This window comes from Hypanus sabinus, chromosome X1 (genome assembly GCF_030144855.1).
Source record: "Hypanus sabinus isolate sHypSab1 chromosome X1, sHypSab1.hap1, whole genome shotgun sequence".
NCBI classification, from domain to species: Eukaryota; Metazoa; Chordata; class Chondrichthyes; order Myliobatiformes; family Dasyatidae; genus Hypanus; species Hypanus sabinus.
Genome location: NC_082738.1, coordinates 2441267 through 2513355, shown reverse-complemented (window position 1 = coordinate 2513355; position 72089 = coordinate 2441267).

Here is a 72089-nt window from a genome sequence, read left to right as displayed (position 1 = left end):
AAAAGGAAGCTTTAATCCAATGATGTCAGAGAGTCACAAGTTTGACGTGTGCAGTTAGGAACCTCGGTATGAATTGTCTGAAGGCAGTGGAAAAAGATGCAATTTCAAACCCATTTTTTGATTTGGCACTCTGCCTATACAGTGACAGATTATATCTGATGCAGCAGCAAATCTTGTGTTTGAAGAAGTATGCAAAAAAAGTCAAAACCGTATGGAAGAGGCTCTTAAAAAATGAACCAATTTAACTCGAGATGTGATTCTAAGGTAAAGACATATAATAAGATGACAGATGCTATGTGGGTTAGGATGGAAAAATTGAGCTTTATGAGTACAAAAGAACATAAGAACATAAGATATACATAGGAGCAGGAGTAGGCTATCCAGCCCATCGAGCCTGACCCGCCATTCAATAAGATCATGGCTGATCCATCCATAAACTCAGCTCCATCCACCTGCCTTTTCCCCATAACCCATAATTCCCTTACTATGTAAAAACCTATCTAACTGTTTCTTAAATTTATTTAGTGAAGAAGCCTCAACTGCTTCCCTGGACAGGGAATTCCACAGATTCACCACTCTCTGGGGAAAAAAAAACAGTTTCTCCTCGTCCCAGTCCTAAATTTTCTCTCACGAATCTTGAGGCAATGCCCCCTAGTTCTGGTCTCACCTACCAATGGAAACAACTTTCCTACTTCTATCTTATCTACCCTTGCAAAATTTTGTATGTTTCTATAGGATCCCCTCTCATTCTTCTGAACTCCAGAGAGTATAGTCCCAGGCAACTCAATCTCTCCTCAAAGGTTAACCCCTTCATCCCTGGAATCAACCTGGTAAACCTCCTCTGCACTGCCTCCAAAGCCAGTATATCCTTCCTCAAGTATGGAGACCAGAACTACAAATGGTACTGCAGGTGCAGCCTCCCCAGTACCCTGTACAATTGCAGCATGACTTCCCCACTCTAAAATTCAATCCCTCCAGCAATGAAGACCAACATTCCGTTTTCCTTCTTAATAACCTGTTGTACCTGCAAGCCAACTTTCTGTGATTGATAAACAAGCACTCCCAAGTCCCTCTGCACAACAGCATGCTGCAATCTTTCACCATTTAAATAATAATCTGCTCTTCTATTATTCCTTCCAAAGTGGATGATCTCACATTTACCAACATTGTATTCCATCTGCCAGACCTTGGCCCACTCACTTAACCTATCTATATCCCTCTGCAGACTCTCCACATCCTCTGTACAATTTGCTTTTCCACTCATTGGCAAATTTTGCTACGCTACACTCAGTCCCCTCTTCAATGTAAATGGTAAACAGCTGCGGGCCCAGCACCGACCCCTGCGGCAGCCCACTCACCACTGACTGCCAACTGGAAAAACACCCATTTATACCAACTCTCTGCCTTCTATTGGTTAACCAATCCACTACCCATGCCAATACACTTCCTCTGACTTCATGCATCTGTATCTTCTTTATAAGTCTCTTGTGCAGCATCTTATCGAACTGCTTCTGGAAATCCAAGTATACGACATCCACCTGTTTTGCTCCATCCACTGCACTCATTATGTCCTCAAAGAACTCCAGTAAGTTTTTCAAACAGGACCTGCCCTTTTTGAATCCATGCTGAGTCTGTCTAATGGAACCACTCCTTTCTCAATGTTTCACTATTTCTTCCTTAATGACAGATTCAAGCATTTTCCCGACTACGGATGTTAAGCTAACTGGCCTGTAGTTGCCCGTCTTTTGCCTACATCCTTTTTTAAAAAGTGGTGTGACATTTGCTGTCTTCCAATCTGCTGGGACCTGCCCAGAGTTTAGAGAGTTTTGATAAATGATTACCAACATACCTACTGTAACCTCCACCAATTCCTTCAGTACCCTGGGATGCATCCCATCAGGACCAGGGGACTTATCTACCTTCAGGCCCTCTAGTTTGTTCATCACTATCTCTTTATCGAGGATCTTACCTCCCATTTCGTCCTGCAAGTCATGTGAATAGAAAAGACAGGAGCCCTTGTCAGGGATGTTATGAGAATCCCCAGCCTCTGAATGCCTGTCTGAGGTGGTGGATGGAGGTCATGTCCCTAAGAAAATAGCCATTAGCGAAGCTGGCATTTGCCATTGTTGCTGGGGTATTGTGCACATATGTGGATTGTACAATGAGAAAATGGAAATGATTCTGTGAACGGCCTTATTTGCAGTTTTGAATGTACTTTCAAAACTCGCCTGTTGATTGAGAAAGTAAGGGTACATATTATGCTTGATTTTGTTTTAGGCCAGGTGGAGTATTGGAAGTACTTCAACCACTGTCCATTGACACAGATCAGAATGATGTTGAGTATATGTGTCACTATAGTGTGGGTTGGTAAACAATTGTGTTTCTAGTGGGGACAGGTGAGTCCAGTTACGTAGGCCATAGAGTCATAGACAAATTATCATGAAATTTCAAACGAGAGAATATCTGTAGATGCTGGAAATCCAAGCAACACACACGAATTGCTGAAGGAACTCAGCAGGCCAGGCAGATTCTTGACCTGAAATGTCCACTGTGCTCTTTTCCATAGATGCTGCCTGGCCTGCTGAGAGTAACTGTAGCATTTTGTGTGTGTTGCTTGTCGTAAAATATGTTGTTTTACAGCAGCAGTACATTTTACTACATAATAATAAAAACTATAAATTACAATAAGAAGCATGTGTGTGTGTATATATGTACGTGTATGTGTATGTATGTGCATGTTTGTGTGTGTGTACATGCGTGTGTGTGTCTATGTGTATAATTAAATAATGCAAAAAGAGAGGAAAAAATACTGGGGTAGTGTTCATGGGTTAATTGTCTTTTCAGTAATCTGATGTTGCAGGAGAAGATGTTCCTGAAATGTTGAGTATGTGTCTTCAAGCTCCTGTACCTCCTCCTTCATGGTAGCCATGAGAAAGGGGCATGTTCTGGGGGCTGGAGGTCATTAATGATGGATGCTGCCTTTTTGAGGTATCATCTTTTGAGGGTACCCTAGATGCTGGGGAGATTAGTGCCTGTATTGGAACTGACTGAGTTTATAACTTTCTGTAGGTTTTTCCAGTCCTGTGCAGATGGCAACCCACCAACACCAATCAGTTGGAGCCTGTTGATCATCGTTTTGATGAGGAAAATGAAGCTTGGACCAAAAGGTAAGCCATGCATCTAAAGCCTTCTTCCCTTTCTGGAAAGAAGTAAGTCAAAGACTGGATAAACAAAAGTGGTATGTTAACTTATATAGAACCAAGTCCTGTGCTGAAATATACAACGATGACCAGATTTGTGATCTTTGTAGAAGTGGAGTTACACTGCTGTTTGACAGCATCAATAAAGAATATAGCTTTTCTGACCCAGGGAGAATATTAAGAGCATTGATGCATATAAAATTCTTTGAGTGCCTGGTGGGGAGAGATTCAGGAATGATACACTGTCTGGCTAAAAGGTGTAGACCAAGGGCCACTATCACAAAATAAAGGGTAGGACTATAGAACTGAAAAGATAGTGAAACTTTGATGCTAACTATGTCAGAGAATGATGGCATTCAGAACTGAAACAGTTAGATTTCTGGGTTTCAGAGGGACCAAGGGATAAGGTGGTGGCAAACTGTTATGGATATGGACAAGGACATGGACATGGATAAGATATGGATATGGATATGTATATGGATATGGACATCAATATGGACATGGACATGGATAAAGGTATGCACATAGATAAGGATATAGATATGGATATGGGCATGGATATGGATATAAACATGGACATAGGCAAAGGCATGAACATCAATATGGATCTGAACATGAACATGGTGATGGATATGAACATGTATATGTATACAAATATGGACGGACATGAATACAGATATGGATATGGGCATGACTATGGATACGGACATGGTCATGGGCATGGATATAGACATGGACATGAATATGGATATGGATACAGACATGGATGTTGTTACGGACAAGGACATGGATATGGACATGAATACGGATATGGATGATGGACATGAATATGGATGATGGACATGGATATGTACATGGACATGGATATGGATGATGGACATGGACATGGACATGGATATGGATATGGACATCCACTGCCCTATCCTCATCAATCTCTCTCATCACCTTGTCATAAACCTCAATCAAGTTGTAAGGCATGACCTGCCCCACACAAAGCCAAGCTGGCTCTGTCTAATTAGGTCATGAGTTTCCAAATGCTCACATATCCAATCACTAAGAATTTTCTCCAGCAATTTCCCTACAACTGATGTGAGTCTTATGGGTCTCTCACTCCCAGGATTTTCCCTTGTCTCCTTTTTAAATTAGGACTCAACATTTGCCAGTCCCAGTCCTCTGGGACCTTGCTTGTGGCTAGAGAGGACACAAGGATACTAGCCAAGGGCCCAACAATCTTGTCTCTTGCCTCCTTCAATAAATAAACTGAGGAAAATCCCATCAGATCCTGGGGACATATCCACCTTAATACTCCTTAGAAGGCCCAACACTTCTTCCATGACCTCTAAATGCCCTAATGTGTTTATACACTCAGCAGAGACTTCTGGTCCTCCATATCCTTTTCCTTGGTAAATACTGAAGCAAAGTAGTCATTATGTACCTCACCCATGTTCTCTGCATCCAAACAAATGTTACTCTCTTTATCCTTGAGGGGCCCCACCCTCTCCCGAGTTATCCTCTTACTCTTGATGTATGTACAGAATACCTTGGGAGTCACCTTAATCTTACTTGCCAAGGACTTTTCATGTCCCCTCCTGGCTTTCCTTATTCCCTTCTTCAGTTCTTTTCAGACTTTTCATACTCCTCACGTTATTTGTTTGATCCTGATTTCTGAAGCTTCGCATATTTTTCCATTTCCTTCTTGACTAAATTCATCACCTCTCTGGATAACCAAGGTTCTCTTATCTATCCATCCCTGTCCTTCCTTCTAACAAGAACATCGCTTTCCTGTACTCTGTGCAATTGATCTTTAAACACCCTCCACATGTCTGATGTGGACTTGCCAGAGAAAAGGTGTTCCCAATTAACACTTCTTATTTCCTGTCTAATACCCTTGTAATTTGTCCTACTCCAATCTAAAACTCTCCCACAAGGACCATACCTGTCCTTATCTATAGTTATCCTGAAAGATAAGGTGTCGTGGTCACTGTCCCCTACCGGTTCATCCACTGAAAGGTCGGTCACCTAGCCAGGCTCATTACCCAATGCCAGGTCCAGTACAGCCTCTCCTCCTGTTGGACCGTCCGCGTACTGACTCAAGAAACCTTCCTGGAGACACTTAACAGATTCTGCCCCATCTAAGTCCTTACACTAAGAGGGTCCCAGTTTATATCAGGGGAGTTGAAATCCCTTATGACAACAACCCTATTATTTTTATACATTTCCTCAATCTGATTACATATCTGTTCCTCAATGTCCCAGTGGCTATCAGAGGGTCTGTAGTACAATCCCATCGGTGTGATTGCACCCTTCCTATTCCTGAGTTCCACCCAAATGAACTCAGTGTCTGACCCCTCCATTATGTCTCCCCTGAGTGCAGCTGGGATATTGTCCCTGATGAGTAGTGCAACTCCACCCCCCGTTCACCTCCTCTATCTCTTCTGAATCTTCAAAAACCTGGTACATTAATCAACCATTCCTGCCCCTCTCTCAACCAAGTTTCAGTAATGGCTACAACATTGCAGTTCCATGTACTGATCCATGCTCTAAGTTCTAAGTTCTGTTGAAAGTTATGAAGATTCTTTGTCAGGAAAGAGAAAAGATCCAGTGCTTGCAAAAGACAGAGTAGAAGTTAGGATGTGAGACAGTGCAAAGGAGAGGCACAAGACTGGAGAAGCAGAAAGTAACAGATTGAGTTTATGATATGCAGTAATAGTCTAAACACAACATATAACTCTATTACTATTGTAGCTGGTAAGTGTTATCAGTGTATTTCAGTTTAATGTTAACAGTTAAAAACATACAGTAATATGTATTTATATATACGCATGGGTATGGAACAATTTTGTTCAGAAAATAAGTACTTAAGATATGTAAAATAATTTACACATGAAGCTTACTTAGTAAAATGATTCATGGCAATTATTCGTACCTGGAATCAACATTGCCAAATGACACAAATGGAAATAAATGATCTGATTGTCCACATTCCAGAGATGTGGTTTTGAAGTGACCAAGGACAATGATCCCAAATTATTTAGTATTTAGATAATAATGAATGGGACAAAATGCAGGAAGAGAAACGTCAGAAAATCAATAAATTGCCTGCATCAAGAAAATTGGTGGTAACTGTCTAAAGGCCCTAAATGGAAAGGTATTGTAGAACATAGCACAACTCAGGAAACTAGTGATGAATATAACAAGGGTAAGGGCAATACAATAATCAGTAAGGGGTTTAAAACAACATAAGATCTAGCAAATCAATAGTAATATTATGGAGGATATCACTGAGTATATGGAACATAGATTTCTAAATCGATCTGTCTACAGTAGGAAACAGTAAAGGAACCAGAGCATTTTAGACCATAAGACATAAAAGCAGAATTAGGACATCTAGCCCATCGAGTCTGCTCCACCATTCAATCATGGCTGATCCTTTATTTTCTCCTCCTCAATCCCACTCCCCGGCATTTTCTCCATAACTTTAGAATCCAAGTCCAATCACGAACCTGTCAATCTCTGCCTTAAGTACACCCAATGACCTGGCCTCCACAGCTGCATGTGGCAACAAATTCCACAAATTCACCACGCTTTGGCTAATGAAATTTCTCTGCATCTGTTTTGAAAGGGCACCCAGCTATCCTGAGGCTGTGCCCTCTTGTCCTAGGCTCTCCCACCATGGGAAACATCCTTTCCACATCTACTCTGCCTAGGCCTTTCAACATTCAAAAGGTTTCAATGAGATCCCCCCCGCCCCAATCCTTCCAAATTCCAGCAAGTACAGACCCAGAGCCATCAAACATTCCTCATATGATACCCTTTCATTCCTGGAATCATCCTTGTGAACCTCCTCTGGATTCTCTCCAATGCCAGCACATCTTTTCTAAGATGAGGGGCCCAAAACTGTTCACAATACTCAGGGTGAGACCTCACCAGTGCCTTATAAAGCCTCAGCATCACATCCCTGCTCTTGTATTCTAGACCTCTTGAAATGAATGCCAACACTACATTTCCCTTCCTCACCACTGACTCAAACTACAAGTTAACCTTTAGGGTGTTCTACACAAGGACTCCCAAGTCCCTTTGCATCTCAGATTTTTAGATTTTCTCCGTTTAGAAAATAGTCCGCACATTTATTTCTACTCCCAAAGTGCATGACCATGCATTTTCCAACATTGTAAATCATTTGCCACTTACTTGCCAGTTCTCCTAATCTGTCTAAGTCCTTCTGCAGCCTACCTGTTTTCTCAACACTACCTGCCCTTACCACAAATCTTCGTATCATCTACAAACTTGACAATAAAACCATCTATTCCATCATCTAAGTCATTTATTTACAGCATAAAAAGAAGCAGTCCCAACACTGACCCCTGTGGAACACCACTAGTCACTGGCAGCCAACCAGAAAAGGATCCTTTCATTTCCATTTGCTGCCTCTTACCAATCAGCCAATGCTCTAATCATCAGAGTAACTTTCCTGTAATACCATGGGCTCTTAAATCGGTAAGCAGCCTCATGTCAAAGGCCTTCTGAAAGTCCAAATATACAACATCCACTGCATTCCCTTTATCTATCCTACTTGTAATCCCCTCAAAGAATTCCAATAGGTTCATCAGGCATGATTTTCCCTGAAGGAAACTATGCTGACTTTGTCATATCTTGTCCTGTGTCACCAAGTACTCTATCACCTCATCTTTAACAATTGACTCTAACATCTTCCCAACCACTGAGTTTAGGCTAACTGGTCTATAATTTCCTTTCTGCTGCCTTCCTCCTTTCTTAAAGAGTGGAATAACATTTGCAGTTTTCTAGTCCTCTGACAGCATGATTTTTGAAAGATCATTTCTAGTGCCTCCACAATCTCTTATGCTACCTCTTTCAGAACCTGAGGGTGCAACTCATCTGGTCCGGGTGACTTATGTACCTTTAGGTCTTTTAGGTTTTTGAGCACCTTCTCCCTTGTAACAGTAACAGCACCCACTTCTTTAGATCAGAGAATCCACAATGAACAAGGGATAATTAACAAACCAGCAGGGAAGAATAATCAGAAAATATTTATGTAAGAAATGCAAGTGAAATCATTTTAATCTGAAACCAGGATCTTAAATCTAAACACTGCAAATAATGAAGTCATGAGGTGAGAGTTGGCAATCTACATTGGGAAATGATATTAAACAAGCATTAGCTAATATTTAAAGAATTAAGGTACAGAAACCCAGCAGGAGAAATGGTCTGTCATTACAATAGCAGATTATGGTAGTATCAGATCAAGGGAAAAAGCCTTATGAAAATGCCAAAAGCAACGATATGACTAAGGATGAGGAAAATTTCGGAATCCAGCAAAAGAACAGTGAGCAGTGGTAAAGGAAACAGAATACAGAAATATGATATGTTAGCATCAAATATAAAATGCTCCAGACTGTTGAAGTTTATATGGGTATGTTAAAAGGACAAGATTAACAAAGGTTTATGTAGGTCTCTTAGAGACAAGAGACAGGAGGAATTATACTGGGAATAAAGAATTCACAGAAAAATAAAAAAATAGATTTTCTGTTGGTCGCCACAGAAGAAGATACAGAAAACTTTGTGGATACTTGGATGATGAAGTGAAAGGGTGGGTTCAAACATTTGCAGGTGACATGAAAGCTGGTGTGTAGAAGGTTGTTCTAACTTACAACAGCACAGAGACAGATTGCAAAACTGGGCTGAGAAGTGGCAGATGGAGACCAATCCAGAAAAACGAGTCTGTGTCATGTGAAAAAACTGCCTTAGGAGGTGAATACTAGGTACCTATCACACTGACTCTTCATTACCACTTCCTTGGTGTGATAAACCAAGTCTCTCTGTCTAGACCAGGGGTCAGCAACCTTTACCACTGAAAGAGCCACTTGGACCCGTTTCCCACAGAAAAGAAAACACTGGGAGCCGCAAAACCCGCTTGACATTTAAAATGAAATAACACTGCATACAACGTTTTGTTTTGCCTTTATGCTATGTATAAACAAACTATAATGTGTTGCATTTATGAAATTGATGAACTCCTGCAGAGAAAATGAAATTACATTTCTGCATGCAACAAAAACATTTTGAACTCCGAAAAAAAGACGTTGGGTTGAAGGTTACTTTTAAGTAAAATACTCAACGTCTATTTGAGTCCTTCTTGTATTTATGAAAAACGCCAAACTTAAATTTGCCGCCAGCAGCAAACCAAAAATAACGTCAGCCAGCTGTCAACCTGAAAAATAAAAGGACTATTTCACTGAACAATGAAAACATATGAATATACGTAAAATAATAGGCAATTAAAATATTTATCATACTTGTTCAGGTTGACTCACACCTGACAATGCAGTCGTATTTAGTAGGGATGGATCGATGCTTAGGGGAGTGACCGGGAAGGATAATGTGTTTTTTTCCTCTCTGAACTCACAGAAGCGTTTCCCAAACGATGTTTGCATTGCGATGATTGCAGAATGTAAATACTCCGAATTTATCATGTCGTGACCTTGTTTGAACTCTCTCAAATTGGGGAAGTGAGACAATGTGCCTTTCTGTAAATCTCTGGCAAGCAACGTCAACTTGCGCTCGAATGCCAAAACATCCTCCAACATGTGCAGGGCTGTACGTCCTTACCCCGTTGAAGAGCTGTGTTCAGCGTGTTCAGGTGCGCTGTCATGTCTACCATGAAGTGTAGCTTTTCCAGCCACTCTGGCTGTTCCAGCTCAGGAAAGTTGAGCCCTTTGCTGCCCAGGAAAGTTTTCACTTCTTCCAGACACGCGACAAAGCGTTTCAGCACCTCCCCCCTGGACAACCATCAGACTTTGTTGTGCAGCAGGAGATCAGAATATGCAATTTCCAGCTCGTCCAGTAACAAACGGAATTGACGGTGATTTAAACTTTTTGCCATTATTTTATTGACAATCTGAATGACAACATCCATTACTTCTGTGCATTCCGGAGGAAATGTTTGAGCGCACAGTGCCTCTTGGTGCAAGATGCAGTGAAAAGTCAGCAGCTTTCTGTCCAGCGACTTCTGCAGTAAAGCCACAATTCCCTTGTGCGTTCCCGTCATATTCGGTGCCCCCATCAGTAGCTACTGACACCAGATGGGTGGTCTTTATTCCTTTGGCTCTTAAACAATTCAAGACAGCCTCACAGATGTCCTCCCCCCGTGTTTGGTCTTTTAGAGGTATCAACTCAATCAGTTCTTCCTGTGGCCCGGCAGAGTTTACATACCGGCAGAACAACGCTATTTGTTCAATATCACCTTTGTCTTTAGACTCGTCACAGGCAATCGAGTAGGCCACAGCTGAATTGATGTCTTTAATTTGCTGTCTTGTGATGTCTTCTGCCATTTTTATGGTTCTGTCTTTGACAGTCTTTGCAGAGAGGGGCATATCCCTGATTTTCTGCACAATTTCACTCTTGTTTTTAAAGTCCGTGAATAGATGTTCTGAAATCTTAATGAAAGATTCTTTTATATATTCACCATCTGTAAACTGCTTCCCGTGCCTGACTATTTCCTGAGCGGCAATATAACTGGCGTATGTCGTTGATTTTCCAGACTTCATCCATTTCTGGAAATGATTTTTGCTCAGATCAACCTTCCACATCAGTTCCGAAACGGCTTTTTTTCTCTCATCTCCATCCGGATATTTTTGAGCAAAGGCTGCGTGTTTATTCTGGAAATGCCTTGCGACATTTGACTTTTTGTTGTTTGCTAGTTTCTCATTGCATATTAAGCATACCGGTAAACCAGTCTCGTCAACAGTGAAAGCAAATGAATCTGTCCACGTATCATTAAACGTTCTGTTTTCTTCAGTCACTTTTCTTTTTTTAGAATTCTCCATAGTTGGCTTACCTTGGATCGAAAAATTAAAGAAATCGCGCACTGGCGGGTGTCAGGTATTGGCAGTGGTGACGTATATTAATAGTGATAAAAACACGTTGTAGCGGTGTGCTCACGCAGTCAGTAAACTGCAGTCGAATAACTTTATTCGAACTAAACAGCCTTGCTTTTAAGCCTCCCTCAACCCAGCCCCCATGGACGCAGATGCTGCAAAAGACGCGTACTCACAAACCCCCGTAGGCTATCTCCCTTAGCCGGAATGCTGGCTAATTGTGAGGAAATGTGTCGCCACACTTAGATTGTACGAGATCACCATAATCTTCAAATTTAGAATTACATTTCAAAAGCTAACAAACTAACATAAAATACATTTTAATTAAATACTGACCAATTATTTCCCAAAGCCACAGGGAGCCGCAGCACAGAGGTGAAAGAGCCACAAATGGCTCGGGAGCCGCAGGTTGCCGACCCCCGGTCTAGACACACTTCTCTGCTGACTGCTCCTGTGGCTCCTCCCACAGACCCCTGGATAAAGGTGATTGTGTCACTGCTCCTCCCACCATCCAGGACAGTCATCCAGCATGGACGTGCTCCGTTTTACTGCTAATAAAAGCCTTTCAATATTTACTCTACTTCCAGTCTTTTGGAGTTATTGATAGTGCATCACTTGGAAAAATATGTTCCACTCAAAGTGCTACACATGACATAGTTTGTTCTTTTGTAGGAAATGAAAAAGCAAATGAAATTTCTCTTCCAGAATTTTGCACTCTGTCTTTGGAAACGACCGTTCTCAATCACTTTGCCAAACAAATTTTCTGTGTATTCAAAGTAACTGTTGCCTTCTCTGCATAAAAATGTATCATTCTTTTAAAAATGTTTTGTGCTGTCACCAAAGGCGCAATATAAAAATTATCAACCTGAATTCTTTTTCTCCCTCTGTATATGTTGTCATACATACTTAGTATTTTTTTATTTCAGCTTTCCAGCATTTGAAGGTTTTTGCTTTTTGAGTTGTAGATACTGTAGCGCCTCATTTCCTAGCGTATCCGAACCGACTCACAATTAGATAGCCTACGGGGGTTTGCGAGCACAGAGCTTTGGAGCCTCTTCGCCATGGGGGGCCGGTTGACAGAGGCTTAAAAGTGAGGCTGAAGTTTTCGAATAAAGTTTTTTCCTTCGACTGCAGCTACCGACTCCGTGTCGTAATTTTAGCGCTGCTTGTAGCACACCGCTACAATTGGTGACCCCGACGGTCCAAACGATTTTTGGACCAGAAATGACCGACGCCGCCTCTGTTCATGCGGTTTCGTTGAAACTGCCGGGTTTCTGGACACAGCGCCCGGACCTATGGTTCCAGCAAGCCGAAGCCCAATTCCACGTTCGCCGGATCACCTCAGAAGACACCCGCTACTACTACGTGGTGGGCTCCCTCGACCAGGACACAGCTGCCCAGGTCGCGGAGTTCGTACAGTCGCCCCCGGCGGACGGCAAGTACACGGAATTCAAAGCCCTGCTCCTCAGGACTTTCGGACTCTCACGGCGCGAGCGGGCTGCCCGTTTACTGCACCTGGATGGCTTGGGCGACAGACCTCCATCGGCTTTAATGAATGAGATGTTGTCTCTCGCCGACGAACACACACCCTGCCTCATGTTTGAGCAGGCATTCCTGGAGCAGCTGCCCGAGGACATACGCCTGCTGCTGTCCGACGCGGATTTCAGTGACCCCCGGAAGGTGGCAGCCCGGGCGGACTTGCTGTGGAACGCCAAAAAGGTGAGCGGGGCGTCCATCGCACAGATCTCCCAGCCACGCTCCCGGCAGCAAACCAGTCCAGGCCCGGCCGCAGAGCCCACTAACCCCCGGCCCAATGAACACTGGTGCTTCTACCACCAGCGGTGGGGCGCAGAAGCCCGCCGTTGCCGCCCGCCCTGCAAGTTCCCGGGAAACGCCAGGGCCAGCCGCCGCTGATGGCTACGGCGGCTGGCCATCGGGATAGCCTCCTGTATGTGTGGGATAGAAGGTCGGGACGCCGGTTTTTGGTCGATACTGGGGCTGAGATCAGCGTTTTACCTCCGACGAGTTACGACACCCGCAGCAGGGCACCGGGTCCCCCCCTGAGGGCCGTGAATGGCAGCACAGTAAGGACCTATGGCACCCGTCAGGTGCAGCTACTGTTCGGCCCCAGCCAGTTCACGTGGGACTTCACACTGGCCGCCGTAGCCCAACCGCTTCTGGGTGCGGATTTTTTGCGAGCTCACAGCCTGCTGGTTGACCTGCCCAGGAAGAGACTGGTACACGCCGAGACCTTTCAGACGTTCTCCCTGGGCGCGGCCCAGTTGCCAGCCCCTCACCTCGGCTCCATCACGCTGTCCGACAACGATTTCACCAGGGTCCTGGCGGAGTTCCCATCGGTTCTGGCACCGCAGTTCACAGCAGCCATGCCCAGGCACGGCGTACAGCACCACATCCCGACACAGGGACCACCCCTCCATGCCCGTGCTCGGCGGCTTCCCCCGGACAAGCTCCGACTGGCGAAGGAGGAGTTCCAGAGAATGGAGGAATTGGGGATCATCCGGCGGTCCAACAGCCCCTGGGTTTCCCCCCTGCACATGGTGCCCAAAGCGACGGGGGGCTGGAGACCGTGCGGCGACTACCGCAGGCTGAACGAGGCTACCACACCGGACCGCTACCCTGTGCTGCACATTCAGGACTTTGCGGCAAACCTGCACGGCGCCCGGATCTTCTCCAAGGTCGACCTTGTCCGAGGGTACCATCAAATCCCGATGCATCCTGACGACGTCCCCAAAACGGCTCTCATCACCCTGTTTGGCCTCTTCGAGTTCCTCCGCATGCCGTTCGGCCTGAAGAATGCCGCACAGACGTTCCAGCGGTTAATGGACGCGGTGGGACGGGACCTGGACTTCGCGTTCATCTATTTGGATGACATCCTCATAGCCAGCGGCAGTCGTCAGGAGCATCTGTCCCACCTCCGTCAACTCTGCGCCCGACTGAGTGAGTACGGTCTTACAATCAACCCTGCCAAATGCCAGTTCGGACTTGATACCATTGACTTCCTGGGCCACAGGATTACTAAAGACGGGGCAACCCCTCTGCCCGCTAAGGTAGATGCGGTCCGCCACTTCCCCCGACCCACCACGATCAAAGGCCTTCAGGAATTCGTAGGTATGGTCAATTTCTACCGCCGCTTCCTCCCTTCAGCTGCCCGGATCATGCGCCCCCTGTTCGCCCTGATGTCGGGTCCGGGCAAGAACATTACCTGGGACGAGGAGTCCGCCGCCGCTTTCGTTCAAACGAAGGAAGCTTTGGCTGACGCCGCAATGCTAGTACATCCCAGAATGGACACCCCTACCGCCCTCACAGTGGACGCATCAAACACGGCAGTCGGTGGGGTGCTGGAGCAGCTCATCGCAGGTCGCTGGCAACCCCTGGCGTTTTTCAGCAAACACCTGCGGCCACCCGAGCTCAAGTACAGTGCTTTTGACCGGGAACTGTTGGCGCTCTACCTGGCAATCCGGCATTTCAGGTACTTCCTAGAAGGTCGGCCCTTCACCGCGTTCACGGACCACAAACCGCTTACCTTTGCGTTTACGAAAGCATCCGACCCCTGGTCATCCCGCCAGCAACGCCACCTGTCCTACATCTCTGAATACACAACGGATGTCCGGCACGTCTCGGGTAAGGACAATGTCGTGGCGGATGCGCTCTCTCGCCCTACCGTTCATGCCCTTTCCCAAGGGGTAGACTTTGAGGCACTGGCAGAGGCACAGCAGGTAGATGAGGAGATTCCGAGTTACAGGACTGCGGTCTCTGGTTTGCAGCTCCAGGACTTCCCCGTGGGCCCAGGTGAGAGGACCCTACTCTGTGACGTCGCCACCGGCCGGCCCCGTCCGGTCGTCCCCGCAGCCTGGCGGCGACGTGTTTTCGACTCCATTCATAACTTGGCGCATCCCTCCATCCGGACAACTGTCCGGCTGGTTTCCAGCAGGTTCGTTTGGCACGGTCTCCGCAAACAGGTCAGTGAATGGGCCAGAACGTGCATGCACTGCCAGACGGCCAAGGTTCAGCGGCACACCAAAGCCCCACCGCAGCAGTTCCATCCCGCCCACCGGCGTTTCGACCACATTCATGTGGATATCGTGGGCCCCCTGCCAGTGTCGCGCGGAGCGCGTTACCTCCTGACTATCGTGGACCGGTTCACAAGATGGCCAGAGGCGGTCCCGCTCACCGACACCACCTCCGAATCTTGCGCCCGAGCCCTGCTCGCCACCTGGATATCCCGCTTTGGTGTACCAGCCCACATTACCTCCGACAGAGGCGCCCAGTTCACCTCCAGCCTGTGGTCAGCTATGGCCAGCCTTTTGGGGACTCAGCTGCACCACACCACTGCCTACCACCCACAGTCGAAAGGGCTAGTGGAGCGTTTCCACCGTCACCTGAAGTCGGCCCTCATGGCCCGCCTGCGGGGAGCCAACTGGGCGGACGAGCTTCCCTGGGTCCTTCTCGGCATCCGCACAGCGCCCAAGGACGACCTGCACGCCTCGTCGGCCGAGTTGGTATACGGCGCGCCCCTGGCCGTCCCCGGGGAGTTCCTACCAGCCCCGAGGGGGCAAGAGGAAGAACCCGCTGCAGTCCTGGGCAGACTTCGCGAGAAGCTCGGTAACCTGGCCCCCATACCCACTTCACAGCATGGGCGGCACCCGACCTGCGTACCCAAAGACCTACGGAACTGTAAGTTTGCGTTTGTACGAAGGGGCGGGCATCGGCCACCGCTGCAGCGGCCATACGAGGGGCCGTTTACGGTGCTCCGGAACAACGGGTCCACGTTCGTGCTGGACGTTGGGGGGAAGGAGGAGGTTTTCACGGTGGACCGCCTCAAGCCGGCCCATGTGGACCTGGCGCAACCGGCCGAGTTTCCGGCGCCTCGGCGCAGAGGCCGACCTCCCAAGCAGGTTCTGGCCCAGGCTGTGGACATTGGGGGGTGTATCGCCGGTTCTGGGGGGGGGGTTATGTAGCGCCTCATTTCCTAGCGTATCCGAACCGACTCACAATTAGATAGCCTACGGGGGTTTGCGAGCACAGAGCTTTGGAGCCTCTTCGCCATGGGGGGCCGGTTGACAGAGGCTTAAAAGTGAGGCTGAAGTTTTCGAATAAAGTTTTTCCTTCGACTGCAGCTACCGACTCCGTGTCGTAATTTTAGCGCTGCTTGTAGCACACCGCTACAATACAATATAGCCCTCCTATCTTTACAGTGGCGAGTGTTGCCAAACCATACAAAGCTTTTATTTTCAACACGCACTGACTCTAGTGGGGTGTTAGTACTACAGCTAAAGTGAATGTTTGCTAAAAATGCTGACCTCTCATTTGGGCCATATTTTTTCTCAGAGATCCAAGCACTGATGCTTGATGGCAGTGATGCCTCATTGAATCCAAACAGAGAAACAGCTAAAAACTGATGTTTCACAAGCTTCTTTTTATACAGTGTCTTGAAAGTGCCCATTGACTACTTGCCATACACAACAAATTGCTCAGAGACATCTACTGTGATGTGTCTTAGCATGGCGTCTGAAACTGGTGATGCATTCAGGATTTTCCAAATAGATTATTTAAACATTGGCATTTTATTAGGCCACATCATGTAAATAAAGCTGTTCTATTGCTGTTACTCTTGACTACTGGGAGACAGACCAAATTTATTTCATTTATAAATGGAGATTGCTCACAGTCATTTTTCAATCGAATTCACAAATTAAATGAAACAACCAGGAAGAATTAAATTATCAAAGTAAATTAAAGACCAAAAGCCTCCTCCAAGATAAGCTTTTTCAAATTCTTCAGAGATTTACTGCTAAATGCAGTGTCAACCTCAACATTCAGTTATGTACGTTGGAGAAACAGTTCGTTTTACAGTCTGTGCTAAATCAATCCATTTGCGTTGAGGGCAGAGCAGTTAAAAGAAATTCAGTTTGAAATCTCGTGTGTGTTTGGATATTAGGTGAGGGTTGAGTTAAGCTGGATGATGCTCTCCTTAAGCAAATATCCTGAGGGAACAGTCCTTTGGGTAAGAGCTGAAGAACTGCTGTTGAGTGTGGAACTTCATTCCCAGTAAGTTGATTTCTTCAAGGAAAAGGAAAAAGATAGAAGGTGGAAAGTCCCTGTATCTGCTGCAAAATCAACACATAAACGTGAAAAGAACTGTCACACTTGTTTAACGTCTAATGTGAGCATCCTTATGGAAAGACAGTTCATCAGCATCTACAATACTGGCTGCTGCTGGCATAAATAGGCCAAATCAGATTGAAGCAGTGTGTTCATTATAAATAATAGCAGATACAAGGAATGACAGCAAGCCCATAATTGGATCTCAAGATCCACATTTCAGTTGTGAACCACTTAAGCTTTCAGTTACAGTGTGATATTAGAACTTCTCAATATGATAGCTGCCAAGTTACCTCATTGTGTTCTTTATATTATTAAGGTGAAGTCAAGGGTCAAATGCCTAAACAAGAATACTGAACATGCAACAAAAGGAAAATATGGATTCACTGCTTTCCAGCTTTCACAACGATTGAAACTAAGTAAAAGTAACGTAGGTTCAGGAGAAGGTCCTGGAAAATATTCATAATTTCCCATGCTCTGGGAGCTGCCTCTCAGCAAAAATCAATACTGTAGATGAAATTCATCACTGTCTTCAGTGTGGCATCACAGTATTTTGTTTTGAAGAAAAATGTTTAGAGAGCAGGACCACAAATACAGTGCAAAACTCAGCATCTCTCAGCTGCAGTTGATCCATGTTCTTGCCTATCTGCTTTTGAATTACGGATTACAAATAATAGACATCTGAAAGCACTAGTTGTTTCCTAGCAGCAATGTGCTTGCAATGAACCTACTGATAGAGCTGGAGCCTGACCATCCCAGCAAACCAGATTCTATCCTGAACTCTGGTCCTATATGTATGGAGTTTACATGTTCTTCCTATGACTCTGATTTCCTCCAATATCCCAAAACATGGAGATTGGCAAGTCAATTGGCCATCAGAAGTTGTCCCTAGTTGTAGGAGGGTGTGGTGATCAGGAAGAGCTGTTGATAAGATTGTGGGAAAAATTAAAACAGGAATATGTCTGAATGAATTGTTCGCATAGGCTCAATAGGCCTGTTTATGTTCTATAGGACTTCATGACCATATGACTCTAAACTCCTCCAAATCTATTGGCAGGACAAGTCAACCAACATCCAGACCAATGTCCCCAGCATTGAGTGTGGGATTAGACCCACTCAGTTATATTGTAGGTGACGCCATTCACACGTCTGAACCAGATTCCCTAAACAAATTCTCTTTTCCATGTTTTGTCAAGGTAAAAGTTTTATACATTGGATTCTAGTTAACTGGGACACATCAGGACCAGTACATTTTGGCCCAATTAAGTGGCTGCATTAATTAGTCAAAGTTTCATGGAAATAGTTTAAAAAAGAGAATCTGCCATTTAGCTGAGTAACAAATGACATACTTGAATGAAGTGCAGAACAAGTTAGAACACTATCAATACTTCTGCAGTACTATAAAACCTAATAGTTATTGATGGAGGAATCCATCCAGTATACACTGTCGTAATCTTTTGATTGACTGTAAATGAACAAAATCGGTGTGGATACCTCATGCAAATAATTGACCGTCTTCATTACCTTCCTGCATGAAGTAGTGTCAAAAATCACTGCTATTTAATTCAGTGTCAGTCAGCCAAATGATTAAAGTAGCATAAGCATACGCAACTATTCACTCGAAGCACGGTGTAGTGCCTATCCCCACACAAGTACTCATGATTGATGCTAGTTAGAAACTGTTGCATCTTCCAAATCTGCATTCTCATTGTAACATTCAGGATGATTGTCAATACCTTATAATTTTTTGTAGCTCCCAACTTGTTGAAATAGTGAAATGGTTTCATTTTCACTCCAGGTCATTTCTGGCCTGAATGGTTGAAACTGCAGTGAGCAAAACAGCTCTGAATTGTCTGACTGCTTATTTCAAGTCAGGTCGTCAAGTTTATTGTCATTTAACTATAAACATGAATATAATGTATATATCAATATAATGTTTATAGAAACAAGACAATGTTTCTTCAAACCAGGGATTATAGCTCAGTAGTACACATCACAGGATCACAAGACAAAGGAGCAGTAGCAGGCAATTCGGCCCATCGAGTGCTCCGCCACTCCACCATGAGCTAAACTATTCTCCCGTCTAGTTCCAATTTTTGGCTTTTTTTCCATATCCCTTGATACCCTTTTCCTCATCTGTTTTAAATGGGTACCCTCTAATTCTAAGACTGTGGCCTCTTGACCTGGACTCACCCACCAAGGGAAACAGACTTTTCACATCTACTCTGTCCAACCCTTTCAACATTCAAAATGTTTCTATGAGATCCCCTCTCATTCTTCTATAGTCTAATGAATACAGCCAAGAGCCAACAAACGCTTCTGGTATGTTAGTCCCTGCATTCCAGGAATCATCCTAGTGAATCTTCTCTGAACTCTCTCCAACATCAGCACATCCTTTCTAAAATAGGGGGCCCAAAACTGCACACAGTATTCCAAATGAGGTCTCACCAGTGCCCCATAGAGCCTCATCAACACCTCCTTACTCTTATAGACTATTCCTCTTGAAATGAATGCCAACATAGCATTCGCTTTCCTTACTGCTGATCCAACCTGGTGGTTAACCTTTAGGATATCCTGCACTAGGACCCCCAAGTCCCTTTGCACTTCCGATTTTTGAATTTTCTCAAGACAGTGGATCAGCAGTGGCAGATATTCTTGGGCATAATACAAAAGATGCAAATGCAGTTCATTCCAATGAGAAGGAAGGATTCAAAGAGGGGGAAGGGGCCACAGTGGTTGACAAAGGAAGTCAGAGATTGTATAGCATTAAAGAAAAAGAAGTATGACAGGGCTAAGATGAGTGGGAATACAGATGATTGGGAAAGTTTTAAGGAACAGCAGATCTTAACTAAAAAAGCAATACGGAGAGAAAAAATCAGGTATGAGCTCAGTCTAGCCAGGAATATAAAAGGGGATAGCAAAAGTTTTTTTAGCTATGAGAAGAGAAAGAAGATAGTTAAGAACAATGTTGGCCCCTTGAAGAATGAATTGGAGAAATTGTTATGGGAAACAGGGAAATGGCAACAGAATTTAATGCATACTTTAGATCTGTCTTCACCAGGGAGGACACAAGCAATCTCCCAGATGTATGGATGGGCCAGGGTCATAAGATATCAGAGGAATTGAGACAGATTGACATTAGGAAAGAAACTGTGATGAGTAGACTGGTAGGACTGAAGGCTAATAAATCCCTGGGTCCAGATGGTCTGCATCCGAGGGTTCTAAAAGAGGTGGCTCAGGAAATTGTGGATGCATTGGTAATCATTTTCCAATGTTCCTTAGATTCAGGATCAGTTCCTGAAGATTGGAGAGTGGCTAATGTTGTCCCACTTTTCAAGAAGGGAGGGAAGGAGAAAACGGAGAACTATTGCCCTGTTAGCCTAACGCCAGTCGTGGGGAAGATGCTTGAGTCCATTATTAAGGACGAAATAGTGGCACATCTAGATGGCAGAAATAGGATTAGGCCGAGCCAGCATGGATTTACCAAGGGAAAATCATGCTTGACTAATCTGTTGGAGTTTTTTGAGGGTGTAACAAAGATGTTAGATGAGGGTAAGCCAGTAGATGTTGTGTACCTAGATTTTCAGAAGGCATTCGATAAGGTGCCACATAGGAGATTGGTGAGTAAAATCAGAGCTCATGGCATTGGGGGCAGGGTTTCAACATGGATAGAAAACTGGTTGGCAGATAGAAAGCAAAGGGTAGCAGTGAATGGGTGTTTCTCAGACTGGCTGGAGGTGACTACAGGGCTCTGTATTGGGACCACAGCTCTTTACGATTTATGTCAATGATTTAGATGAGGGCATTGAAAACTATAACAGCAAGTTTGCTGATGATACTAAACTGGGTGGCAGTGTGACATGCGAAGAGGACGTTAGGAGAATACAGGGAGACTTGGATAGGCTGAGTGAGTGGGCAGATACTTGGCAGATGTCATTCAATGTGAATAAATGTGAAGTTATCCACTTTGGAAGCTGGAACAAGAGGGCAGAGTATTGTCTGAACGGTGTCGAGTTAGGTAAGGGAGAAATGCAAAGAGACCTAGGAGTCCTAGTTCACCAGTCAATGAAGGTGAATGAGCAAGTGCAACAGGCAGTGAAGAGGGCAAATGGAATGTTGGCCTTTGTTACAAGGGGAATTGAATACAAGAGCAAGGATGTTCTTTTGCATTTGTACAGGGCCCTGGTGAGACCACACCTGGAATATTGAGTACAGTTTTGGTCTCCAGGTTTAAGGAAGGACATTCTGGCAATTGAGGAAGTGCAGCGTAGATTCACTAGGTTGATTCCTGGGATGGCAGGGCTGTCTTATGCAGAGAGATTGGAGAGATTGGGCTTGTACACGCTGGAATTGAGGAGATTGAGAGGGGATCTGATTGAAACGTTTAAGATAATTAATGGATTTGATAGGATTGAGGCAGGAAATATGTTCCAGATGTTGGGAGAGTCCAGTACCAGAGGGCATGGATTGAGAATAAGAGGTCAGTTATTTAAAACAGAGTTGAGGAAGAGCTTCTTCTCCCAGAGAGTTGTGGAGGTGTGGAATGCACTGCCTCGGAAGATGGTGGAGGCCAATTCTCTGGATGCTTTTAAGAAGGAGCTGGATAGATATCTGATGGATAGGGGAATCAAGGGATATGGGGACAAGGCAGGGACTGGGTATTGATAGTGAATGATCAGCCATGATCTCAGAATGGCGGTGCAGACTCGAGGGGCCGAATGGTCTACTTCTGCACCTATTGTCTATTGTCTATTGTCTATAATCTGCCCGATTGTTTCTTCTTCCAAAATGTACAACCGTACATTTCTCAACATTGTATCTCATCTGCCATTTCTTTGCCCACTGTCCTAAACTGACCAAGTCTCTCTGCAACCTTTCTGTTTCTTCAACACTTCCTGCTCCTCCACCTATCTTGGTGTCATCCACAAACTTAGCCACGAAACCATCTAATCCATAATCTAAATCATCGATATACAGTGTAAAAAGAAGAGGCCCCAACACTGACCCCTGAGGAACACCACTAGTGACCGGCAACCAACCAGAATAGGATCCCTGTATTCACACACTCTTTGCTTTCTGCCTTTCTGCCAATACTCCACCCATTCCAATATCCTTCCTGTAATTCCATGGGCCCTCATCTTATTAAGCAGCCTCTTATGCGGCACCTTATCAAAGGCCTTTTGACAATCCAAATACACAACATCCACAGCCTCTCCCTTGTCAATCTTATTTGAGATTACCTTAAAAAATTCCAATAGGTTGGTGAGACAGGATCTTCCCTTCATGAAACTATGCTGGCTTAGGCCTATTTTGTCATGCACCTCAAGGTAATTCACAATCTCTTCCTTGAGGATCGACTCCAATAACTTTCCAATTACTGATGTCAGACTAATAGGTCTGTAAATTTTTGCCTCCCCCCTTTCATAAATAACAGAACTACATTTGCGACCTTCCAGTCCTCTGGAACCGTGCCAGAGTCTACTGATTCCTGGAATATTATTTCCAATGCCTCCTCAATCTCCAAAGCCACCTCCTTCAGAACCCGTGGATGCTCTTCATCCGGTCCGGGAGACTTATCTATCCTTAGTCCATTCAGCTTCTCAAGCACCTTCACTTGTCCTCTGCAAAAGGCAAATCTCCTAGTGGCCACCCAATCCGACATGACATGCCTGTCTGTGGCCTTCTCTACTGCCATGGTGAGGCCAAACCCAATTTGGAGAAGCAGCATCTCATATTCCATCTTGGTAGCCTCTAATTGATGACATGATCTCCTTTTTCTTCTCCTCATTTGTCTATCGTGTCCCTCTGGTTCCCCCTCATCTTTTCCTTTTTTCCATTGTCCACTGTCTTCACCCATTAGATTCCTTCTTCTATCTATCGCCTCCTAGCTTCTTACTTTATCTCCCTTCGCCCAACCACCACCTTCCACCTCACCTATCACTTTCCAGTTTGCACACCTTTCCTTCCGCCACCTTCTTATTCTGCCTCCTGCCCCTTCCTCTCCAGTTCTGATAAAGGGTCTCAGCCCAAAACGTCGATTGTTTATTCTTCTTTATAGATGCTGCCTGATTTGTTGAGTTCCTCCTTGTGTGAAATGATTCCTGATACTGAAGTCAACTGTTGCATTTGAAAGCTGGAGAAGAGAAATGTTATCTCCAATTCTGTGGCTAATCACCATCCAGTGTCTTTGCTAGGTCAGAAGGTAATGGCATCTAGTTTGTGACAATCTCACAATCATATTGACTTTCTCTGCAGCTGCAACACTATATTCTACATTCTCTTATCTTTTACTACCTTCATGTATGGCTTGATCAGGGGACTGTGCATTTAAGTTGAGGGGGGTAAGTTCAAAGGAGATGTGTTATTTTATGCAGAGTGGTGAGTGGCAGAATTTACTGCCAGAGGATGCAGTGGAAGCAAATACAACAGAGGTGTTTAAAAGTTTCTTAGATGGGCCCATGGATGTGCAGAGATGGAGGGATATGGACATTGTGTAGGCAGAAGGGTTTAGTTCAGTCGTGCGTATAAACTACTAGTTTATTTCAGCATTACATTATGGGCTGAAGGTGTGCTGTGCTGTTCTATGCTCTATGTTTGATGTTCTATCTGCCTGATGGCACAGAAACAAAAAACATTCACTATCTATCAGTACACATGATGATAATAAACCATTCCCAATACACCTGAAGAGTAGTCACATAGTCACAGTGCATAGGGCTAACACTTCAAACAAAGACTCAAAAAATATCTGCTGTAAGAGTGCTGCATTACTTAGATATATAACATTTCTTATGACTGGTAATTTAATTTAATTACCCATTATTGTAAGTGAGAATTGGCTGTCTGAAGATAGCTCTTTGAGTAAATGTCATCCACCAGCATTCTTAATAACAGTTCAAGTAAACAAAGCAATGTAATAAGGAATAATGTTTAAAATAGCATTCATTTTCCTTTGTAATCCTCTCTTCAGCTTTAAACCAGCAGTATGTACAAAACAATCCTCATGAGCTTTTAGACCATAAGCAATTTATGTTTTCTTAAAGTTTACAATTCTAGTGGCTTTTTAGTCGATTATATTTATTGCAGTGAGTTTGAAAATAATAGTCTTCTTGGATTATTTCAAATAAGCCTTTAATGTTCTTCATAACACTCAGTTTGAAAGGTTAACAACATGATTTTTGCAGATATCTGAAAGAAATAAAGATATTTAATTGTTCAGAAGTTTAAAAACTGCAGAATTTCTAATAGAACTAGCTGTTTGTGTAAGTTATGGAAATATTTATTACCCTTTTAGATCAGAGCCTCACTACAGGTAGACAGATGGGCTGAGAAAGATGATACTGTTTATGACACGTTGTGCAGATGTGACTATATTTATACTATCCAAAAATACATATCGCTCACTTTATTGCAGCTGCCTGATCACAAGTATTTCAGAGATTCATTCCACAAGTCGATTGCATCTTTTGATCATTGGTACCCCTTCTCCCCCTTCTCCTTCAAGAGATATTTTAATGATTTTTCTCTCTAAACTGAATGATATTTCAATGTATATATTCAAAATAGCTGCAGAATGTGTCATAGACTAATTGGGTTGGTCCTTGTTACGTTCAAGCAGTTCTTTGAAGCCCTATTTTTCATCTAGTAAGCAGACTCTATTTGCACAGCTTGGAAGGATCTAGATGAAACAGGTGTGCTGGGCAAAATTATTTACTTGCTAGATGTTGCAAAATTTACACGTCCATTTGGCTGAAGTCAGTCTTGATGGAGCTGATGCAGAGTTGATACTGGATCTTCCTTTACTGAACATACTTTCTGGATGTACTGTTACTGAGATTCTTCCTATTTGCTGTTGAATTGTCTTCTTTCCACAGCAATGCAATGACAAGTGTAGAATTTGTATATCGCCTCTCGTTCTCTAGTTTCCAAAGATTTGCAGATTGCTGGGTTAACTGGCCATTGAAATTTGACCCTAGTGTGTTTGAACATGGGTGAGGGAGTTGACTGGAATGAGGGGAAATAAGTTTAGTGCGGGTTTATTGTAAATGGATGCTTGATGCTTAATGTAAACCTGGAGCCTTTTTCAGAACAGTATGACCCAATGACTCTCATGGTTCCAGGGATCTGAGTTTAATCCTAACCTTGGATACTGTTTATGGAGAGTTGGCACATTCTCCCAGTATACTCAATGGTTTCTCTCAGGTGATCTGTTTTCCCATCACACTTCAAAGGCATGCTGATAGGCTAATTACCCTTTTGTGCAGACAAGTGGCAAAACAAAACCACAGGGAGGTTTATGAATGTTGAAGAGACAACAAGTCATAGGGAATAAGAGGAACTTGGATTGAGGGAAACTGGAATTGACATAATCAAATGGTTCAAGTGGTTCCGTTTATTATCAGAGAACGTACATAGCATACAACCTGAAATATTTAGTCTTCACAGACATCCACGAGAAATGGAAGAATCCCAAAAGAATGAACGACAGTAAAGCATTCGAACCCCAAAGCCTCCTGTCCCCTCCCCCTCCCTGCGCAAGCAGCAATGTATCAACCTCCCCCTACCCCGCCCATTTCAGCAAAATGTGTCAGCGTCCACCATCCATCTAGCCAGTAGCAAAGCACCCAAAGAGAGACCGTGACCTGTAGTCAACAAAAACTGTTGTTTACACGACAGTTCAACGTGCCACAGACTCTCTCTCTCTCTCTCTCTCTCTCTCTCTCTCTCTCTCTCTCTCTCTCTCTCTCTCTCTCTCTCTCTCACTAACGAGGGACAGAGACATCACCCAATTCACAGCGAAAGGGGAGACTGACAGTTACTGTTATGGTGTTACAATCTGCCTTGTCACTTTTTATTCTGACTCAAAATTGGCAGCAAACTCTCCCCCCCACATAGAGAGAGAGAGAGAGAGAGAGAGAGTGACCGACCGACCACTGGACGACAGAAACCTCCGTCCATACATCCACTGCAGCAAAATCCTAGTGTTCCATATCCTGTGGCACCTCAGTTGGCAACACCGAACTGGAATCTGTTGTCCACAGGGCTGTACCTCAGAGGCGAATGGAGATTCTCGGAAAACAGTCGGCCAGCAAGCTGCATGACCAGGAACTCATCTGCCATAAAAAATGTAAACAACACAAACAAAATGCTGGAGGGTTTCAGCAGACCAGGCAGAATCAATGGATGTTTCAGGCTGAGACCCTTCAGCAGGACTGGAGAAAAAAAGATAAGGAGTAGAGTTAAAAGGTGTGGGGACAGGAGGGAGAAACACAAGGTGATAGATGAAATCAGGAGAGGGAGGGGAGAAGTAAAGAGCTGGGAAGTTGATTGATGAAAGAGATACAGGGGTGGAGAAGGGGGAGTCTGATAGGAGAGGACAGAAGGCCATGGAAGGAAGGGAAGGGGAAGGAGCACCAGAGGGAGGTGATGGGCAGGCAAGGAGATGAGGTGAGAGAGGGAAAAGGGGATGGGAAAAGGTGAAGGGCATTTGACATCTATAAGAAGTCCAACGTGGCTATTCCATTTACATAATTGAATCCATTCTTCAGGCTTTCCTGTGCAAACCCTCAAGTCATCTTCTTTCCAGAAGGGATCAGAGCTGAGCTATCTCTTTAAACTATCTGCAACTTCTCTTCAAGATTCTTCCCATGGAACCTTTCCCATGAGTTTAAGTTTTTCAATGAACCATACAACCATAGAACCATAGGACATTACAGCACAGAAACAGGCCCTTTGGCCCTTCTTGGCTGTGCCAAACCATCTTTTTCTGCCTAGTCCCACTGACCTGCACCTGGACCATATCCCTCCAAACACCTCTCATCCATGTACCTGTCCCAGTTTTTCTTAAATGTCAAAAGTGAGCCCACATTTACCACTTCATTTGGCAGCTCATTCCACACTCCCACCACTCTGTGTGTGAAGAAGCCCCCCCAATGTTCCCTTTAAACTTTTCCCCTTCACCCTTAACCCATGACCTCTTTTTTTTTCTCCACTAGCCTCAGTGGAAAAAGCTTGCTTGCATTCACTCTATCTATACCCATCATAATTTTATATACCTCTATCAAATCACCCCTCATTCTTCTACGCTCCAGGGAATAAAGTCCTAACCTATTCAACCTTTCTCTGTAACTCAGTTTCTCAAGTCCTGGCAACATCCTTGTAAACCTTCTCTGCACCCTTTCAACCTTATTAATATCCTTCCTGTAATTTGGTAACCAAAACTGCACACACTACTCCAAATTTGGCCTCACCAATGCCTTATACAACCTCACCATAACATTCCAACTCTTATACTCAATACTTTGATTTATAAAGGCCAATGTACCAAAAGCTCTCTTTACTACCCTATCTACCTGTGACGCATTTTAAGGAAATTATGTACCTGTATTCCCAGATCCCTCTGTTCTACTGCACTCCTCAGTGCCCTACCATTTACCCTGTATGTTTACCCTGTATATTTACCTTGGTTTGTCCTTCCAAAATGCAATACCTCACACTTGTCTGTATTAAACTCCATCTGCCATTTGTCAGCCCATTTTTCCAGCTGGTCCACATCCCTCTGCAAGCTTTGAAAACTTTCCTCACTGTCCACTACACCTCCAGTCTTTGTATCATCAGCAAATTTGCTGATCCAATTTACCACATTATCATCCAGATCATTGATATAGATGACGAATAACAATGGACCCAGCACTGATCCCTGTGGCACACCACGAGTCACAGGCCTCCACTCAGAGAAGCAATCCTCCACTACCACTCTCTGGCTTCTCCCATTGAGCCAATGTCTAATCCAATTTACTACCTCTCCATGTATACCTAGCGACTGAATCTTCCTAACTGACCTCCCATGCGGGACCTTGTCAAAGGCCTTACTGAAGTCCATGTAGACAACATCCACTGCTCTCCCTTCATCCACTTTCCTGGTAACTTCCTCCTTTGCAAAATATGACCTACCACACACAAAGCCATGTTGACTCTCCCTAATAAGTCCCTGTCTATCCAAATACTTGTAGATCCTATCTCTTAGTATTCCTTCCAATAATTTACCTACTACCGATGTCAATCTTACCGGCCTATAATTTCCTGGATTACTTTTAGAACCTTTTTTAAACAACGGAACAACATGAGCTATCCTCCAATCCTCCGATTCCTCACCCGCAGATACTGTCATTTTAAATATATCTGCCAGGGCCCCTGAAATTTCAACACTAGTCTCCTTTAAGGTCCGAGGGAATACCCTGTCAGGTCCTGGGGATTTATCTACACTGATTTGCCTCAAGATAGCAAGCACCTCCTCCTCTTCAATCTGTATAGGTTCCATGACCTCACTACTTGTTCGCCTCATTTCCATTGACTCCATGCCAGTTTCCTTAGTAAATACAGACGCAAAAAAACCATTTAAGATATCCCCCATTTCGTTTGGTTCTATACATAGCCAACCACTTTGATTTTCAAGAGGACCAATTTTATCCCTTACTATCCTTTTGCTCTTAATATACCTGTAGAAGCTCTTTGGATTATCCTACACCTTGACTGCCAAAGCAACCTCATGTCTTCTTTTAGCCCTCCTGATTTCTTTCTTAAGTATTTTTTTTGCGCTTTTTATACTTCTCAAGTTCTTTATTTGCTCCCTGTTTCCTATACATGTCATACATCTCTCTTTTCTTCTTTATCAGAGTTCCAATATCCCTCGAGAACCAAAGTTCCTTATTCTTATTCACTTTGTCTTTAATCCTGACAGGAACATACAAACTTACCAAATTACCAACGACATCCTTGCCAGAGAACAACCTGTCCCACTCCATGCTTTTTAGATCCTTTCTCATTTCTTCAAATTTGACCTTTTTCCAGTTTAGAACCTCAACCAAAAGGACCAGATCTATCTTTATCCATGATCAAGTTGAAACTAATGGTGTTATGAGCACTGGAACCAAAGTGTTCCCCTACACACACTTCCGTCACCTGCCCTAACTCATTTCCTAATAGAAGATCTAATATTGCATCCTCTCTAGTCGTTACCTCTATATATTGATTTAGAAAACTTTCCTGAACACCTTTTACAATCTCTAACCCATCTAGACCTTTAACAGTATGGGATTCCCAATCAATGCGTGGAAAATTGAAATCCCCTACTATCACAACTTTATGTTTCCTGCAGTTGTCTGCTATCTCTCTGCAGATTTGCTCCTCCAATTCTTGCTGACTATTGGGTGGTCTATAATACAACCCCATTAATGTGGTCATACCTTTCCTGTTTCTCAGCTCCACCCATCTGGCCTCGGTAGACAAGCCCTCTAATCTGTCCTGCCTGAGCACTGCTGTAATATTTTCCCTGACTAGCAATGCCACCCCCCTCCCACTCTCCATCCCTCTGCCTCTGTCACATCTGAAACATCTGAACCCTGGAACATTAAGCTGCCAGTCCTGCCCCTCCTGTAGCAAAGTTTCACAAATGGCTACAGTGTCATAATTCCACGTGTCAATCCATGCCCTCAGCTTGTCAGCCTTCCCCACAATACTCCTTGCATTGGAAATAGACACACATCAGAAGAGTATTACCTCCACACACAACGCTTCTCTTTGTGACCTTGCATGAAACTTTAACATCATTTATTTTCACCCCCGCTCCACTATCTACTCTGGCACTCTGGTTCCCATCCCCCTGCCAATCTAGTTTAACCCCCCCCCCCCCCCCCCAATAGCACTAACAAACCTCCCTGCAAGGATATTGGTCCCCCTGTAATTCAGGTGTAACCCGTCTCTCTTGTATAGGTCCTACCTGCCCCAGAAGGTATCCCAATGATCCTGAAACCTTAAACCCTGCCCCCCTACATCAGTTCCTCAGCCATGTGTTCATCCTCCAGAGCATCCTATTCTTACCCTCACTGGTATGTGGCACAGGTAGCAATCCTGAGATTACCACTCTCACAGTTCTGCTTTGAACTTCCTACCAAGCTCTCTATACTCACTATTCAGGACCTCCTCACTCTTTCTTCCTATGTTATTGGTACCGATGTGTATCATGACATCTGGCTGCTCACTCTCCCATTTCAGAATGCTGTGCACATGATCAGAGACATCCCTGACCCTAGCAACAAACCATCTGGGAGTCTCTGTCACAACCACAGAACCTCCTGTCTGTACCTCTAACTATCGAGTCCCCTATCACTACTGCTCTCCTCTTCCTACCCCCCCCCCCCCTTCTGCACTGCAGAACCAGAGATCCGGCTGCCGCAGCTTGTCCCAGGTAAGTCATCCCCCCACCCCCCCAACAGTATCCAAATCAGTATACTTGTTGAGGGGAATGGCCACAGTGGAGCCCTGCTCTGCCTGCACTTTCCCTTTCCCTCGCCTGGCGGTAACCCAATTACCTGTGTCCTGGTCCTTTGGCGTAGCTACCTCCCTGTGACTACTATCTAAAAACTCCTCATTCTCCCGAATGATCCAGAGGTCATCCAGCTTCTCACACTTTCCTGAACTGGTTGGTTTAGGAAGTCAGCTTTTCCAGTACCAGGATTCCTTCTTCTAAAATAAATAGTGCAAGCTATTTTACCACCTCATTTTACATTTGTGTACCCTTTGCTCTAATTCCTCCATATTGTCAGCTATTTTCCTGTCAGTTTTTGTCATTTCCCTTTATTATGCAAGAATTTGAGATAAATTGACTTGAAACCCTTCTTTTGTTGCATAATGGCATAGTTAGTTAGGTTGCTGTCTCTTCGCTGGAGCAACTCAGGTTCAATCTAATAAAGCGTGCACTTTCTTCTGGTGATGACATCAGTTTCTTCTGGGAGCTCAATTTTTTTCCCACATCCCAAAACTGTGTGTGTTGCATTTAGCGTGTGTGTTAGAATCCAGCTTTGGGGTTGGGAGGGAGAAGTTAATAGGAATGTGGGGTGAATAAGATGAATTAGAGTAGGATTAGTTGAAAAATGCAAATCATAGAAAAATATGATGGATCATGAGTGATCTGGCTTGATCATAATTTTCTTAAAAGATAAGTACAAATTTTTTATGCTGCTGAATCAAATGTAGTTTGTATTATTCAAAAGAGATCAAATCATGAAGAAATCAATGAAGTAAACTTTCTTCAGACTGGGCTGTGGGTCAATTACTTGAAAACTTAGTAATATTAATAATTACTAAAACCTCTCACACTGACAATGAAACCCAAATCCAATGGAAGATCCCATGTCTAATTGTAATGTATCTTTCGATCAACTTGGTAATTCTTTTGGATGAATAACTTTCCACATTGGAAAATGTAATCTTGCTCCTTTACAAGCAGAGTGCTGGCCAGATGAGGATTCAGCATATTGCCATGACACTTAAGCTCAGTTTTGCAATATCCAAATGCTGCACTGGACCAGCAAGTGTCATGAATGGTTGAAAAAGTTGACAGAGTTTGTGTCAAATATGAGTAATAAGCTTTAAAAAAATTGTCATGAAAGGCATGGTAACCTGAAGGACAAAATCATAAGCTCTCTTTTAATCAATGTGGAAACTTCATTTTCTGGGGACTATCCATTATTAATGAGAGCTATACTCCCGATCTTCCTTGATTTTGTTTCCATAGGAACAGGATTGGGTTGTTCACCCTCATGACTTGGCTGTATGTGTATGGCAGTGAAGTTGTTGTATTCTCTTACCATGTGGCTTGTGGTAAGAGAATGTCCCAATAAGCATACAATGCAATTGATAGAATTTCCATGCAAGATTTAATGTAGAGTTTAGCCCTTCAAGGGAGCATAGCACTGTTCCATAGACACACTGTCTTATTCCAATATTGTCAGCAATGATATCGTCAGCTCTTGTACCAATGTCATACTGAACAAGACTTCACTCAGACTTTATCGAGGATATTATGGCCATGAAGAAAATGATACGTTAACACTGAGAAAACTGAGCTTAATTTTTAATGGCATCGACTTTTGTAGACCACTTTTGAGAACACAACTAATGAGAGAAAGAGACATTTTCATTCTACCACTGGAATTCTTCAGTTTGTTCAAGAAGATTCTGACAAGAAATTTAGATACCTGACCACATATGACAAATAGCAACAGTTAGATTTAGTCACATAATTGGACATGATCAGTATATGTTCTACATATCAGTAGATATAAGTGAAGGATTTCAAGGTTTTAATCAATTTCTCAGATTCCACTGTTATTTATAAACCACTTGAGGTTTAAGTCCACAGTTGTTGGTTCCATTTAAACTAGTTTCTGCTCCCTACTATCCAGTATTCAATCTGTTTAGATTGTGCAAAACATTCATCAGAAACAATCAAAGATTCCTGTAAGAGGCATTGCAAGTTCTTTTGCTGCAGTGTGGATGACAGGAAAGTCTCATCATTCAAAGCTGCAGTGACATGTTACAGAAAACAGGAAACTAGATAAGTGCTCCTGGACAGTGCACATAATGCACAGATTTTGAAGCCATGGGAAACAATTGCTACAGCTTTCTTTATAATTTATATTTATCGGATTGCAAATCCTGTGTAACATCCTCAAATGTAGGCAACTGATTTTCTTGTAACTTTTAGTCGACCATCAACATGTGTGTCATAGGTCTATCAGCTCATACAGTGCATGTTTCAGTTGGTCTAGCTCAACTCATACAGAATGGAGTGTCCTCATATCTGACTGTCACCTGGCTATTTAGCTATAAATGCATTATTATTAATCCAGTCTTCAAATAAAACTCAACTTATAGCAAAAAAATTCTTTGCTGCAATCCAGCAGCACAAGTCACTAAAGTACATCCTTCTTTTATCCCAACCTATTGCCAGTAAGTCAAAGGGTTTGGGTTATTTACATAATGAGTGATATCAGAATAAATTTAAATGGATCAAAACAAATTCACAGAATGCTTTCACCATTTTCTTCACCAGTAATTTTCAAAGCTGCAGATTGAGTGATGAATGTCTGGTGTTGGCATTGTAACACAGTATGTCACTCTGATGACACCAAACCTGAGCAACTGTTCCACAACATACTTCATTTCAGGCATTAACAAATAGCACAACTTCTAATGGAAATGGAACAGCTTAGCAACATCTGTGATTGTTTTGGTGACCAAAGGCTATTTTTTCAAGGCATTTGATACCATTTCCTGTTTTCTGTAATTAAAAAATCAACTCCCCTCCTGAATGCAGATTTCATAAATATGTCACTGAAACATTGTTCAGAAACATAGAAAACCTACAGCACTTTGGCCCACAAAGCTGTGCTGAACATGTCCTTACCTTAGAACTACCTAGGCTTTACACATAGCTCTCTATTTTTCTAAGTTCCATGTTCCTATCCTGGAGTCTCTTAAAAGACCCTATCATATCTGCCTCCACCACCGCTGCCAGCAGCCCATTCCATGCACTCACCACTCTCTGCCTAAAATACTTAACCCCGATATCTCCTCTGTACCTACTTCCAAGCACCTTACAACTATGTCCTCTTGTGCTAGCCATTTCAGCCCTGGGAAAGAGCCTCTGACTATGCACACGATCAATGCCTCTCATCATCTTGTATACCTCTATCAGGTCACCTCTCATCCTCCGTCGCTCCAAGGAGAAAAGGCCGAGTTCACTCAACCTATTATAAGGCCTGCTCCCCAATCCAGGCAACATCCTTGTAAATCTCCTCTGCACCCTTTTTATGGTTTCCACGTCCTTCCTGTAGTGAGGCAACCAGAACTGAGCACAGTACTCTAACTGGGGTCTGACCAGGGTCCTATATAGCTGCAACATAACCTCTTGGCCCTGAAACTCAATCCCACAGTTGATGAAGACCAATGCGCCGTATGGCTTCTTAATCACAGAGTCAAACTGCACAGCAGCTTTGAGTATCCTATGGACTCGGACCCCAAGATCCCTCTGATCCTCCACACTGCCAAGAGTCTTGCTATTAATGCTATATTTTGCCATCATATTTGACCTACCAAAATGAACAACTTCACACTTATTTGGGTTGAACTTCTTCTGCCATTTCTCAGCCCAGTTTTGCATCCTATCAATATCCCACTGTAACCTCTGACAGTGCTCCACACTATCCACAGCACCCCCAACCTTTATATCATCAGTAAATTTACTAATCCATCGCTCCACTTCCTCATCCAGGTCATTTATAAAAATCACAAAGAGTAGGGGTCCCAGAACAGATTCCCGAGGCCCACCACTGGTCACCGACCTCCATGCAGAATATGACCCACCTACAACCACTCTTTGCCTTATGTGGACAAGCCAGTTCTGGATCAACAAAGCAATGTCCCCCTGGATCCCATGCCTCCTTACTTTCTCAATAAGCCTTGCATGGGGTACCTTATCAAATGTCTTGCTGAAATCCATATACACTACATCTACTACTCTACCTTCATTAATGTGTTTAGTCACGTCCTCAAAAAATTCAATAAGGCTCGTAAGGCACGACCTGCCCTTGGCAAAGCCATGCTGACTACTCCTAATCATATTCTGCCTTTCCAAATGTTCATAAATCCTGGCTCTCAGGATCTTCTCCATCAACTTACCAACCACTGAGGCACGACTCACTGGTCTATAATTTCCTGGGCTATCTCTACTCCTTTTCTTGAATAAAGGAACAATATTCGCAACCCTCCAATCCTTCAAAACCTCTCCCGTTCCCATTGATGATGCAAAGATTATCACCAGAGGCTCAGCAATCTCTTCCCTTACTTCCCACAGAAGCCTGGGGTATATCCCGTCTGGTCCCGGCAACTTATCCAACTGGATGCTTTCCAAAAGATCCAATACATCCTCTTTCTTAATATCTACATGCTCAAGATTTTCAGTCCTCTGCAAGTCATCCCTACAATCACCAAGATCCTTTTCCATAGTATTCTCAAGTACCTTTGCTGTCTCCTCCGGTTCCATACACAAGAATGACACAAGTTTAGCAAAATGAGATTGACCAAGTTATTAGTTTCCCTTTAGGCCAACCACATTGCTGCCAGCATCTTTCTTGTAATCTGGGTTTGCAATCGGGCACTCAGCTGTAAAGCAACCTCAGTAGTAGTCCAGAGGCCCAGTCTGCACTCACATTGGTCTATGACCCAACACCCTGGCATCAAACTAATCCAAAGAACTGATCATTTATATTACTATTGTGACCCCATCCTCGCTTACAAATCCAGACAATTTTAACATATTAGAATGGAAGATAGTGACATCAACAGTTGAATCCATTAGGTAAAAATGAAGAGAAAACAGTACTGTTTATTGTTAAATAGTTAACTGACTCAATGCTGACTCTGTTTCATTAACTCTAAACAAATGAACACTACTTGTAGAGTGGGATATTTCTCATACTTCATCTAAAGGGTCCTCGTACTTCATTGGAACTTCTATCTGTTGTTACCAGTGGTCATTAAATGCTTAAAGTAATAAACTCTTATTGCCTCACAAATTTTAGAAGCAACTCATTAATTTCAGCAGTTTACAGTTCTAACAGTGTTTAAATGGTCAAATTCAACTGAGCATTTTACATAATTGTACTCACATAACATTAACAAAGTGTACAATAAGATATTTTCATACTTGCATCATGCAGTCTTGTGGTGAGTGCCCCTATAGTGAGTTTAAACATTGAATTGAACAATCTGACTTCATCCCAGAAGATCTAATAACTATAAGGAAACTGTCACCTTTTTCAGCCCAGATCTTTGATATTCTCTCTACTGAAGATTGGGGCCTCCAGCAACTTACCTCCTCTCTACCCTTCACAACCACTGATCCCATGGACCCCAGGGTCAATCCTTGCCATCTTTTTCAGTATCCAGCTTTCTCAATATTTATTCAAGAGACTTTCACTTTAGTCGAACTATTCAGAAATTGTTGGCCCATTGACTGCTTTCAGCAATACTCTCAATCAGACTCATGAAATCAACCCTTTTATTGTATGATCACTGTAACATTGGTTGGTACTTTTCAACCCTTACCTTCTGCCCCATTCTTGAGGCTCACGGTTATTGCTGTAAATATTTCCTGGGTAATACTGAGAAAAGAAGCTAGTTCACACACCTCTACACTATTCCATTGCTTATCCTTATCCAAACCCTCTCTCCTAAAGTTATAGCTCCTGATTTAGATCATTCGAAGTCAGCAGTGACACTTCACAGAAAACAGGTAATCAGATGTATGCCCTTGGACTAAACACATAATCCATAGATTCTGATATCATCAGAAACAATTGCTACAACCCTCTTTATAGTATACTGTATATCTGTTGGATTCTGTGTTACATCCAGAAACCTAGAGGGAAATGAATATGTCTCATTCTCTCATCAGCAGTGATGTCAAAAGAAGCCAACAGGTGCCATTAAAATATGCAATTGATACTTGTTCCAAATGGTAATTACTGTATTTTTCTGTATACTTTGATAGTGACTGCTGATAAGCATTTCACAGTTAGCAAGACAAATTCCATCCTACATTAATCCAAAGTCTATTTACAGCCTTTGTCCAGGGATGGCATCAGGAGAAATCCTAGGAACTGTTCACAGTGCTCTAAAATTATCTAATGTGACATCACCTGTGTAAATTCCCTCATTCTGGATTTTAAAAATTAATTATTTCCTCTTTGTACATGCTGGTGGAGAGGAGGTATTACTTCACTAGTTGCATCATTATCCATTCACTTTAATCATACATTTATATCAATAGTTAACTCTCAGTGCTTTTCTTATCCCAGCATTATCCAAGTGTCCTGAAAATATCATAAGGCTCTAATAAAATCAAATGAATCAAAATTTCTGATACACATTGCAATGTTGAAGATGTGGTGTTCATCGGTTCTTTATGACATGTAATCATGAGTTTTCCATCTCAGTGTGGAAATCCACAACAGTTGGCATAATTGACCATTCCATTGGCTAAACTCTCAGTCACTTTTCCTCAAACATGAAGCAATTTCTTAGTTTCCAAGAATTGTGAACACAGGGTATTTATTACACAGAAAAGCAGAAAATGCCAAAAACACTCAGCAGTTCACATAGTGTCTGTGGGAAGAGAAACAGTATTAACCTTTTCAGGGCATAAATCTAATTTTAACTATTAACTCTGTGTCTCCACACCTGACCTGCTGAACCCGAATGAGTCTGACATAGCATGCTCTCTACAGTTTCTTTGTTGCAGCCTCTATGTCACATTGATGGGATCTTTCTGTTCTTTTAAGTCATTGAGGATATTTCTCATTTCACACATATTTACTTGTTTCACCATTAATGGCTTATGTTTTTCTTTCATGGTATGTCAGGCCATTCAGCCCATCTGGAGAAGAAACACATGCAATCATCTTCTTATATATTTAGTTCACTGGACTCCAGGAGTTCATACAAGTTCCAGTTCAACAGTGTGCACCTACCTCTACCCCTCTTGTGGAAAATTAGATGGAATGGCATGCAAAATAGTTGCTGATGTGCTATCACCCATTTGGCACCAAAGGCCAATTTCATCCCCAAGCTGTTTCAAAAGATTTCTCCATCCTTATTGTGCTCTAATCATTGTTCTTACGTCAATTTAATCCCTGATATCTAAAGCCTGATCATGGCATTTCAAGCTCAAAAAATATCCTTTTTCCTTTTAGTAAATTATTACAGTCTGCACTCAGGCTCCTAAAATATGCTTTGAACTTCTGAAGATCTTGATAAGTCATTTTAATTCCATTACCAGTGCAAAATACTAATGGTTATGGGCCTCATTACCAGTTGTCATGCTCTTTAATTTATATGATTATATCATGATGCTTTGTGTAAAGATCCAAAATGCTTACGTATTCAAACTTTACTTCAGCCTCATGAGCTCTCCAAAGTACATTGCTCGCTGACAGCCCAATCTCAGAAAGAAAAGTCTATCTATTTCTCTACAAGTACAACAAAGAATATTTATGTCTTTGTGTAGCTTTAATGATGGCCCAAAGAAGGAGGCTGCAAACAGTTTGCCTCAACAAGCTGGAGGAACTCCGTGGAAACGAGCTGCCCGACCTGCTGAGTTCATCCAGCTTGTTTGTATGTGTTGATTTGACCACAGCATCTGCAGTGTACTTTGTGTAACCTCTGACAGCCCTCCACACTATCCACAACAACCCCAACCTCATCTCGGTCCTAAAAGGTTTCCTCTTTATCCTTAACCTGTGACCCCTCGTTCTGGACTTCCCCAACATCAGAAACAATTTTCCTGCTTCTAGCCTGTCCAATCCCTTTAGAATTTTATATGTTTCAATAAGATCCCCCCTCAATCTTCTAAATTCCAGTGAGTTTCAGCCTCATCGATCCAGTCTTTCTTCATATGAAAGTCCTGCCATCCCAGGAATCAATCTGGTGAACCTTCTCTGTACTCCCTCTATGGCAAGAATGTCTTTCCTCAGATTAAGGGACCAAAACTGCACACAATACTCTAGGTGCGGTCTCACCAAGGCCTTGTACAACTGCAGTAGAACCTCCCTGCTCCTGTACTCAAATCCTTTTGCTATGAATGCCAACATACCATTTGCCTTTTTCACTGCCTGCTGTACTTGCATGCCCACCTTCAATGACTGGTGTACAATGACACCCAGGTCTCGTTGCATCTCCCCTTTTCCTAATTGGTCACCATTCAGATAATAATCTGTTTTCCTGTTCTTGCAACCAATGGATAATCTCACATTTATCCACATTAAATTGCCATGAATTTGCCCACTCACTTAACCTATCCAAGTCACCCTGCATCCTCTTAGCATCCTCCTCACAGCTAACACCGCCGCCCAGTTTCGTGTCATCCGCAAACTGGGAGATGCTGCATTTAATTCCCTCATCTAAATCGTTAATATATATTGTAAACAACTGGGGGGTCCCAGCACTGAGCCTTGCCGTACCCCACTAGTTACTGCCTGCCATTCTGAAAAGGTCCCGTTTACTCCCACTCTTTGCTTCCTGTCTGCCAACCAATTCTCTATCCACATCAATACCATACCCCCAATACCGTGTGCTTTAAGTTTGCACACTAATCTCCTGTGTGGGACCTTGTCAAAAGCCTTTTGAAGATCTAAATATATCTCATCCACTGGCTCTCCCCTATCCACTCTACTAGTTACATCTTCAAAAAATTCTTTAAGATTCGTCAGACATGATTTTCCTTTCACAAATCCATGCTGACTTTGTCCAATGATTTCACCTCTTTCCAAATGTGCTGTTATCACATCTTTGATAACCAACTCTAGCATTTTCCCCACCACCGATGTCAGACTCACCGGACTATAATTCCCTGGTTTCTCTCTTCCTCCTTTTTTAAAAAGTGGGGTTACATTAGCCACCCTTCAATCCTCAGGAACTAATCCAGAATCTAAGGAGTTTTGAAAAATTATCACTAATGCATCCACTATTTCTTGGGCTACTTCCTTAAGCACTCTGGGATGCAGACCATCTGGCCCTGGGGATTTATCTGCCTTTAATCCCTTCAATTTACCTAACACCACTTCTCTACTAACATGTATTTCCCTCAGTTCCTCCATCTCACTGGACCCTCGGTCCCTTACTATTTCCAGAAGATTATTTCTGTCCTCCTTAGTGAAGACAGAACCAAAGTAGTTATTCAATTGGTCTGCCATGTCTTTGTTCCCTATGATCAATTCACCTGTTTCTGACTGTAAGATTGTCTTGACCAATCTTTTTCTTTTCACATATCTATAAAAGCTTTTACAGTCAGTTTTTATGTTCCCTGCCAGCTTTCTCTCATAATCTTTTTTCCCTTTCCTAATTAAGCCCTTTGTCCTCCTCTGCTGGTCTCTGAATTTCTCCCAGTCCTCAGGTTTGCTGCTTTTTATTGCTAATTTATATGTTTCTTCTTTGGACTTGATACTATCCCTAATTTCCCTTGTCAGCCACGGGTGCACTACCTTCCCTGGTTTATTCTTTTGCCAAACTGGGATGAACATTTGTTGTAGTTCATCCATGTGATCTTTTGAAAAAAACAACAACTCATGCAAACAATAAAATGAAGCAAATAACATTCAGAACTGAAGTTGACAAAACTGAGTCCACAGCCACAAAGCCAGTCATCACTGCAGCCAGTCCAGGAACCCATTTATTGCAGGCCACAGCCTCAGTTCAGTGCAGAGACGAGTAAACCTCACTGAGCAATGAGCTGAACCGGCCCGTCCCTCTCCTTCAGCCTTGACACCCTAATCTTTTCAATATGGCCTGGCACTTAAATTGGCCAAACTTTTGGTTGTTCCTCATTCCCAGAACCATATCCTGTCGCTTCAATACTCTCTTGGGCCTGGGACCCAATGCCTTGATTCAGCACATATCTGACTTTTCCAAACTGGCCCAGTACTTAAATTGATCATTAGTTAATGGTAATTGGTTAAAATTATAGACTTTTATAAATATTTCTGACTATCAGGACTGTGTTAAGTATTGAGGCTGAGGTTGTCTAACTTTAACACTAACCCTAAAGATAATCTTATTTTCTAAGTTGGAGCTGCTTGAATATCTCACAGGTACCCTTATAACATGAAGAACTGATGGAGAGCAGTGAATGCAGCAATGGCTACAAGACCAGATAATAACCCAGCTGTAGTACAGAGGACCTGTGCTCAAGAATTAGCTGTGCCTCTATCCAAACTGATCCACCACAAATACAACACTGGAATTGACCTGTCAGTGGGGAATATTCTCCTGTCATTAGCTATCACAAAAAGTAGGGCAAATCCAATCCCATTAATTACCTCTCAATCATCAGTAAAGTAATGGAAACCATTGTGGACAACGTTATCAAGTGGTACTTATGAATAACCTATTCATTAGTATCTTATTTTGGTTTTGCCGGGACTCATCACAGTCTTGATATGAACAAGGACCAAAGAGCTGAATTCTAGAGGAGGGTTAAGAATGATTGTCTTTCACATCAATGTAGCGTCAAGGTGCCCTAGATGATATCAAAAGGCAAACAACTTTAGGAGCTGAATGCACTCTATACACGGAGGAAGATGGCCATGCTTGTCAGAGGTCAATCATCCCAACTCAGGACATAACTAGTAGAGTTCCTCAGGATCAGGTCCCAATCAATTCATCTTTAATTGTTTCATCAATGACTTCCCTTCAATCACTATCTCAGAGGCTGGATGTCTAACTTTCTAGTCCATATCTGGAGAAGCTATGTTAATCACCCAAGAAGTCAAGTCACTTTTCATTGTCATTTTGACCATAACTGCTGGTACAGTACACAGTAAAAATGAGACAACGTTCCTCCAGGACCATGGTGCTACCTGAAACAAAACAGAAAAAACTACACTAGACTACAGACCTACCCAGGACTGCATAAAGTGCACAAAACAGTGCAGGCATTACAATAAATAATAAACAAGTCGATAGGCACAGTAGAGGGCAGTACGCTGGTGTCAGTCCAGATTCTCGGTATTGAGGAGTCTGATAGCTTGGTGGAAGAAACTGTTACATAGTCTGGTCGTGAGAGCCTGAATGCTTTTCCCAGATGGCAGGAGGGAGAAGAGTTTGTATGATGGGTGCGTGGGGTCCTTCATAATGCTGTTTGCTTTGCGTCTGGTGTAAATGTCTGTAATGGCAGGAAGAGAGACCCTGATAATCTTCTCAGTTGACCTCACTGTCCACTACAGGGTCTTGTGATCCGAGATGGTTCAATTTCCGAACCAGGCAGTGATGGAGCTGCTCAGGATGTTCTCAATACAACCCCTGTAGAATGTAATGAGGATGGGGGGTGGGAGATGGACTTCCCTCAGCCTTCACAGAAAGTAGAGATGCTGCTGGGCTTTCTTTGCTATGGAGCTGATAAAAGGTATATCTACTTTTGTGGTGAAAGGACACACTCATAGGAAACATACACAAGTAGATTGGGTCCTAGAACAGCCAAATGCTTTTCTTTACTGTGCACAAAAGTACTTCTTGTGACCTGCAGAGCAGAAGCACAGTGGGTCAGTAACTTACCTAATAATGATGCAGTCTTGGTTATGATCAGGAAGTAGCCATCAGGCATTAGTTACATTATAGACTGAAAACCTACCTCTTGTGCTTGACTGCAAATCTTTCTATCTGCTCACACCTGTGCGGAAGCAGACCCAGATGTGTTGTAATCATTTAGATATCTTACTGCAACACCCCAGGCCACATTTCTTGTATGAAATATTATGAAAAGCAGAGACAAATTACGTTTTCCTGATTTATTCCGTGTGAATTATGGTGAACCTCATTGAAATGTACTGCATTGCAGAGTAACATGATGACATTCATAAACAGTAACCTGGTGGAGCAAGAATCTGTGGCTGCCGGCACTTCTTTCTCTATCTACGTAACTAGTACATTTGCTTCATTCCATTGCCATCTCTTTTCCTCTGGATGTGATTGATGTTGGGGATAATATTTAAGAAATGCAATGCTATGGTATTTCCCACCAGCAAGTGCACGTTAAAGTGGCAAAGGATTGAGCCATCTGCTCCCCTCATGTTGCCTTCTGTCTCCATCTCAGCCTGAGAACAATTTGACTGCATCAGTTTTCCAGTATTTTATCCATTTCATCAGCAAGTGCAAAACTGATGAGTTAAAGATTAAATTTGAAGGTAATTCTGCATTGTGCATTTATGTTTTTGATGAAGCAGATGGTTTCTGCTGCCAAGACTCGTTTCTTGTACTCTTACTAGTTGGAAATTCAAGCAGCTGTGAAATTGGTTCAGCTCCACATTCCAATGTGCAACATGATCAGTTTGAGTTGTTCTTGAAAGTGGAACAAAGGAAGCTGAAGTTCCTCACTGATTTCTGTTTGATATGCTTTGATGTTGGTTTCAGGGTACTACAGGGTACTGGGTTGAAGGCTGGAATAGATGAATCAGAAGAGGTTCAGAGGTGGAAAGTTGTAGAAGCTCAGAGATGTTATCTCTTCACTTTGTGAAAACAAGCACCATCCCTATCACCAATATATCTGCCTCTCAGCAAGTCCTTCACATTGTGAAAACTTTGGAAGCTTCTCAACTATAACATTCCTATGATATATGCAATTGCTGACATGATTGACAAAGCAAAATCAGAGAATTGACAATGTTGTTCTTTGTTTTTTTTTTGGAAATCAACATCAAGTTCTAACACCCAATAAATGAGCTTTGAGTAGAACCTTTCTTCCTTGACCACAATTGTGGCTGTTAAAAGAGCTGAACTGCCACAATTGGGCCACATCTGTTCTAGCAGCTTTCAAAGTTCAAGGTAAATTTATTATCAAACTATTATACATCACCATATACAACTCTGCGATTTGTTTTCTTGCAGACATTCACAGTAAATACAAGAACCATAATAGAATCAATGAAAGACTACACCAAACAGGGCGGACAAATAACCAATGTGCAAAAGACAACAGACTGTGCAAATACAAAAAGAAAATTAAAAATAATATTAATAAATAGGTAAGCTATAAATATTGAGACCATGAGATGATGAGTCCTTGAAAGTGAGTCCATAGATGTGGAAACAGTTCAGTGATGTGGAAACAGGCAAGTGAAGTTGAATGAAGTTATCCCCTCTGGATCAAGAGCCTGGTGGTTGAGGGGTAATAACTGTTCCTGAACCTGGTGGTGTGAGTCCTGAGGCTCCTGTACCTTCTTCCTGGTGGCAGCAGTGAGATGAAAGTGGATGATGGTGGGGCCTTTGATGATGGATGCTGCTTTCCTGTGACAGCACTCCATGAAGATGTGCTCAATGGTGGGGAGGTCTTAATGGAGATCATAGAGGAGATGTTGTTGCCAATCCGAACTGACTAGGGTCTGCAAGTGAGGAAATCGAAGATCCAGTTGCACAAGGAAGTATTGAGGCCAAGGTCTTGAAGATTATTGATTAGTTTTGAGGGGATGATAGTAATGAATACTGAGCTGTCGTCAATGAAGAGCATCCTGATGTATGCATCTGCACTGTCCAGATGTCCCAGGGTTGAGTGAAGAGCCAATGAAATGGCACCTGCTATGTGCCCTTTTTGCTGGTAGACAAATTAGAATGGATCCAAGTCACTTCTCAGGCAGATGTTGATATATTTTATCACCACCCTCTCAAAGCACTTTATCACTGTGGATGTAAGTACTATGAGGTGATAGTCATTGAGGCAGGTGATCACGTTCCTCTTAGGCACTGGTATAATTGAAGCCTGCTTGAAGCAGGTGGGTACCTTAGACAGCCAAAACAAGAGATTAAAGATATCAGTGAACACTCCAGGCAGTTAATCAGCACAGGCTTTTAGTACTCAGCCATGTACCGCACCTGGGCCAGATACTTTCTGTGGGCTCACTCTCCTGAAAGATGCTCTCACATCAGGCTTAGAGATGGAAACTACAGAGTCATTGGGGATGTGGTAGTTTGTGAAGGTTCCTCCATGTTTTGATGGTGAAAGTGAGCATAGAAGGCATTGAGCTCATCTGGGAGTGAAACCTTGTTGTCACCTATGTTTCACTTTGGAGGAGGTGAGAGCATTCAAGCCCTGCCACAGCTGCCAAGCATCCTTCAGTGATTCAATGATACAATTCAATTGTCTGTTCAGCATTTATTCCCCGCTTTATACTAAATTATGGGATTTTCTAAGAGATCATATGATGTGGGCTTAATAATTTTGTGCATTTTCCTGCAATCAAAATCAACAGCTTTGATGGTGATGTCTTTGTACATAATTAAAAAGTGGGAATTATATTTAAGTACTATTTATTCTAAACACCCTCATCAATGGATCAAATAAGGCAAGCTGAAGAAACATTTCCAAGCATCTGAACATATTGTGTTTAAAATAAAGTCTGTGTTACATTCTTTGAGCATTTTAATCTAAATAAACAGTTACTGCACATGATTGCTTTTATCAGCTCACTGTTGAAATGCTTGTGGCACATTTATATATCATATCATGAGTACATAGCAAAGATTTGAGATGTATTCCTCTGTCACATGGGTTTTGGTGTGAAATTCTTGCAGATTAGTGGTCACTTTGGGCTGGGTCCCGAAGCTTCAAGGAATAATCGAGTATTCAGTACAGTCATTTACATTAATTGCATAGTCATATGGTTTGATGGAGCTGCTGACCTACTCACAGCATAAGGGTATATGCAGCTCCCAATGGAAATTACTGACAAGTAGCTTTTACTGATTAAGCCATAGAGGAAATTCAGTTAATCATTGTCAGCACATAACACTGTAGCATTCATTTTTTGATCTTGTGTCTGAGCCACCATTATGGAAGATGATGAGGCCTTGGATCTCTTGTTAACTGGGAAAAACTGAAGTATTAATGTTCATTTACATCAAACCTTTCACTTCCTTCTCAAGGTCTCAAGAATACCATTAAAGCTTAGTCATACTTCCAATATACATAAACTTGACTGCCAATTTAGGTTTAACATGATCCTGCAAAGAGCAGTGAAAGTTCATTAGGAGCTTGAAGAGATTTGGCATGTCAACAAAAACACTCAAAAACTTCTATAGTTGTACTGTGGAGAGCATTCTGACAAGCTGCATCAGCTGTCTAGTATGGAGGGGCTACTGCACAGGACCGAAAAAAGCTGCAGATGGTTGTGGATTTAGTCAGCTCCATCTTGGGTACTAGCCTACAAAGTACCCAGGACATCTTCAAGGAGCGGTGTCTCAGAAAGGCAGCGTCCATTACTAAAGGTCCTCAGCACACAGGACATGCCCTTTTCTCACTGTTATCATCAGGTAGGAGGTACAGAATCCTGAAGGCATACACTCAACGATTCAGGAACAGATTCTTCCCCTCTGCCATCTGATTCCTAAATGGACTTTGAAGCTTTGGACACTACCTCACTTTTTTATTGAATTGACTTTATTTCTTACATCCTTCACATACATGAGGAGTAAAAATCTTTACGTTACGTCTCCATCTAAATGTGCAATGTGCAGTCATAGTAATTTATAATAAATAGAACAGTCAATGTAACATAGAAATATACTCAAATCAGCATGAGTTAATCAGTCTGATGGCCTGGTGGAAGAAGCTGTCTCTGAGCCTGTTGGTCCTGGTTTTTATGTTGTGGTACCGTTAACCAGATAGTAGCAGCTGCAATAGATTGTGGTTGGGGTGACTTGAGTCTCCAGTGATCCTTTGGGACTTTTTTTCACACACCTGTCCTTATAAATGTCCTGAGGTTCACATCTACAGATGTGCTGGGCTCTCTGCACCACTCTCTGCAGAGTCCTGTGATTGAGGGAGGTACAGTTCAATACCAGACAGTGATGCAGCCAGTCAGGATGCTCTCAATTGTGCCCCTGTAGAAAGTCCTTAGGATTTGGGGGCCCATACCAAACTTCCTCAATCATCTGAGGTGGAAGAAGCGCTGATGTGCCTTTTTCACCACACAGCTGGTGTGTACAGACCACATGAGGTCCTCGGTGATGTGGATGCCGAGGAACTTGAGGCTGTTCACCCTCTCAACCCCAGATCCATTGATGTCAATAGCGGTTAGCCTGTCTCCATTCCTCCTATAATCCACAATAGCTCCTTCCCCTCTGCCATCCGATTCCTAAGTGGACATTGAACCCTTGAACACTACCTCACTTTTTAAATATATATTATTTCTGTTTATTGCATGATTTTTAATCTATTCAATATACATATGCTGTAATTTATGTGTTCATTATTTTTCTATGTTATGTATTGCATTAGAACCATAGAACCATAGAACACTACAGCACAGTACAGGCCCTTCAGCCCTGCATGTTGTGCCAACCCATATAATCCTTAAAAAAAGTACTAAACCCACACTACCCCATAACCTTCCATTTTTCTTTCATTGAACTGCTGCTGCTAAATTAACAAATTTCACGACACATGCTGGTGATAATAAACTTGATTCTGATTCTGAAACCCTATTTTAAAGATGTTGTTAGAGCAGGCCATTGAGAGATTGCCTCAGCATCCAGGTTACTTCAGTGGCCAAGAACTTGGTTTAACATTTCATCTGAAAGGTTGCTCTTTTGAATGGAGAATATTATTGTCTTCAGCAATAGGCTAGCAAGCTCCATTTAGTTGTGCATTAAAGACATGGCTAAGATTAGATGCCGAAGTCTCTGTTGTGAAGCTTCAACCCATAACCTCACTCAGAGGTTCAAGTGTTTTAGGATTGGGAAACTTAATACCTATTGACTTACAAACAGTGAGAAGATTTCAAACACAATGGATTGTCTGAGATTGGCCAGTACTGAGTTCACTATCAAAGAATGATTTGTGCAACAAGTTGTTCCAAAACAATACTTTGTTTTAGGGTGGATCCACAAGAGTTCAAATGTCATACTCAGATATTATTCAAAATGAAATAAATTAAGAACAGATGCTGAAAACTGCATTTCCTTACTGAGCAGCAAGGCTAAAAAAATCTACTTTTTTCAGAAACTTAACAGACAGTCTCACTTTTCAATGAATAAAATCACTAATACTGAGAGCATTTAGACTAAATTTCCATATCCTTAATCAATGAATTATTCTCCTCTACAGTCTGCTTAAAGGGCAAAATGCCACCAAAAACATTCATCTCTACTCTTTAGAGATTTAGTTACCACATTTGAAGAAAATTTGAGCTGCTCAGACGGGAACTTGCTTTAAGAATTGGTTTGGTCAATGCAGGATACATTTAAAATATGTTGAAAATATTTGAATTTGACAGTCTCAAAATACATTAAGAAAAGAAATACTCTCTTTTTCAAAGTTAAAAGAGTTCAAGAACATTTGCTGTTTTTATAGATTCCTTATGAATATTAAAAGCAAAAATGCCTTTTCTGTGTTGGCACTGGGCTTTTTGCTGGCTTTCCCACAGAGGAGTTTTCAAATTTCCTTTCATCATTTACATGTAAGTGCTGTCAGATGTCTCCAAATCTTTGCTGACTACATCTAGGGATGCCATATATCCCATAGGATAGGCTCATGGCCTGAACCTCACATTAAGTGGAGGTACTATTCAGACTTAGCAAAGAAAAACATTACGTGAAGGATTATGTTGCCTAGAGTACAGAGGAGTGTTGATTGGGGAATTATAACAAATAATTGCATTAATTATAGAGAGGAGCACTGAATACAGGGGGACTTTAGGGTAAGCAAGGAGCACCTCTCTGGATGTTACAGTATTAGACAGAGTTCAAATGATCTGACTTCGAAGCAGATGGATATAAATCTGTTGTGTTGACCCAGGGGTCTGGGAGGAATTGTGAAAGTGCTAACTGTGGCTCTCAGCCCACTAAAGTTGCATAATCTGGTTTGAAATGTTACTGGAATTACTGCTTAATTAATCTTGGGAGAGTGGGAAGAGGAGGGGCTGGGAGAAAATGCTCTTTTCATACAAATTTAAGCTGTGCTTTAGGCCTCTCATAGGTCTAGTTCAAGAACACTTAATGCTGTTGAAATATCTTCATCAGCAGTTTTAAAGGCGTTAGCTTTGTTCAAATAAGTTTCATTATTTTAATCGAGTAAACTATTAAAATACTAAAGTGAATCGCCACAATTTAAGGGGGTTCTTAGTGGTGTCTAATGCAGTATATTTTAATGTCTACAAGAGTTATGCAGTCAGGAATACATAAACATTCAATTTTTACACTGTTTATTACAATTCTGCCAGCTAAGGACAGCCAGATCTATAAAATTCATACAAATTATGTATAAAGCATTTATGTATAAAGTAAAAAATGGACAGTTACCACAAAGTATCCAAAGGTTGTTTAAAATGAGAGAAAGTCAACATGATTTGGGAGGAACATGAATACTTCAAAAACAAAGGATAAGAACAAATGTAAAAAATCATTGTATTTCAGTCAGAGGGGTGAATCTATGGAACAACTGTAGTGCGAATTTAAAAACATGCACCACACTTAAAAAGTTTAAAAAATTATTTAACGAACAAGTATAAAATACATGATCTTTGCATCATCAATGGGGACGGGAGAGGTTCCGGAGGATTGGAGGGTTGCGGATGACTTTCCTTTATTCAAGAAAGGGAGCAGGAATAGGTCAGGAAATTATAGACCAGTGAGTCTTACCTCTGTGTTTGGTAAGTTGATGGAGAAGATCCTGAGAGGCAGAATTTATGAACATTTGGAGAGGTATAATATGATTAGGAATAGTCAGCATGGCTTTGTCAAGGGCAGCCTGTGCCTTATGTGCCTGATTTAATTTTTTGAGGATATGACTAAACACATTGATGAAGGAAGAGCCGTAGATGTAGTGTATATGGATTTCAGCAAGGCATTTGATAAGGTACCCCATGCAAGGCTTATTGAGAAAGTAAGGAGGTATGGGATACAAGGTGACATTGCTTTGTAGATCCAGAACTGGCTTTCCCACAGAAAGCAAAGAGTGGTTGTAGACGGATCATATTCTGCATGGAGGTCGGTAACCAGTGGAGTGTCACCAGGGGATCTGTTCTGGAACCCTTACTCTTCATGATTTTTATAAATGACCTGGATGAGGAAGTGGAGGGATAGGTTAGTAAGTTTGCTGATGACACAAAGGTTGGAGGTGTTGTGGATAGTGTGGAGGGCTGTCAGAGGTTGCAGCAGGACATTGATAGGATGCAAAACTGGGCTGAGAAGTGGCAGATGAAGTTCAACCCAGATAAGTGTGAAGTGGTTCATTTTGGTTGGTCAAATATGATGCCAGAATATAGTATTAATAGTAAGACTCTTGGCAGTGTGGAGGATCAGAGGGATCTTGGGATCCGAATTCATAGGACACTCAAAGCTGCTGTGCAGGTTGACTCTGTGGTTAAGAAGGCATATGGTGCATAAGCCTTCATCAATCATGGAATTGAATTTAGGAGCCGAGAGATAATGTTGCAGCTATATAGGACTCTGGTCAGACCTCACTTGGAGTACTGTGCTCAGTTCTGGTCGCTTCACTACAGGAAAGACGTGGAAACTATAGAAAGGGTGCATAGGAGATTTACAAGGATGTTGCCTGGATTGGGGAGCATGTCTTATGAGAAAAGGTTGAGTGAACTCGGCCTTTTCTCCTTGGACTGACGAAGGATGAGAGGTGACCTGATAGAGGTGTACAAGGTGATGAGAGGCATTCATCGTGTGGATAGTCAGAGGCTTTTTCCCCAGGGGTGAAATGGTTGCCACAAGAGGACACAGGTTTAAGGTGCTGGGGAGTAGGTCCAGAGGAGATGTCGGGGGAAGTTTTTTACTCTGAGAGTGGTGAGTGTGTGGAATGGGCTGCCAGCAACGGTGGTGGAGGCGGATATGATAGGGTCTTTTAAGAGACTTTTGGATAGGTACATGGAGTTTAGAAAAATAGAGGGCTATAGGTAAGCCTAGTAATTTCTAGGGTAGGGACATGTTCAGCACAACTTTGTGGGCTGAAGGGCCTGTATTGTGCTGTAGGTTTTCTATTATTTCTATGTTTCTATGATTTGAAATGAATGGGAGTAATGTAAATAAATGATACTTGGAATTGGATTTTGTGTTAAAAGATTATGAAGGTATTTGTTTGGATGTGATGATTGACACCAAATATGTTTTTGTATAAGTAAGAGGGGTAGGCGTAATAAGCTGTAGCTTCAGCCTACATCCTTTTGGTCTGTTTTAAAGATTTTTAATATTTAATTTTTTCTTATGAAATCATCACTGAAAATTATGCTTTTTGTTATGTTTGTACTGACCGAAATAAAATTTCATTCAATTTCAAAACTCAGTTATTTAATCAGGAAATATAAGCCAAACTTTAAAAAGAGGTACATTGTTAGATGATAGAACACTAACTTGTCTTCTTCTATCCCACATACAAATAGAATTGCTTGATTATTGCCTTTAACATCTATCAAAATCAGCCTATAACAGCCCCAGCTAAACCCTGATAGTGGAAATTATGGCAATCATAGGTCCAGAGTCAACTTTATCCACTCTTATCTGCTATATCAGCATTATGCCGCACGTTAAATGAATGACTTACAGGTGCCTTTTCAAATTCAGATCTCTTCATTGACCTGCTGTGGGGCTTTCTTCCTGCCTTTTGGTGACAGACAAGTGAAGGTCAAAGGTAGCATCTTTAAACTCCATTGTACATTGACAATGGTGGAATTAGTGAGGCCAACAAATGATAATAATAGTTATGCATCTGACATGGTGCATAGCAACAGGAAGCATTTGGTCCAATATCTGTTTGAGTGCGATTCTTAAACAAAGATAATTGTAGTGTAATCTACCCAAGTAGGTTAATTCTATGCATAATTTACAGCATAATTAAATGTGCAATTGAAACCAATATGCTGTTGTTTCCAGAGGTTAGGTTTAAATTTAAGTTCAGTCACACTAAGGATAAAATGAAATAACTTGTCATGGTCTACATTGGAAGTGGAATTGTTACTAGTTTATTGCTGTTGCATGTACCAGGATACAGTTTTTGTTTGTATGCCATCCAGACAGATCATTCCACACACAATTACATCAAAGTAGTCCAGAAGGAAAAGCAGAATGTAGAATATAAAGTAAGTATAGTACAGCTAGACAAATAAAGTGTAAGCTCTATGATGAGGTATGTAACACTTACCCAAAAGGCTGGTATATGTCTAGGGGAAACGGAGTTCCAGCAACTCACCAACCCACCTCCCATTCGCGCAGGTGCTGTGAGAATGGAGTTTATGCCTCGCGCCCGCCAACAATATCAAACCCACAACAAATACTGTTATGAAATACACTTAAAGAGTTTACTAAAATTAAAAGAGTAGTAGGCAATACAATATATATATGGAAAAAAACAAAAGGCGCCAACTTATCAAAGTTCAGTCTGTTTAGTGCACTCGTTGGAGCTCAATCAACGAACCAATCGACCCATCCGACCTCACGACCGCCACGCCATTGCACCTAGGACCACCCCGGTGGTCTTACGAGCAGTCCAGCGCACGTCCACCTTCCTCGGCATCTTCCTCGGCCTCCCCCTCACACCAAAAACCCACGAAAACCCATCCCCCAAGTTCCCAGCATCACAAGACACAATAACATTCCCCATTGATTAACAAATGAATACAATCACCATATCAGCCATTCTAAAGTGAAACAACGGAGAGAGAAACACTTATCCGACAAAGAAGCATTCCTGCTCGTAACAAACCAAAGAAGCCATTTTGAGTAACATACACAGGACATTGTACATGAGGTAGGTTCAGAATTCAAGAGTTTATCTTTTGGTGTACAAGAGGTCCATTCAAGAGTGATAACAACGAGATAGAAACTCTCCTTGAGCCTGGTGGAATGTGCTTTTAGGCTTTTGTGTCTTCTGCTTGACAGAAGGGGAAAGAAGAGAGAATGTTTTGGGTGGGAGGCATCCTTGGTTATGTTGACTGCTTTCCAGAGGAAATTGAAAGTGTAGACAGAGTTAGTGGAGGAGAGGCTGGTTTGCATGATGGTCTGGGCCACATTCACAACTCTGTGGTTTTTTGTAGTCCTGACCAGAACAGTTGCCAAACCAAGCTGTGATGCACCTGGACATATTAGACGTCAATCCTCATCCTTGACTTTTCCAAATAGAAACTGGTTGAATATTATATTATAAAGTATATTGGATGGCAGTATAGATGTTGAGCTAGACAGTCCTGAATGCGTGGATGTAGAGTGAATTTTTTTTTGTCCTTTGGCTGCTTAGTTTGTTATAACATTTACCTGAGAATCATTTTGCCATTTTGTAAATAGAATGCATTTCTTCTTTTGAAAAATAGAAAATGTTTGCATGGGCAAACTTGCTCAACTGTCAAAGATAAAGATAGTCTTACAATAATTGGTATATTAAGAGAGAGGAGTATAAATAATGTGTTCACATAAGAGATGGACTTAAATAGCTTTCATTCTTTATGAATAGTATCTCCATTACTTTGCATTTAATTATTATAACTTCTATTTTAATGACAAAATCTTAGAAGTAAAATAGTTCTCCTCTTTGTGATACTGTTTACATAGCAATGTAACTATTTCCAAGCTCTTTCTGGTACAGCACTCTTAATTTTGGTTCCTTAATTGAAAATTCATGTTTTACTGTGCATTGAAATATATGTAAAATGCCTTGGGGGATGGATGGATGGAAGGTTCAGTTATGGAACAAGAAGATTTCAGGACAGATCCTTACCATGTACTGAGGTAGTATTTGTTATGTATCTATAAGCATGGAAATTATATCTTCCAATGTACCATGTATGTATATTCATATTATACCCATGATGCAGAAAGGTCATGTGCTTACTTTGTCGTAATGCAATAATGTTGCAGAAAGTCTATGACACCCAGGCTATATCAGTAGCTTAAAGTCTCACTATGTAAATAGTTCAGGTATTCTGCTTTGCAAATTGTGTGCCTCAATGCATCTGTTTAAACATTAAGACATTAATGACGTTAAAATATTAGTGAAAAAGTTGGTGCTCTTAGTGACCAAAGGGGAAACCAAAAGGTTTGTGACGTTAGGTGATGTAGGCAAAGTCCTAAAAGAATATTCCCTGTCTGTATTCACCAAGGAAAATGGTGTGGAGGATAATGAGTTTAGGGAGGGGTGCATAGACAATCTAGAACAAAATCAGCTTTAAGAAGGAGGAGGTGTTAGATGTCAGGATCAAATAAGAGTTGATAAATTCCCTGGCCCAATGTGAACTATCCCAGATTGCTATTACAAACAAGGGAGAAGATAGTGTAGTGACTAGAAATTCACACCAAACCAAGACAAACATGACAAACAATATCTATTGGGAATTCCACAAGATTTCTTTCTTTACACAAAATTACCTAAGTCTAAAGCAGGGGTTCTTAACCTTTTTTATGACATAGACTAATATAATTAAGGAGTCCGTGGACCCCAGGTTGGGAACCCCTGGTCTAAAGGGTTCTCAGAATTGGTGCTTTTCCAAATAAGCACACTATTAAATGTTAACAAAAGAATGTTAAATTGAACACATGGTTCATGTTGCATTATTGAATGTACTACAAATTAGCAGATGTTTACATATATATGTCATAGCTACCTGAAGAACTTGTTTCTGACAATGGTGTTGTTCCAGTAATTGTATACAGTTTTGATCTGTTCCATTGTCAGATGTTTGAAATGGAAAGGTACCAAACATTCTTTCATATCATCTGCTTTCAAATGGAGCAGCCAGAAAGTCTTCCAATTACTGAAGCTCCCAAGAGCAAGTTTTGTCAGGACATTCTAAACTCAGCATGAAATATTACTTGAGTACATTGACCAATTCCTTGGCAACGCACAGAACAATTCTGCACACCACCAGGGTGTGAGCCTTCTATAACCAAATTTGGCTTCTAGTGTTCAACTGACGTACCTGAGCCAGAACAACTATGACACTAATCAGAAGGAATGCATTTTGGAAGTAAAACAAGAGTGTCTGTATTCATATTCTGCTGTAAATGAGCTCATAGAAGGAGGAGGTACAATCTGAAATGGAGAATATTTCAAGGAAATGGCTGACGTTATTTGAATTTTTCATGTAGATCACGTAAAATTTGCTGTCATGAGCCAAATCTAGTTGATGAACCTCTTGATTGTGAAGTTGTGTCTGAGTAGGATCGAGTGAGAACTGTAGGAAGTAATGGACCAAATTGAAATATTTTGTCAAACTAAACCTTCCTTGAGTCTAAATCCAGATTGAAGCTGGCAAAATTTGATTCACCAGCAAAATTTGTCAGGAGTTAAGGAAGGCTCCAAAAATGTGTTGCTGGACTAGATTTGTAGTTGTCACTTATTAAATGTGTAAATTTTATGCATCTATTAAAAAAGAGAAGTACAGAGTATATTCAAACACAGACATTGTGTTCTTGTATTCATGTTCATGTGGTGATATTCTAATATTATTGTACAGATTTGTTTTGTGCTCTGCCTGTTTTGCATAAAGTAAGATTGAATTGACAAGATTAAAGACTCCACACGTAAGTAGCTTAGGACTGCTGACTTGTAAATAAATGTTTGCCTCTTTGCACATAACTGTTCTCAATGCATGCTTATTGACTTCAACTGAGGTAGATGGTGGGACTTTGCAATCACCCTCCAATACCCTGAATCTGAAAAGGAATTCATGTTCATTTGATTGTAATCTTGGACAAACTTTGGTTGTTTCCCCTGAAGCTGCAGAGACTGAGGGTAGACCTGATAGAGGTTCATATGATTATAAGAGGCACAGTCAGTATCTCTTTCCAACACCAGAGGGTATACATATAATGTTAGACTGGCTTAGTTCAAAGGAGATGTGCACAGTTTTCATGGATGCCTGGAATGCACTGTCAGGGTTGGTGGTTGAAGTAAATATGATAGACATATTCAAGAGGCTCTTAGAAAGATAGAGTTACGCACAAAGAGCGAAGGATATGGACATTGTGTAAACTAAAGTGATTAGCTTAGTTAGGCATTTAATTATGAGCTTAATCAGTTCAACATAATACAGTGGGCTGAAAGGCCTGTTTGGGTGCTGTACTGTTCTATGCTGTATGTTCTAATCCTCTTTTCAGTGTACAATCATATATTTCAGGTAAGCTTTACAATGGGCTTGTGTGTGCTGCTTTCCTGGGAATGAGAACATTGCTGGGATTTGCAAGGTCACTTGGAAGCTCCTCCCTTTAGGAAAATCAGCATGTAAAATGTTCAGGCGTATGCTTTGAAAGGATTGCCAGCTCTCAGAAGTAGTGAAGTAGGTTGGCTTTTACAGACATTCAGTACATTCAGTTGATTTTAATAATTGCAAAATGTAACCTACAATGTAGTATCCAGTCTTCACAGTTATTAACTGGAACAACATGTGTATACATTTTCCTACAGAAGTTTTATTGCTCCTTGAAATGGTAGGAGCAGAAAAAAGAGGAGTATGTCCTTTCACGATCAAGATGTTGTGATCTAATGTTGGCTTCTGACATCAATTAGAACTGTATATCTTTGGGAATAAACAAACATATGTTCAAACACAACACCATGGAGGTGGCCTCTGCAATAGGCTGTGTTTTGCTGTAATCTTGCCATAAGTGTGTCATTAAAGCATTGGCTGCTCAGACTCCAAGGAAAGTACAGGCAATCCACAGTAAATAATATGGATTAATCCTTGAAAAAAATCTTTGTTTCAAGTACAATCTTAGTTTTAAATGTTTAATTCTCCACCTTGATTTCCTTCGGCATCAGTGCTCTCCAAACAGAAAGCTATCATGGAAGGGTTGGGAAAGAGGAAATGCCACAAACGGCTGCCAATACAAGGTGACACCTGCCTAGATTTGAACTGTCCAGTCCTGTTTTTCACAAATTGTGAATTTCTGACAGTAAATTGAAAAAACTCCATTGCCTAATATCATTCGGTTCTGATCTCAACCGTAGATGTGAGATTTTGAACAAATGGCTGTTATCAGCCAGCAGTAAAAGCAGCAGAACTTGAAGCAATGACTATCAGGCTGATAAAACTGAACTGGTCTGAGCACATTGCCAGAGATAAGGGGAGGGGTGAAGAGATAACAATTTTGGAAAGAATATTAAGCATTATTCTAAGGTTGGCTTAGAAATTTATTTACTCTTGAAAAAGAAGGTTAAAACAGCAGATTACATTTCTCAACAAAGATTCATGATCTTGAGTCACAATTTTAGTGCAAATTCCAGTGCAACAGTGCAGGTATGCTTCCAGGTATGCTTCAAAAGCTTCCTCGTTTATACTATTGAAAACTTCTGATGGAATTTCACAGAGCTGCCCACACTCATAGCAACAACCAGGATGCACAAGTAAACACACGCACACTGACATGTATACACGCACACGTCCAAGATTGCGCATGTGTGCGCTCACGCACACACACTCTCACACGCAAACACACACACACTCACACACGTACTCTCACACACAAACACACACACACACACAACCACTCACCAACATACTCTCACACACAAACACACACACAGTCACACTCACACTCCATTTTGGCAAATGTTCCTGTGCTCGGAATGACACATTGAGAGAAGCATGTCAGAGAAGGTAGGGGGAGGGGAACTGGTGAACCCCCAGGAAAATCTTAGGGGAGAAGATCACTGAAAGGGAATGTTTGTGTGAGAAGGAACAGGGCAATGGGTAAGTATGATTGACAGGAATAGTAACATCCTAAATAATACAGAGAACTATATACATGAAAAGGTATCAATGACAAGACAGTTAAATCTCTACCCTACGTTTAATGTATTATGTTAAGCTACAAACTGAGGTAAATCAGACACCTTCTCTTTCTACCCAGTTAGACTCCCTCCCTTCCCCACCTTCACTGATGATCAAACACTGAGACCTCCTCTCCCTCTCACTCCATACTCTCCCCAACAGTGACAAACGCACCAAGCAAGGAAACTGTGTCATGATTCACCCCACGATTTTGCCTTCCAGGCCAGGAGAGAGGCAATTGCTATGTGTCATTCCATTGGAACAAGCTATAAGGCTGACCCTCTCTGGAGGAGCATTGGATTTGGTGTCTTTGAGACATTAGGGACAGCAGAAGAGCCTCACAATCTCCATCTTTCATGATTATCACTTGTGACTTACCCCTCTCTTACTAAAATACCCTCCATTGGCAATGTGATCTTGGCACCATCCTCAAAGTGTTTGGTTAGACTGATCCTGCTCTTTATTTTGGCCAATCAGGGTGAAAGAACACATTGTCCTGTGGAGGAGGATTATGGAAGAACACTTAATATCAGAAGTTGTTATGTGATGATTGATACTATTGGGTAAATGACATTGAAAATTTATAAGTGTAGCAAATTCAGGCTCATGTAGATCTAGGCTGACCTCTATCAAACAGTTGTACATTGGTGAAGAAAATACATTGAGTCAAAGACACTTTCAATACATTCCTTTTCATGTTTCATGATGCAGAAGTGGGCTGAGAAGTGGCAGATGGAGTTCGACCCAGAGAAGGGTGAGGTGGTACACTTTGGAAGGTCAAACTCCAAGGCAGAGTACAAAGTAAATGGCAGGATACTTGGTAGTGTGGAGGAGCGGAGGGTTCTGGGGGTACATGTCCACAGATCCCTGAAAGTTGCCTCCCAAGTAGATAGGGTAGTTAAGCAAGCTTATGGGGTGTTAGCTTTCATACGTCGAGGGATAGAGTTTAAGAGTCACGGGGTAATGATGCAGCTCTATAAAACTCTAGTTAGGCCACACCTAGAGTACTGTGTCCAGTTCTGGTTGCCTCACTATAGGAAGGATGTGGAAGCATTGGAAAGGGTACAGAGGAGATTTACCAGGATGCTGCCTGGTTTAGAGAGTATGGATTATGATCAGAGATTAAGGGAGCTAGGGCTTTACTCTTTGGAGAGAAGGAGGATGAGAGGAGACATGATTGAGGTGTACAAGATATTAAGAGGAATAGACAGAGTGGATAGCCAGCGCCTCTTCCCCAGGGCACCACTGCTCAGTACAAGAGGACATGGCTTTAAGGTAAGGGGAGGGAAGTTCAAGGGGGATATTAGAGGAAGGTTTTCCACTCAGAGAGTGGTTGGTGCGTGGAATGCACTGCCTGAGTCAGCGGTGGAGGCAGATACACTAGTGAAGTTTAAGAGACTACTAGACAGGTATATGGAGGAATTTAAGGTGTGGGGGGGTTATATGGGAGGCAGGGTTTGAGGGTTGGCACAACATTGTGGGCCGAAGGGCCTGTAATGTGCTGTATTATTCTATGTTCTATGTTTCTTTTTCCTAGTGTTGATGAAGGATATTCAAACCAAAACATTAACTCTATTTCTCTTTCCACAGATGCTGTTTGACCTGTTGAATGTTTCTAGCATTCTAAGATAGTAATGGAAATGTGTTAGGCAACAGATTACTGTGTTGTAGTGAGGAAGAGTGAGAAAGGTTGTGAAGAGGAGGGCAAAAGAAGCTGTGTGGGTAGGATCATAGAGAAATGCAGCATTGAAACAGGCCATCTAGCCCCACAAATCCATCCAACAGTCAAGCACCTATGTTACACCAATTCTACTCCATTCCATTCATCCTACAATACCATCAAACCCACCCCATCAGATTCTACTACTCGCCTATAGTCTAAAGACCTTTTGCAGTGGCCAATTAGCACCAGAAGCATGTGCATACTTGTGGGCTGCCCAGCACATCCTCCGACTGTGTTGGTTATTGACATAAACATACTTTTCATTGTATGTTTCAATGTACATGTGATAAATAAAGCTAATCTTAATCTTAACCTGTTTCCTGTAGTGGAAGACTCTAGGACCAGAGGGCACATCCCTTTAGAACAAAGATGAGGAGGAATTTCTTTAGCCAGAGGCTTGGTGAATCTGTGGAATTCATTGCCATAGACAGCTGTGGAGGTCAAGTTACTGAGTATATTTAAAGCGGAGGGCAATAGATTCTTGATTAAGGAGAATGCAGTTGAGTAGAAAAGTAAATCAGTCACGTTCGATTGGTGGAGCAGACTCAATGGGCTGCTTTTGTATGACATAGGCAGAGTGGGCATGACTAGATCATGAAATTCAAAATGTGGCACTATGTGGATGTACCTCTTCCTCAGAACAGCTCTAGAGTGTGGGCCATTAGTGGAAGGGAGCATTGAAGAATGGTGCGTCAGGGGTTTGAAGTATCCAGTACATGAGTGCAGTAGAAGCTGTGAGTCAGGCGTAGGGTGTAAATTTGGACCGGTGGTGGGGCAGATGTTAATTTATTGAACAAATAGTTTTGTACATTTGCATCGAGATGGATCTCCAAAACCCTTGTACAATGCAGGGTAAGTCCTAATCCAAGGGGTGCTATTGACACACAGTTACATACTGTATATTGGATACTTGATATTGAGAACCATTGAATTATAGGCTCAGGGGAACAACCCAAGAAGGAGAGCCCAGGAGGATATCAATAATAGTAGTCTCTCGAAGTCCGAGGAAGACGGATGTGTTGTGTAGTCAACGTCTGTGGGCACGCATATGAGTTCTGAGGCTGAAGTCCGAAGCACAGATACGGTTGCAAATGGGGCAAGGAGCACCGCCTGTTGGGGCAGGAGCGGACGCCTTCCTGTGTCTTTCTTGACTCACCTCGAGGCGTTGCTAGCGCCAGATGGCTTGGAAGTTGTTTGCTGCTTTGGAGCATAGATTGTGCCACTTGGACTGATCAGCAGCAGTGTGTTCGAGATCGCAGGGCTGGAGTTTGCCTTGAGGTTGTCCTTGTACCTCTTCCTTGGGTGACCTCGGGCACGGTTGCCCTGCTCCAGTTCTCCATAGAACAACTGACGCGGCATTCTGGACTCATCCATGCAAATCACATGGCCGGTCCACCTGAGCTGAGCCTTCAAAACCTTGGCTTCAATGCTTGTGGAATTGGCTCGGTCCAGGACTGTCAGTTTGGAGATATGGTCTTGCCAGTGGATTTGCATGATTGATCACAGAGCACGATTGTGGAATTGTTCAAGCTGTTTGACATGTCTGCGATACAGTGTCCAGGTTTCACAGCCACATAGAAGTGAGGAGACCACAACAGCATTGTATACCTTCAGTTTAGTGGAGAGGCGAATGTCTTTGTGCTGCAGAACTTTGACCCGGAGCCTTCCGAGTGCCTGGCTTGCTTTCTGGATCCTTGACGTGATTTCTTTAGCAAGGGCAACGTCGCTGCAGATGGTACTCCCCAGTAATTTGAAGTTGTCATCGTTCCGTAGTTGTGTGTCATCGATGGTGATGCATGGCTGTGGCGGGGCGCTGTTAGGTGCAGGCTGCAGGAGGACCTCTGTTTTACTGAGGTTGATTGTCAAACCGAACTATTTAGATGTGGCGGAGAATCTGCTGACCATTGTTTGTAGGTGGTCCTCTTTGGTACGCCATGAGTGCACAGTCATTTGCAAAGAGTGCTTCTATGAACAGCTTTCTGAGGGTCTTTGTGCTGCAAGGCGACATAGGTCAAAGAGTGACCCGTCCAGGTGGTATCTGATATAAATGCCCAGGTTTAGGTCTTTGACAACATGCATTAGTACTTGAGTGAAGAAAAGGTTGAAAAGTACTGGTGCAAGCACACAGCCCTGTTTAATGCCATTGGAGATGTCAAATTTCTCACTAGGTCATCAGCTGAGAGAATCTCTCCAGTCATGTTGTCGTGGAAGAGGCGTATGAGGTTGATGAACTTTGGAGGGCAGCCAAGTTTCCCGAGGATGATCCACAAGGCTTCTCTGTTGATAATATCAAATGCTTTAGTCAGATCAATGAAGACAAAGTACAAGTTCATGTTCTGCTCCAGGCACTTCTCCTGCATTTGTCTAACAGTGAAGATCATATCCACAGTACTATGTTTAGGCCGAAAGCCGCATTGAGATTCTGGAAGGATTCCTTAGGATGCTGTTGAAATAAGTCTACTGAGGATATCAATGACAGGGCCAAATTTGCACTAAAGGCTAATTGGCCCATTGCACTTGAGTGAACGTTGGCTTGTCAAATGTTTCTGATTGTCTCACTTCCATTTCCCATATTTTCTGTAAAATCTGAAGGAAAGGGGTTAGGAGCTGAATCAATAACAGAATAAATATTTGTATTAAAACAGTCTAGCATTTCACTTTTAATTGCACTAAAATAAGGTTGCATGGTAAGACTGCTCTTTTAAAAGGTGCATTAAGTTTGCTGTCTGTGATTGTGAAGTTTACACAAAAATGCCCCATAAGTTCAGCTGGCCTAGAAGGTTATGACCCAAAGGATCTAAGGCAGGCTGACTAATTGGATCCAAAATTCAGTCGGTGATAGAGGGTAGTGGTGGAAGGCTGTGACCAGTGGTGTACCTTAGGCACTGAGATCTTTACTGTTTGTTCTATAAATGATTTGGATGTGAATGTAAGAGGTAAGATTAGTAAGTCTGTGATGCCACAAAGCTTGTTGGTGTTGTGGACAGCAAGGAGAGGTGTCTAAATCTACAGAAGGATATTGACCAGATGTAATGTTTCACAGAGCATCGGCCAATGGAATGTAATCACAAGTGCAAGATAATGCAATTTGGGCAGTCTATTATGGTTAGGATATATACAGTATATGGTAAGGCATTAAGGAACGTTGATGAACCTCGTAGTTCCAGTCCATAGTTATTGACAATTTCAAATTTTCACTGCTGCTATTGTAACACCATGGTCCTGAAAAACGTCGTCTCATTTTTACTATGTACTGTACCAGCAGTTATAGTCAAAATGACAATAAAAGTGACTGACTGACTGACTGAATGTTCCCAACTGCTTCAAAAGGACACCCATCATGCTGGTGTCCAAGAAGAGCAGGGTGAGCTGCCTCAACAACTATTGCCCAGTAGCACTCAGATGTTCTGCGATAAAGTGCTTTGAGAGGTAGGCCATGTCTAGAATTAACTCCTGCCTAAGGAAGGACCTGGACCCACTGCAATTGGCCTATCAGCACAACAGGTCTACACTGGATGCAATCTCTTTGGCTTTCCACTCAGTTTTAGATCACCTAGAGAGAAGCAAAACATACAGTACATCAGGCTGCAGATTGGTATCCAACATCGATAACCCCTCACTACCAATCAGCAAGCTTCAAAACCACACCTCCCTGCAACTAAATCCTTGACTTCTTTATCAGGACACCACTGTCAGTCGGAATTGATTATAATATGCCCTCCTCACTGACGTTCACAACAGACACACCACAAGGATGTGTACTTAATCCACTGCTCTACTATCTCTATACTCATGACTGTGTAGCTAGGGACAGCTGAAATACCATCTATCAATTCACCATGACACCACTTTGTTGGCAGAATTTCAGATGGTGACGAGGAGGCATATAGGAGTGAGATAGATCACCTGGTAGAGTGGTGTCACAGCAACAATCTTACACCCAACATCAACAAGACTAGGGAATTGATTGGTGACTTCAGGAAGGGTAAGTTTGGAGAACATGCATAGTTTTCATTCAGGGGTCAGTGTTGGAAAAGGTGAGCAGCTGTAAGTCTTTGGGTGTCAACATCTCAGAGGATCTGTTCTAGACCCAACACATTAATGCAATCACAAAGAAGGCACACTATCAACGATATTTCACTAGGTCTTTGAGGAGATTTAGCATATCACCAAAGCCTGGGGAAAGATACAGTAGGAGAGGTGGCCCATTAAACAGCATTGTTTCAAAAAAAAAGTGGGTCGGTAAAAGCTAGCTGTTCTGTAAATAGTTAAATAATGTCTTTTAGGATCACTGAATATAATCTTCGACTTGAAGGTTGAGTGTTGTAATCTCAGATTTTACACTGGAAACAAGTTCTGAACATTGATGAGAACCATGACAGAAATTAAGGAATTTGCTTCCTTGCCACACACTATAAGATCTGCAATTGATGCAATTTTGCTCTGTTCCAGGTTAAGGTTAATTTCAACTGCACAGGGTTCCTTTTCTCACTGTTATGAAACTTAAAACTCAAAATGTGGAGCAACTAACTAGAAACTGTATTCACTGGAAAATGGATATTTTGGTGCACTTAGCATACTACGTGCATCACACCACTGTCCAATTGAGAAGTGGCTGAAAATACAGTAAAAATCCCAAACTATGCATAGAGTTGTTAAGTAAAATAGGACCCATGTGCAGCTGCATGGGAAGTTTGCAATGCTGATCAGATGGAAGGATGTTAGCATTTAAATGTTCTCTTTTCTTGGCAGTCATCAAAAAGCTTTTCCAAGGGTGGCCATGGAGTTGGTGAGGCTGTAGAGTGTTGGATATGGCCATACACCATGTATTTGGCATCCAAAGGAGATTCTCTTGATCAAGTGCAGCTGGCCCATGTCAATGTAAGATCTAAGATAGTCAAAGGGCAAAGATAACAGCATGTAGCACCAAGATGAGTTGATATTGGAACTGGTGTTGGTTTAATATTGTTTCATATGCCAGGATACAGTGAAACACTTGTATTGCTTACTGTTCATACAGATCAAATCATTACACAGTGCATTGTACGAGAACAAGGTAAAAAAAAAACAACAGAATAAAGTGTTACATCTACAGAGAAAGTGAACAATGTACAGGATTATAACAGGTGGATTGTGAGATCAAGAATCCATCTTATTGTACAAAAGATGTCAAATAAAAGGCTGAAATCGGAGATGAAATAATGATTACTGTGACTTCCAATATCCTGAATATGGAAAACTGATGTTTGTAGATGCTGTGTAGTCAGGCATCAAGATCACATTGATGATACTGGTGACTGCTCAGTACATACAATGAGTTACATCCAATAATTCCAATATACGTTAGCAACTGAAGAAATGTATGCTGCACAACTGTGACATCATCAGATGCATAATTGACCCTGGAAAAACCTGCTATAACAAAACTCCTGGAAAATAAATGCTTTCTGAGTGAAGAGGTTTCCCTTCATGTTCCCCTTAAACTTTTCACCTTTCACCCTTAACCCATGACCTCTGGTTGTAGTCGCACCCAACCTCAGTGGAAAAAACCTGCTTACATTTAACCTATCTATACCCCTCATAATTTTGTATACCTCTTTCAAATCTCCTTTCAAACTTCTACATTCTGAGGAACACAGTCCTAACCTATTCAACCTTTCCATTTATCTCAGGTCCTCCAGACCGGCAACATCATTGTAAATTTTCTCTGTACTCTTTCAACCTTGTTTTCATCTTCCCTAAAGGTAAGTGACCAAAACTGCACACAATACTCTGAATTAGGCCTCACCAATGTCTTATACAACTTCAACATAACATCCCATTTCCTGTACTCAATACTCTGATTTATGAAGGCCAACGTGCCAAAATCCCTACCCACCTGTGTTGTCTCTTTCAATGAATTATGGACCTGTATTCCCAGTTCCCTTTGTTCCATCACACTCCCCAGTGTCCTATTGTTCACTGTGTAAGACCTACTCTGTTTGGTCCTCCCAAAGTGCAAAGCCTCACACTTGTCTGCATTAAATTCCATCTGCCATTATGCAGCCTGTTTTTTCAGCTGGTCCAGATCCCTCTGCAAGCCATGATAGCCTTCCTCACTGTCCACTACACCTCCAATCTCGGTGTCATCTGCAAATTTGCTTTTCCAGTAACCCACTTTATAATCCAGATCATTGAAATAGATGACAAATAACAAAGGACCCAGCACCAATCCCTGTGGCACACCACCAGTCACAGGCCTCCAGTCAGAGACGTAACTGTCTACTACCACTCTCTGGCTTCTCCCACAAAGTCAACCTCTAATTCAATTTACTACCTCATCCTGAATGTCAAGTGACTGAACCTTCTTGACAAGCTTCCCATGCGTGACCTTGTCAAATGCCTTGTAGACAACTTCCACTGCCTTGCCTTCATCCACTTTCCTGCTAACTTCCTCAAAAAACTATAAGATTGGTTAGACATAACCTACCTTGCATGAAGCCATGCTGACTATCCTTAATCAGTCCATGTCTATCCAAGTACTTAAATATCCAGTTCCTTAGAACACCTTCCAATAACTTTCCCACTACTGAAGTCAGACTCACTGGCCTGTAATTTCCTGGCTTATGTTTAGACCCTTTTTTAAACAGCTGAACGACATTGACTATCCTCCAGTCCTCTGGTACCTCTCCTGTCGCTAAGGATGATTTAAATATTACTACACTTGCCTCCCTTAAGGTCTGAGGGAACATCTTGTCAAACCCCAATTCACCTCAACACAGCAAACACCTCCTCTTGTAATCTGTACAGGGTCCATGAAGTTGAAGCCACTTTGCCTCACTTCTCTAGACCCTGTGTCTATCTACTGAGTAAATACAGATGCAAAGAATTCATTTAAGATCTGTCCCATCTCATTTGGCTCCATGCATGGATTACCATTCTGGTTTTGCAGAGAACAAATTTTGTCCCTTGCAATCCTTTTGCTCTTAACATATCTGTGGAATCTCTTAGGATTCTCCTTCGCCTTGTCTGTTACGGCAACCTCATGCCTTCTTTTTGCCCTCTTAATTTCTTTCTTCAGTGTTCCCTTGCATTTCTTATACTCCATAAGCACCTCACTTTTTCCTCTCTGCCTATAACTGCTATGCACCTCTTTTTTTTTCTCTGAACCACTGCCTCAATATCTCTTGAAAACCAAGGCATTTGTTATCTTTACCTTTTATTCTGACAGGCATGTACAAGTTCAGTACTCTCAAACGCTTCTCTTTATGTTAAAAACTTTTGTCTAGTTGGCCTTTTATATTCTCTAATGAAAAATAATTTTAGGGCTGTTTTAATACAGTTCTATTTTCAAAGAGACACTACTGGGTTGATGATCAAAATAACTAAAAATGAGAATTTACTGCTGCAGTTTTACAAAATTCTTCATACAGCATGTACAGATCCACATTTGCATTGATTTTAAAGCCCTGGCAGTGACATTGAAAATCCCATGTGCACTAGTTCAGTTGGAACAGTGATGCAGTTGTTGGTGCTGATGCCTCACTGTTCCATGGTATAAGTTTTGATGCTGACTTTGAATACTGCTTGGACTGCTTGAATAATGTTTGGACATTTTGCTTGGTGACTGCATGTGATTCCTCTGGTTTGCTCCATCCTCCTAAAGACATGCTGAAGAGTTAACTACTGGAAATTGTCCTCAGTGAATATCAGTGGGAAAAAAATCAGAAATACAAAATAGGTTGGCATAGGATAGAGAAATGTAGGGCTACTTGAGGAATAATTTGAGAGAGCGTTGGTTAGATTGATTGATCTATTTGGAGCTGGCCTATCTTGATGAGCTGTTTGGTTCATAGTAGAGTGCAGCCACACACATCAGCGGAGACATTCAGCTTCAAATAACCTGAAGTCACAAACTGGGATACTGGATAAGTACTTACAGAATTTCTGGCAACTGTCAAATCATTTCCAGATATGATTTTGATGGAGATGAGTAACAGAAAGAAATGAATGTAATTTTGAGTAAGAAACAGCCACTTCCAGGTTTCTCAGTAAATTGCATAACTTTAACTAAACAAAGAATACCAATTTTCCAAGTGATTTAATCTTTCACATGTGAACCTATCAGTGTTATTTACTGGATCTTGTTGTGATCTTTTATGCATCGACACAGTTCGGGACTGCTTCATCAAACGCTTACATTTCACCCGCTGTGCCAGCCAGAATCTCCCAGTGGCCAGCTATTTCCATTCCTCACCAATATGTCGTTCCACAGCCTCCTCACTGCCAGATGATGGCAAAATAAAAATTAAAGGTTTTCTAATGTGATGCAATGTTTGCATTCATTTTGTGAGGACTAGAATACAAAAGCAATGGTGTAACGTTGAGGCTTTATAAAACATTGGTGAGGCCTCATGGAGTATTATGAGCAGTATTGGGCCCCTTATCTAAGAAAGGATTTGCTGACATTGGAGAGAGTTCAAAGGAGGTTCACAAAAATGATTCCAGGATTGAATGGCTTGTCACATGAGGAGCGTCTGATGGCTCTGGGCCTGTATTCACTGGAATTCAGAAGAATGAGGGGTGACTTCATTGAAACCTATCAAATGGAGAAAGGCCTTAATAGAATAGATGTCGAGAGGACAGTCCCTTACAGTGGGGTAGTCTAAGACCAGAGGACACAACCTCAGAATAGAGGGGTGTCCTCTTAGAACAGAGATGAGGAGGAATTTCTCTAGAATCAATCAGAATCAGGTTTATTATCACCAGCATATTTCGTGAAACTTGTTAACTTAGCAGCAGCAGTTCAATGCAATACATAATATAAAAGAAAAAAAACAAACAAAAATAATAATAAATAAAACAATTACAGTATGTGTATATTGAACAGATTAAGAATCATGCAAAAACAGAAATAACATATATTTAAAAAGTGAGGTATTGTCCAAGGGTTCAATGTCCATTTAGGAATCGGATGGCAGAGGGGAAGAAGCTGTTCCTTAATCTCTGAGCGTGTGTCTTCAGGCTTCTGTATCTCCTACCTGATGATAACGGTGAGAAAAGGGCATGTCCTGGGTGCTGGAGGACCTTAATAATGGACGCTGCCTTTCTGAGACACCACTCCCTGAAGATGCCTGGGTACTTTTGTAGGCTAGTACCCAAGATGGAGCTGACTCAATTTACAACAACTGCAGTTTCTTTCAGTCCTGTGCAGTAGCCCCTCCATACCAGACAGTGATGCAGCCTGTCAGAATGTTCTCCATGGTACAGCTATCGAAGTTTATGAGTGTATTTGTTGACATGCCAAATCTCTTCAAACTCCTAATAAAGTATAGCCGCTGTCTTGCCTTCTTTATAACTACATTGATATGTTGGGACCAGGTTAGATCCTCAGAGATCTTGACACCCAGGAACTGGAAACTGCTCACTCTCTCCACTTCTGATCCCTTTTTGAGGATTGTATGTGTTCCTTTGTCTTACCCTTCCTGAAGTCCACAATCAGCTCTTTTATCCTACTGACGTTGAGTGCCAGGTTGTTGCTGCGACACCACTCCACTAGTTGGCATATATCACTCCTGTACGCCCTCTCGTCACCACCTGAGATTCTGCCAACAATGGTTGTATTGTTAACGAATTCATAAATGGTACTTGAGCTATGCCTAGCCACAGAGGGTAGACAGAGAGTAGACTGTATACAGAGGGTAGAGCAGTGGGCTAAGCACACACCCTTGAGGTGCACCAATGTTGATCATAAACGAGGATGATATGTTATCACCAATCCCCACAGACTGTAGTCTTCCAGTTAGGAAGTCAATGATCCAATTGCAGAGGGAGGTAGAGAGGCACAGGTTCTGTAACTTCTCATTCAGGATTGTGGGAATGATGGAGTTAAATGCTGAGCTATAGTCGATGAAAAGCATCCTGACACAGGTGTTTGTGTTGTCCAGGTGGTCTAAGGCCATGTGAAGAGCTATTGAGATTACATATGCCATTGACCTTTTGTGGCAATAGGCAAATTGCATTGGGTCCAGGTCCTTGCTGAGGCAGGAGTTCAATCTAGTCATGACCAATTTCTCAAAGCATTTCATCACTGTCGATGTGAATGCTACCAGGCAATAGTCATTAAGGCAGTCCACATTAGTCTTCTTGAGCCAGAGAGTGTGAATTTTTTTTGCCTCAGGTGGCTCTAGAAGCCAAGTTATTAGCTATATTTGTGACACTCTGGGAAAGGTTTCACTGCTAATGTAACGGTTTCTCTGTAGCAGTGTGTGTTTGTGTTATGACTAGAGATAACATGGGCTTTAGAGTATGTGGCGTCCAATGAGGGAAGTGGTTTTCTTTCTTGTGTGTCTGAGAGTGAGGGATTTGCTGGCTTTTGTTTGGCAGAAGATGGAGAGAGAAGAGGCCAGAGCAGAAAGGTCATAGACTGCAGGACAGAGTGGACGTGGAATGGGGTCGGGAGTTGACGACGCCCGGGGGAAATTGATGAAGAACGAAGGGATAGGAAAGTCGTGAGCTCCAACGTGTGCATTACACTGTTTCATTAAAATAGTCATAGAACCATAGAACACTTCAGCATGGTACAGGCCCTTCAGCCCTCCATGTTGTGCTGACTCATATAATCCTTAAAAAAAAGTACTAAACCCACACTACCCCATAACCCTCTATTTTTCTTTCATCCATGGGCCTGTCCAAGAGGCTCTTAAATACCCCTGTTTTAGCCTCCACCACCATCCCTCTGCGTAAAAAACTTACCCCTGATGTCTCCCCTAAACTTCCCACCCTTAATTTTGTACGTATGCCCTCTGGTGTTTGCTATTGGTGCCCTGGGATACAGGTACTGACTGTACACCCTATCTACGCCTCTCATAATCTTGTAGACCTCTATCAAGTCCCCTCTCATTCTTCTATGCTCCAAAGAGAGAAAAGTCCCAGCTCTGCTAACCTTGCTTCATATGACTTGTTCTCCAAACCAGGCAACATCCTGATAAATCTCCTCTGCACCCTCTCCATAGCTTCCACATCCTTCCTATAATGAGGTGACCAGAATTGAACACAATACTCTAAGTGCGGTCTCACCAGAGATTTGGAGAGTTGCAACGTGACCTCTCTACTCTTGAACTCAATCCCCCTGTTAATGAAGCCTAGCATCCCATAGGCCTTCTTAATTACCCTATCAACCTGCACAGCGACCTTGAGGGATGTATGGATTTGAACCCCAAGGTCCCATTGTGCATCCACACTCTTAAGTAACTGACCATCAATCCTGTACTCAGTCTTCTGGTTTGTCCTTCCAAAAGTCCTTTTTCTTTTCGTTTTCTTTACTAACCCTCTAGTCCAAATGAGAATTATAAAGCTAAATCATTTAATTACATATGGAGTACTGCTTGTTATTTCGTGGTACTGATTTGTAACAAGGGAAAACATCACGCAGCATCCACACGAACGAGATTTCACAAGCTTAGCAGGCCGGAGAGTGCCTTTCCCTAGACTAACACAGCCCACCGAACTTGAGGGTTACATATTTAAGACAGAGGTTGATAAACTCTTGATTAGTTGGGGCATGAAGGGATACAGGGAGAAGGCAGGAGACTGCGGCTGAGTGGAAAAATTGATCAGCTATAACGAAATGGCAGAGCAGACTCGATGGGCGAAATGGCCTAATTCTGTTCCTATATCTTAAGGTCTTGTGGTCTAACAGTTCATATTTTTTGAGATGCTACATGTTGATTTTGTTTGAAAGGAACCCCATCAGAAACTCAGCTTTAACCCAAAACTCTAAATTTATTTACTTCCTCATTGAAACTGTCTTTGTCTTCCTTCACCTTCAGCAGTCAGAGTTCCTAGAAATTGGAACAGAAGTAGTTGATCAACAGGCAATTTAAAACTGAAGTCTGTAGCTTTATTATTTAAATTACTAATTCTCCTCCAGCAAATGGATTGGTTGTATGACCCTTCTCTAGCCAGCATTAAATAGGGAACTGAGGGAGTAATTTCAAACCAATTTCAAAATTTTAAAAGATTTAGCAGCAGACTCAGTGACAACCCAACCACTTTAAGATTTAAGTTTGACCTCAGTACTTCCGAGAGTTGATTGAAGGAAACAAACAAGTGTGAAGAAAGGTTTTCTATTCATTTTAAAATAATTTAACACAGAATGTTTCCATTCAGGCTGCACTGTGTTGCTTTGAACTGGTTATCAGAATGAGATTTTCCACATGGGCTAATCAAAATGGTAATATATCATAATGATATAACTTGATGGATTTGGGATATTGCTAATCTGGGGCCATCTGCTTGTGGTCAATCCAGATGCAAGAAAATTATTCAAACCAGAAAATAATTCCTATCTACCATTCTTTTGCCATATAATTGACTGTTGTTACAGCCAGTGGAATTACTTAGTGTTTATAGAGAGTACTAATCTCCAATTAATTTCTCCTAACAAGTAGTGGAATTTGACTCTGAGATCAATGGCCAAGTGCTGGTGCCTGCTTTGTAATTGCTTCTTCTCTGGCTGCTCACTCATTCCCTTAATTGCCTTTCTTGAAAGCATTCTTAGCTCGGCTGCAGGAAATAGTCTATCTTAGATTGTAATCCTCCGAGAAAATATTCAGTCAGTTTTAGTGCCGTGTCTCTATGCTTCCAGCAAATCACCATCAATCATCTGTTTGAAATGGTTTTGCAAATGAATGTATAACACAGCCATACAATGTGGAAAGTGGACCTTCAACCCACCAGCTCCACACTGCTATCAAACAAACTATTTTATTCTCCCAAACTCAACCCCGCAAATTACACCACTCACTTCCACACTAGAGACAATTTCAAATAGGCAATTCCAGAGTCGACCTGCAAAGTTTGGAATGTGGGAGGAAACTGGAGCAGCGTTTTGTGTGATGCCTCATGTTCTACCTTCTTTCCCCTTGCATATTTACTCTAACAAACACAAGATATTCTGCACCCCCATGTCCAAGCAGTTGAATAGCATTTATTCCTATGAATAAAGGAAAGA